The 72,089-nt window shown below is 42.9% G+C and overlaps 2 long non-coding RNA genes and 3 other non-coding genes across 5 annotated transcripts; 3 read left to right on the plus strand and 2 right to left on the minus strand.

Moving 5' to 3' along the window:
• The first annotated feature begins 7,721 nt into the window (after positions 1 to 7,721).
• trnap-agg (transfer RNA proline (anticodon AGG)) lies at positions 7,722 to 7,793 on the plus strand. The gene has a single exon. It is a non-coding gene; the product is annotated as a tRNA-Pro (tRNA).
• Positions 7,794 to 11,288: 3,495 nt separating this feature from the next.
• LOC114430261 (uncharacterized) lies at positions 11,289 to 31,882 on the minus strand. The gene is made up of 4 exons (XR_003669971.1): positions 31,635 to 31,882; positions 18,747 to 18,750; positions 17,953 to 17,961; positions 11,289 to 11,301 (listed from the first exon to the last, which is right to left on the minus strand). It is a non-coding gene; the product is annotated as an uncharacterized LOC114430261 (long non-coding RNA).
• Positions 14,123 to 14,618, plus strand: LOC114430262 (uncharacterized). Its single transcript, XR_003669972.1, has 3 exons — positions 14,123 to 14,195; positions 14,267 to 14,390; positions 14,494 to 14,618. It is a non-coding gene; the product is annotated as an uncharacterized LOC114430262 (long non-coding RNA).
• On the minus strand, positions 21,193 to 21,264 carry trnah-aug (transfer RNA histidin (anticodon AUG)). Its single transcript has one exon. It is a non-coding gene; the product is annotated as a tRNA-His (tRNA).
• A 39,126-nt stretch (positions 31,883 to 71,008) lies between the features above and the next one.
• trnag-gcc (transfer RNA glycine (anticodon GCC)) lies at positions 71,009 to 71,079 on the plus strand. Its single transcript has one exon. It is a non-coding gene; the product is annotated as a tRNA-Gly (tRNA).
• The last annotated feature ends 1,010 nt before the right edge of the window (positions 71,080 to 72,089 follow it).

The following is a 72,089-nucleotide window of genomic DNA, read 5'->3' on the forward strand; positions in this document are numbered from 1 at the left end:
ACCCTGGAGGGTCATCAGATCTGGGTCCACGCCCTGACCCAGAAGGACTCTCAGCCCCAGCGACTGGTCCAGTCACTGGGGAACCCCCAACTCTGGCTTCCAGCCCTGATCCTGAGGGGCCCCCAGCCTTTGGTTCCTGTCGGGACCCTGGAGGGTCTTCTGCTTCGTCCTCGGCCCTGGCTTCCTGTCTGGACCCTGGAGGGTCTTCTGCTTCGTCTTCGGCTCTGGCTTCCTGTCTGGACCCTGGAGGGTCTTCTGCTTCGTCTTCGGCTCTGGCTTCCTGTCTGGACCCTGGAGGGTCTTCTGCTTCGTCTTCGGCGCTGGTGTTCCGCCCGGACCCTGGAGGGTCCTCAGCCATGTCCATGCTGGGCTTCCGCCCGGACCCTGGAAGGTCCTCAGCCATGTCCATGCTGGGCTTCCGCCCGGGCCCCGGTGGGCTCTCACCCCTGTCCATGCTGGGCTTCCGCCCGGGCCCCGGTGGGCTCTCACCCCTGTCCATGCTGGGCTTTCGCCCGGACCCTGGAGGGTCCCTGTCCCCTCTATTTCTGACTCTGCCCCCCAAGCACCCCAGACTTTGTTTTATGGGACCTCTGTCTCTGTTGCCCCTGTTGGCCCATGGCCGGGGCCTTCTTGAACTCGTTGTCTTCCCTCGTCCCTTTGTATATAGTCTGTGTCTTCCCCTTTGTCCTTGTCAGTTTGTCTCGTCATCACTCAAGGGGCTTGTGTTTAGGTCTTGTCTCCATTTTTGCCATGCCATGCTACGCTACGCCACGTGATCCAGGTTTTGTCTTGTTTTTGATCCTGTTCTCCTAGTAAGTGTTTTGTTCTCACCTCACCCAGTTTTGCCACTACGAGTGTGATTTTTAGTTTTGTATTGTTTTGCCCTCCTGGCCTTTAAATAAAGACTCTTGGACTTTACACCGCTCTGCTCTCTGCAACTGTGTCCTCCCACACCACAAACCCTGACAGGTACATCCTTGGGCATCCATCTTGGCTGCAAATTATAGTCCAGTCCTGTCCATCTGACATTGCATGTATCTCTCGCAGGTGCCAAATCACTTTCTTTATTTCTGTAGATACTGCTTTTCTGCACTTTGGACAGATGTACAGTGTGTGAAGCTTAGAAATAAGTTCCAGTACCTTGGCACTCCTGTTAGTTGAGATGGTCACTTTGTAGATGAATTCAAAGAAGGTGAATACCGAGCTGGGCTGTGGTGGATAGGACAAATTACAAACCCAGTAGAGCTTGAACAGTTTGTCCACTGCGCATGTCAGGCCATCATCAAGAGGGAGGTCACGCCGTCATTCCTTCCAACAATGATGTATTGTCTTGTTGCACTTTTCAGACTGCCAATACAGATCAGCTGTGGTTGCGTCCTTACATCTGACTCGGTATTGCTGCAGAGGGATGCAATGCTTGTTCCACTCTTGGAGAAGAAGAAGAAAGAAAATCATTTTAGAAGTTCAAAAATCACCATCTACAAAAAGGTTGTTTATGTATCATATTAGATAACAGATAAAACATATGCAAGCATGTGGGATTATAATCCTGCCATAATCTGAACCTGGAAAAAAAAGGTTTTGAAACCTTGAAATGCAATGTTTGAAAATTGAAAGCCTAAATTTTTTTTGCACGACTGAAAAAAAAAAAAAAAAAGTTTTGAAACCTTGAATAATTTTTTGAAAGGTTGAAAAAAAGTTTTGAATCTCTGCAAACATAATTTTGTATTTGAATTTTTATTTTTCATAAGTGCAACATGCTGAGTTTCATCATCACATCTGCAGATTCGAACCTCTCGTTGCACCCTTCCTGTTTTTCGAATATACATTTTCAGAGGTTCAAATTTGGCATTGTTCTCCCACCACATTTAGTTTGCAAAAAAGTTTTGAAACCTTGCAATATGAGATCTGAAAACTACAGTGCGCATTCTTGCAAAAAAGGTTTGGGCTGGGCTGTGGTGGATAGGACAAAACTGAGTTGAAACTTGAGTTTTGCATGTTTTAAATCTCTGCAAACATCAGTTTGTATGTGGGTTTTGGGTTTAATTTTCAGTTTCAAACCTCTCATTGCGCCCGTGCTGTTTTTCACCCTCACATTTTCAGAGTTTCAGATGTGTCGCTGTTCTCCCTCTCCATTACATGTGCAGTTCAGGTGCTGAATGCTTGAAACTTGAGGGTTGAAAAGGCTTTTTATTTTGAAGTGTGGGCAAATGTAATTTTGCGCTGCTGTTTCAGAGCTAACTTTGCAACACTCGCTTTTGTTGTTGGCAGTTTCGTCCTCACAGTTGCAGCCTTGTGATCACGTGATTTTTGGCAGCGTTCTTATGCTGCTTCGATCTGAAACTCTGAAACCCGTGCTCTGAAAAGTTAGAAAAAAAGCGGCTCCTTGAGGGAGGTTCTGTCGTTCTTCTATCGAAGTACAGTCCAATCACACGTAAGGTGAGGTGGGACTGACAGCGAGCTGCACCAATGACCGACACAAACAGAATGCACGGTGCTGATCTACGTCACCTGCGCCAAGGAGTGTCTGATGGACATAGTGAAGGTGAGGCGGCATCACAGCAGGGCGAGGTTCCAAAGTGCCATGTCTGGCTGTGTCGGCGCTGTGCCGCTCTGTGGTTAGAATAATGTGTGCACAATAAAAGGGAGCTACCTAGGCTAATTATACTTTTGTCTACCGACAGAGTCTACTGAGATGCTGTGTTAAGAGAGGTCCTGCAAGAATCACTCCCCTCCAACTCATCATGCTGGATCTGACTGATAAGTTGTTCCAGATGCTCACCCTCCTCATTTGTAAAGTGTGCAACAGGAAGAAATGTTGCCATGTTTTGCATTTGAGATGCCCCAGATGCATCCATAAAGACCAATAAGGAACCAATATTTTTACCTGCCTGCTTAACTAGTCATTGTTGTGTCCTTGGGCAAGACACTTCACCCGCACTGCCTCCAGTGCACTCACTGGTGTGGCGCACCTTGCTGGTCATTGTATGACACTGCTTTGCATCAGCCTTAAAAACAATTTAAGGCAGTGCATTTTGGCTGGTGATTGAGGGACTCAAACATCGTAAGAAAAGCCCAGGAGAAGAGCCCCTTGAAACATGCAACATTTAGGCAGATGGGTGTTTGGACCCGTCTCTCATGTTCAGGGACGCAGACAAATGCAAGACTTTGCTGAAACCAGCTCAGTCCAAAACAGTGGAAAAAATATTGTTTAACAATAAAAATGTTTGAATTACTATCCAGACATATCCACAAGCTCCTACTGCAATACATACATTCATAGAATCCACTGACCGAAACCAATTAATCAGTCTTAACTAAAATATATGAACATCACACCCCTGGTTACACTCATCATGTAATTAAGACAGTGTGTCCTATTTCACCACTAGAGGTCACTGAAACGAAGCTTTGAATGAATGAACCCATACTCGACACAATTGATGAAGTGGTTCAATACTGCTTCACTGCTTCATTGGGACATCACTAGCATTAAGACTGCAGCATTATGTTGGACCTGTTCCAGAGTGTTAGGTCCCCAGCTCGTCTAGGGGGAAAGTGTTACTCTACTTGTTGAATGACTTTGTTACAATTAACAATGTTTTGACAATAGTTTAAAATAAACAAGCAACAAGAAACAAGAACTAAAAGGGAACAGGAACCCTGCCAACAGTTAATGCTATTCACAATACAAAAACAAAAATCTAGCAAAAGGAGTAACTCAAAAGAACCAGACTAATGACTAGCTGGCCAAACAAAACAATCACAGTTCAGTGTTTTCACAGATGGTAAAGTTAACTCAAAGTCAGTACACTCGTACAGCAAATTCTAAAACAAACTGAAATCACAAGGAAGGTTCAACTACAATGGTTTATCAGGCAAAGCTGGGGGAGGACTGCACACACAACACATGTTACAACTCCACAAGTCTCTCCCGTCTGATTGTAACTGGCACGAAGGATGGTCTTCTGACACCCGGGGCTCCGACACATGCTTGGTAGCTCATGGAGCAATTGTTTCGAACCACTGTGCCCAGGCTTGCTTCGGTCACGTGACCAGTGATGTTTGAGTGCTTCAAACTGTTCTGAATACAGAGTCATTGTTTCACAGGTCCAGTGTATGTTGTGTGATGCACGGCTGACATACAACAACACCTCGTCCATGCTGAGGCATTTAAGGGCCAAGCATGGAAGAGAGCACGATCCGGCTGCAGAGAACAGGCAGCAGCCAGCTATTGCCATTAACCCAGGTAGGCATTACTCTTGGCCTGTAAATGTGTTTTGTATTACAACTTGAGTAATTTGAGATGTGATACATTTCAGTAACATGTGGGACTTTTTTTGTAAATTGAGTTTTCCAGGCAATAGAAAAAGAGATCTTGATGATGCCTTGGTGAACGTCATCATCAAGGACTCTCAGTCGTTCTCTATTGTGGAAGATGTTGGTTTTAAGGAGTTTGTGGCAAAGTTGGACCCCACATACACTTTACCAACACAAAAGGCATTGAAGGACATGGTGGTGGCCAGGTACGAGGAGGAGAGGGGGAAGGCAAAAGTTGAAGTTGTGGAGACTGTGAGCCTCACATCAGACATGTGGCAGTCACATGCCACTCCGTGAACAAAAATGACCAGCTGTCCACTGTTCTCCTGGGGGCAAAGCCATTTCCAAGATCCCACACAGCAGCCCACATTGCTGCTGAAATATCTTCACTGAGTGGGGCCTAGCTAACAAGGTTGGGTGCATTGTCACAGACTCTGCTAGCAGCCAACACACTGAACCTGAGGCACTGCAAACGCATAGCTCACTGCCTGAATCTGGTGGTGAAGAACTCAACTGATGCAACTCCAGGCCTCGATGAAATTAGAGCCACTAGCAGAAAGATTGTGTCTTACTTTCAATCAAGCACAACTGCAAAAGAAAGGCTGAGTCAGATGCAGCTGCAACTGGGCCGAAACATAAAAAAACTTGTCTTGGAAGTGGACACTCGATGGAATAGCACCCTGGACATGCTGTGCCGGCTGCACGAGGAAAGAGATGCAGTGGCAGCAGCTTTGGTGTCACTGCACACAGACCTGACTCCTCTGAGCAACCGGCAATATGAGAGTACAGGAGAATGCATCAAGGTAATACAGAATCACTGATGCTACACTGAATGTTGAGATCAAGTTTGCCACATGGTGTAAGTGCTCCAACAATGTGGATATTCAATTATTCTTCACACAACCTATGTGATTATAATTATTATTTGATATTATCAGTAATTATCCACGTCAAATCGCACAGCAGTGCAACTGAAATGTGATATATTTTTTCCGTGATAGGTCCGTCATAGTTCACACTATGAAACACTTATCATTTATTATCATTAAACATCTAAACAACAATATATTAGTAAAAAACAAATACTGTGCGACACCTCCATACAGTATCGTGTCGAGCCAGAGGGTGTGTCACAACTAAGGCTATACTATACTATATATATATATATATATATAAGTATAAAACAGGTATACTTAAAGACCATGAATGCATCTGTATTAAACATGCTTACATGTGCATTATGTCCCCCCCATTGTTTCTGTCTTCCAGAGGACCTGTCTGAGCTGTGCAGGGCATGTGGGGAGAGCAGTTCTGGAGCTGAAGGTGATGAATGGGTGTTCATCTGCAAGACTGGAAAATGGAGGGACATCCTGGACATCACTGGGTGGACTGTCACATCAGGTCAATCCATTCTGAGGAACATGGTTTAATTCACTTCACATGTGTTTCTGTGGACCCCTGAGGACACTGGGACACCTGAAGGAACTCTACTGATTTCTAATACCCACAGCCAAGACTTCAGTCTATTTATTTGCTGTTGCAGTTTTGCTGAGGCCAATATGATTATCACATCTGTATCTCCTGAAACATTTACAACAAACAAACAGAGTAACTGAACTACAAATTAAAGAAATGAAACAGAAACAAACTGTGAAAACAGAATGAATGAAGACACACAAGAGTAAGACAGGAACAAAGAGGACACACAGAGTGGAACAGACTCAGCAGGTCAGAGGACAAGGAGAGGAACAAAAGCTAAACTAGGAGACAAAGAAGCAAAAGAGACTCATTATTTTCTACTAAAGGAACAAGAAAACACAGCAGGTTTTCTAAAGGAGCAACAACAAGCAGCAGCCCTACTAACAAAAGGACAAATGTCCCTCTACAAATGTCCTTTGTACTTTGTCTCCTGATCAGCAAGTGGAAGCAGGTGAGCTCAGTCAGAGAGGAGGACTGGGAGTGTCTGGAGGAGCACAGGAGAAGAAGCAGCAAGTACCAAGAGCCCTGAGCATAGTGTTCAAGAGTTAACAAGACACAGGTGACAACAATCATGGCGGAGCAGCTGACCAACAAGGAGGGAAACACAAGAGGAAGGAAAGAGTCCTTTCACAATAAAACAGGATATCCAACAAAACAACAAAGTACATGAAGCAGGAAGATGGAGGACTTAAAGGGAAACAAAGCTGACACAGCTGGCATCATGACATTAGTAACAGTTCAAATGCAGTAAACATGCTGCAGACATGTGTTCATATATGAACTCAAACATCAAATGTGCCATCCCATTCACCTGAATGTTACTAAGAAGAGGACTTCCTGCTGCTCCTTAAACATGATGGTCTGCTGTGGGTCATGTCTTTGTTCTGCACATGTACAGCTAACATCTCCAGTGTTACACAAACACATCATGTGCTGCTTGACTTGTTCCATTCATGGTAGGAAAGCATGTGGAAGTCACACATGTCAAATCTGTGCTAGTCTCCCTTCATTCAGCCCATATGAAGACAAAGAGTCTTCAGGTCCAGGAAGTTATAATTAACTATCATTAAATAACAAGAACTTATGATGCAGCCAGCACATTTATACCATGAAGACCCCTTTAAAAATAATAAACCTCAAAAACTGGTGTTTTCATCAAAAAGTGACTGTGGCCCCACAGTGAGTCCAGGGGCTTATTTCTGCCTCAAAAGGACTTGATTTCACTCTGGTCTGTGATATTTAACAGATTATTGTTGAATCCTGGAACACTTCAAACAGACCAGTGCTGTAGGTGGACTGACTTGCAGCCACCCTTTCAAATATCTTAGAAATAAAGGTGAGGTTGGAGATCACAGCAGTTTAATAGCCTGTGGTACTTAACCTGTTGCCAGAGACAGGTTGATCTGGCCACACTTGTGTGAAACCAGCCTGTCCAGTTAGGATCAACACTGATTGTGGATCAGTTTCAGCTGCTGTTGTGCAAATGGAACAGACAACAGGTGGAAATGAGAGGCAGTTATCAAGACAGCCCCTATAAAGGAGAGGTTCTGCTTCTCAGGAGGGTCACACCCTAATACAACTTCCTGTTATGCAACAAACTTTATGATTCAATGTTGAGCTAATGCCACAGCCACAAAAAGACATTTCTCCCAGCTGCTAGACAGCAAGCCTTATCTAGACATGGAGGACAGTCTCCTCATGGAGGACAGTCTCCTCATGGAGGACAGTCTCCTCATGGAGGACAGTCTCCTCATGGAGGACAGTCTCCTCATGGAGGACAGTGATATGCAAAGTGTTCAGTCTTTGTTGACACAGTTAGAAGAAATCTTTGTTCATATCTTTACCAATGTCAAACTAAGAAGAACATGTGCTTTGTGTTGTTCTTCCACCGACTGAAACATGAAAAATAAGAGGTCACACATGGCTCGTTGGTCTAGGGGTATGATTCTCGCTTAGGGTGCGAGAGGTCCCGGGTTCAAATCCCGGACGAGCCCTGATGTTTAACTTTATTCCATTGGAAGCCAACTCCTTGTTGTTGACACTTTTTAGTTCCTCTCTAACTACCACACAGCTTTACAAAAGGTAAAGCTGCTACTGATCCACACAGTGAAGTTACATTGGTTTAAATGAGGCCAATTCATTGTTAATGGGAGCGGCCATCTTAGCTGATGTAATCAGTCAGAGCACCTGTGGAGGTTACCATGGAAACGGCCCCCTCAGCCCCCTCCCTATGGAGGTTCCCAGGTTTGCCTTTTTTCCCTCTTTTGGAAAAAGGAGGGAGATTTACAGAGCGTGACATCATCACACTGCTGAGAGAGAAAAGGGTGTTTAAAGTTTCGACAAAACGTAAACTGCCATAGCTGACCTGTTTATACTTTAAATCATGTCTGTAGGCAGGGGTGTAGCAAGCTTTATAAAAGTGTGGGGGATGAGGGTTCGGTTTTCGTATCTGAGCAAGACTGAAGCTGAACATAACTAAATGTGTTTGACACATATGTTTATGACATACAGACTTTACCAGGACATTCCATGTTCTGCTTGCTATCACTGTCAGTGTGTACAGCTATAGCTTATTGTTTCTGAATCACACTGCATTACCTACAGATATCTGCACCTTCCAATATGCCCGACCCTGATCAACACTGTAAGACATTCATGTCACTCATATTGTTACAGTTCACCCACATTTTTTCAGTACACCCCTGATTCATAAGTTGAATAAATATATTCACTGTATTCAGTTATTCTGAAAAACAGACTTTTTTCTGCATCTTAACACTGCATGGTAAGAACAGCAGTGGTGGTGAGCGCAGCTGGATCACAGGATTGTGAGACTGCTACAAAGATAGCCCACTGGTGCTAGCTAACTGTTAATCCACTGATATTTCACTAACTCAATGTGAGTCAGTGTTCTTCCATTTACTGCCTCACCTTCAGACCTGCTCTTTCCCAGTTAACGTTCTCTACACCAGATCCTCAGCTGTCTCCAGTCCTCCTAGATGTTGGCCTAGTGATTTATGTTTCGATCTTACCCCACTAACTTGCAGGTTCGCAGTGATTGGCTGAAAGGTCTGTCCTCAAGCTAACTTGACCAATGTGTGTTGTCTCCTTTATGTGTGTACAATCAGACAGAGAGAGAGTCTTATCTACCGCTCTGTGGGATCATTCATTCCCTTTCGCAGACGTCATATATCAGCTGTTTAGTTACGTTACCTCTCCAAAGACTGTGGGGGATGAAATGTGATTTTAGAAAAAGTGTGGGTGTTACATCCCCCACATCCCCAACGGCTGAGACGCCCATGTCTGTAGGTGAAAGTGTGGCTGAGTCAGAGTGCCACAAAGAGACCCAGGTTTTGTGATTTTTGCATTTTTTTCTCTCTCTCTCTCCCAGTCACCGTCTATGTCATTCGGCCATGTGTTTTTTGCAAATTATGCGAAAACCGTACGTCGAATTGGAAAAAATAGCACAGGTGTCCCGATATAGCCGGACATCCTGTAAAAGTTTCAGGTCACTCACGTCAAAGCTGTGGGGCTAGTTACGTGCCAAATTGTGTCTGGAAGAAGGAGAACAATAAAGAAGTATGAGCAATAACAATACTGGAACAATGCACTAGAACAGTGCAACAGGGCTCTAGTGCATTGGTCCACTAATGAAAAAGAAACAGCTGAATGACAAGAGCAGTATGAAGTCATGACCTTAAAGAATAGTCTGTGAATACACCATATGAAAGGTCAGAGGCTGGAATAAAACCATAAGACTATAAAAAACACAGACTGTGTGATTTGAATGTGGAAAAGTAGTAGTTTAGTAGTATATAGTTTGTATGCCTCTGTGTGTCAGCCTGTCACCATGGTAACAGCCCTGGCTGCCTAATTAAGCCCTAATTAAGACACCTGTATGACACCTGGCATCAGATCTGATCTGCAGATTTGACAACAATGTATCATCAGCCAAATAATACCGTGTACTGTAACTTTAATTAGGCTAAACTATAGAAACATCAAGTCAGTCTTTACACATGCTGTCCTAACGGACACCATGTTTGCTTCTTCTTTTTATAATCATCAAAGTTGATAACCTGAAGTGTCTTAAACATTTTACAAATACATGCACTAAATTGTGACAATTAAACTAAAGAAATGATGCTGTTATTCTGTATGACCAGCAGGTGGCAGAAGAGACTCAGAAACAAGCAGCCTATAGGCCGACTAGCTTGGCTGCTGACAGTTGGCATGGAAGGAGCCTCTCCATAGGATCCTTTACTTACCTTTGAATCTTGTGCCTGACTTTGTATCAACGTGACATCATTATCTTATTAGTTTGATTGCTGCAAAGCAATACATGGTAACACTGGACTCTTTTTATATCTAATAGTCTGAATTATTGGAGTGAGTGTGTCAGACTATTAATAAATTCACCATCATAATTCCACGATTAATTCCTGGTGGTTATTCTACAACATCCATCCATCATCTGAACCTGCTTCGTCAGGGTCACTGGGGGCTGGAGCCTATCCCTGTATCCATAGGTGAGGGGCGGGGTACACCCTGGACTGGTTAGAAAACAAAGATGTTTAAATACAAACGTAAGTTTGTCCAAATCTGACATAATATGCCTACTGGGTGTATAGTGTATATAGAGCTTATGTATATAATGTACAACATGTATACAACAAATAGAAACAAATACATAAATACAGTCACAAAAATGTCTTTATTTAGTGTGACATATTGCACAAGTCACAGCTCCAAGAGGACAGAGGAAAAACAGCTACACCCAAATTCTCTGTTGCTTTCAGGATCACTCTATAACAGCTTAACAGGACACAGAGAACACCCAGTAAAATCATTGGTACACCTCTCCTGTACTTGGTAGTGACTCTGCAATGCAGGTGCATCCACAGAGCCACCCCACCATAAAGGGCCCTTACCATTCTTGTCATGGTTCATTCTCCCTCTTGCCATGAAGGAAAAACACTAAGCCAGCTGGACAAGTGAAGAACAGCATCTGCCTTCCATAAAAGCTGCACTTAAATATATATTAAGTGAAAAAAGAAACTGAAACGCTGTTGCATTAGTGGCTGTATACTTGCCACAAAGTGCACATTTCCTACATTGACATCATAGTCATGGAATGTGACCTGAATCATTGTACATAGCATAGATGTTTCCTCCACAGGATGACAAAAACACCATGCTGCAATTATAAATATACTGTTTATATAACCCCTCATAATACATTACTATTTATTGTGCTTGACTGCATTTTTGCATCCTGTCTGCCTGTAGAATACTGAATGCTAATCTGTCTGGACTGATGTAAGTGGTGCTCACTTTAAATAGAACAATGTTGCATCTGCAGGTCACTTCTCTTCCCTTCCTCCCTGCTGGTATGCCCAGGCTATTACAAAAACCCCATGTACAACAATGATTATTCAACAAGGATTATTCCTTATCTGTCCTTTAAGGAGTGCAGACATGTTTCTGACTGCTCCCACTCTGCTCTGCTCTCTGCTTGCTCTTCTCCTGTCCTGTGTTTTATGCTATGATATGCTCATAAGCATAGCATAATTGAGCATAGTTTCAATGAGCAGGTTTTCAGAGTTATGATACATGATATGCTCTCTGTATCTTCCCTGTAAGGACCCATACATTATTCTAACAAATGCTGCTGGCCTCAGGCACCTCTGCTTTGTCAAAATACAGTGTTTAACAATTCCAATCCATCTCTCCACGTGGCAGTTTGTGTCTCTGGTTTTGGTTGTGATGATCTGGTCTTTTTGGTCACATACATCCCTTTTCACATGTCTCAACATGAGACCACTCCAAAGGGGAAATATGCCAAGGCAGTTGTCAAAGAGATCATCAAGGACTGCAGGACAGAAGTAGGGAATGTCTTCAGGAAGTGAGGTCTCTGAATCCTCTTCAATTTCTGTCTGTACTTCCTCCAAGATGCTCTTAAACACATGTGTAAAGGGAGATCCTCCAACAATGGTGTTGACATTTCTTCTTTGTTTGTCATCTTCCAGAGCTAGGGGTGTGTCAGCATTTCCTGTTTGTTCCATGTCTGGAATGATTTTGTTTTGTTTGTTTTAATCAAGTCATGCAATGTCTCAAGATGTTTCTGGACACAACTGCTATTGTGTTTGGCTTTTAACACATGGCAGAGAGAACGGAAGATGGTGAGTGCTGCAGCCATTGAAGTACTGTTTTGCAACCTAGCAAATGCAAATGTGGCAAAACTTTTCAAGTTCTTATCTGCAGTTTTTTTCTCCAATTGCCTTACTGACAGCTTTAATCACATGTGCAGAGCATATGCACAAGACTGTGAATGTTTGTATGTCCTTCTCTGTCTTCCATTTAGAACACGTTGCAAAAGCTCTGTCTAAATAGCTGTCACTGCTCTCCCCATTGAATGATAACAGCACACTCTGCAGTAGTGCCCAACTGTTATCTGTTTCAACCTGTTTTACTTTCAGTGTTGTGTATTGTGATACTTTTCTGAGGAACTGCAGTAGCCAGAAAGTAGGATGGAGTGTTCATTGGTCATCATTTCACAGACTGGGAGGGGGGTGCATTTTGACCACAACCTGGAAGGGTTAGGGCATAGTATAGCAGTCGTTTACTTTGATTAGGGACCTTGGATACCACATTCCATGTAGCATCTAGATATACAGCCACATTTTTTCCTGCATGAGGATGCTTACTCCAGTCTCTGTGTACATATGTACTCCAAATGGATCAACCTGGTAATGCTGTATATATCCAGGTACCTTGTGAAACTTAAAATCACATTCCTTCATGAGAGACTGGGTGAGATACATCTCCATTAAAAAAATCCTCATGAAGTCTTTCTCTTTTTCCAGCCTCATAATGTGTTTTTCAAGCACATTTTGTTCAGGCTGTGGGTCATGTTTCCTGTTGATGAAGATTCTCAGTCATCCAGGTCGTCATACATAGAGAAGATTGAAGCAAGGCTTCTGGACTTGTAGAGTTTTCATGAAGACGTTTTGCTGCTCATCCAAACAGCTTCATCAGTTCTAACTGTTGGTGGGAAACATGGTTTATATGTGGTGGAGGACCTCAGTGGGTGGGTCTGGGTAAAACTTTCCATACTTACCTGTGATGTTCTGGCTGCCTGGGCCAGGTGTGTCTAACGACTGTGAGACTGCCAGAGGGGGGCTGGTTGACAGCCCTTTGTTCTTGCTGTGAGTATGTGCAAACTTCCTGGAATGGATGGAATCACTGCATTGTATGTGGTAGAAAGATGATGTCTGAGGCCACCACCTCCGTTTTTCCAGCAGGTCTAAACCATGGTTGGTTGGTTTCCCCACCAAACAGTATAACAGTATTTCTCACTAAATAAACATACAAGTTTATACAGACTTGGACATTGCACCAAAATAAACCCAATAATATTTGCATTCTTTCATCAAACATTACATTTAACACTGAACAAATAATGCAACTCTATCTTATAATCACACATCAACACATCAGGAGACTTATACATTCAATTGGAGCAACGTAAATGTGCTATATACATATACTTGATACAAATTACAGCGGAGCATTTCAGCGCGATAATGCCCGCTATGCACGCAGGAACGTGACGTCATTTCCGCTGAAAGGTCGGGATGCATGCAAACTTCCGGTAACTATTGAATGCGCGCTGGAATGCACACGCTATGCTAGCTTATCTTTTTTCATCACTGCTCGTCAATCTTCGCTGCAAACTTTTGTGTTTTTTTGTTACTATGCGTCTAACTCTAGCCACCTCTACATATAAATATGACATGTAAACGCACAAAATTATGCTTTCAAAAACGTGAGGACAGCAGCTCTAGCCACCACTGTTGTGTGCCTTTCTGCACAGCATCAGCTAGGTGTAATTCGTGCCTGAGTTTCCACACTTTCCCGAAAGATGAAGAGTTACAGAGACGGTGGGTAATTAACATCAGGAGAGACCGTTTCATAGTCACTAGTAGTTCCCGAGTGTGTTCACGACACTTTCTTCCTGGTGATCTGATCGAGTCTCCCACTCCGGCTGGAAGACGACGACTGCGGTCTGGATCCGTGCCTGTACTGTTTCATTGGAATAACTATAATACCCCAACCCCACGACCTGGAGTGTGGCAAAGAACAGAGCGGCCACCTAACATCAACCCTACAGAGACACAGACTGACATCCCCAATGATGATCCTCTTCAACATCCTGATCATGACTACTGCGCCGGTACTGACCCTGCTGCGCTGGATCTCGCCCTCAGCGAAAATGAAGAGCTACGTGAGGAAATATCAAGGCTCCGAAAGCAAATGGAGGACATAACCATCAGCAGCAAGTTCTGTTTAGAGCGGTTTTCTTCCTCAGATGAGGACATACGATTCTTTACCAGGTAAATAACTGTCTGTGTTTACGTAATAAGTATTTGAATGAATGCATTACTATAACTGTTATGTACCACAGATTTGCAAGTCACGCCCACCTCATGGCTTTTTGGAAGCAAATAGAGCCTGCCACCAACAAGATTGTACGGGTTACAAGAGCAAGGGGTGTAACAAAGACTGATCAGGTCTCTCACACTGCTACGGTAAATGTTTTTTGCCTTTACAAGGCATGTTATATCGTTAAGTTATGCAAATCGCTTTTATTTCTTACAGTAGGGTAGTAATAAGATCAATCTTTTTTTTCAGCTTCTTCAACCAATTGAAGAGTTCATCCTGTTCATGAACTACCTGTCACTGGGGCTGATGCAAAAGGATTTGGCCCACAGATTCAGAATACATCAGTCAACTGTAAGCCGCATTATTAACACCTGTATGATGTTCTGGGGGCTGTGGGTATTTGGCTAGATGAGGACACTGTGAAAACCTACCTGCCAGATGTGTTTCAGGACTATGCTGACACTCAAATAATTTTAGATTGCACTGAACTGAGATGCCAAACTCCAAATTCCCTTCTCCTCCAGAGCGAGGTATTTTCTACTTATAAATCACACTGCACATTCAAAGGGTTGATCGGGATGGCCCCTCACGGTGCAGTGACATTTGTCTCTTCTCTTTATGAAGGTGCCATAAGTGATAAAGAGCTCTTAAAGCAGTCTGGCATTGTGGCCCTTCTTAACCCATCTATGGCCATAATGGTGGACAAGGGTTTCCTTGTCAAAGACTGTGTTCCCTGCAAAGTCCACATACCCACGTTTCTGTCACAGAGAGCTCAACTGTCTAGGTCAGAGATCAGAAAGACACAATCCATTGCAAGACTGAGAGTCCATGTTGAGCGTGTGATTCGCAGGATCAAAGAACACAAAATATTCAGCACAGTGATACCCCTTGCACTTACAGGTAGCATTAACCAACTTTTTACTGTTGCCTGTCTTTTGGTGAACTATCAAAATGGTCCCTTGGTGAAAGCCTGGGCAAGAAATGGCTAATGTAAACATTAAAAAGAAACATGTATATGTAACATATGTATGTAATGATTTTTTTTACTTTCATTTGCAAAAAATACAATGAATACAAATGAATACAATGTACAATAACAATACAATTAACGGAATAAATGACTATATTTTAAAATGCTTGATTTCATGTTTTTATTGTTGTGTTGAATTCACTTATGCATGGAGAGGTATTTGGGCATGTAAGTGTTAAAGAAAAATAAGTCACACTTATCTTTCACCTCTTTCAACACAGCACTATCTCTGTATATGCGCTGCACAAAGATGTCATCATGGGCACAGATAACAAAATCACACCATTCCATACCGGTAATCAATAACTGCCCTTGGACCTGCCAATAATAGCCATGGTTCTTCTTCAATTTGTGTGTGCCATGGTCAACTCTGAGATACTTGCAGTCTATGTAACTTTGTGCATTTGGGCATTTAATTTCAACAAGCCCAAATGATGGACGCTCAAGTGGGTCATACACAAGCCCATCAGGGGATGCACCCAGCCAAGGTGCATCTGGATTAATCACTAGTCCACACTTGGTGAAGTTTACATTTTTCAGAGTTGCATAGTCCTTTATGGCCCCCATTTCCATTTCCAGACCCCTTTTCATGTGTGCCGTTTGTCGTGTCCCTCGAATTATCCTTTCTGCCAGGCTGTCTGCAGTCCTTGGACATCTAACATGGCTCACCTCTCTGAAATGTGAGGCAGTCACTCTTTCTCTCCTAAGTGAATGCCACTCAGGTGTCATGCTTTGGCATCTCGTTGCCTCCTCAATGAGGTGTGACTGTGACAAGGTCACAGACAATGTGCTAAGGTATAGCTGTTCTTGGTGTGTTGGAACAAATGAACATTCAGTTGGGTGTAGATGGTAACCTTGAAGCGGGACACTCGGGAATGGGGGTGCATCTTCATGTATGATAACACTGTCAGATGGAGGTGGTGGCTGTTGATAGGACAGTACACTGCCAGCTTGTACCTTCCCAAAGATGGAGTCCACAAGTGGCTTGTCAGCTGAGATGTTCATTTGGCAGATTAGTGGAAGAGATTCTGCCTTCATTCCAGCATAGGCAGGTCCAGGGTTGAGGGTAGAGGGAACTGGGAGCTCACCGCTGTAGGCCTTGTAAAGTGCAGATCTGAAATAACAGGTAGTCAACATTATTTGTCCACACTGTCATCTATTAACGAGCACAACTGGTATACATATGTATGTGCTTATGTGTGTACACAGAGGCAAAATTTAACACATTTAACAGCAACAGCAAAAAGGAATAACATTATCAATCAACAATCAATAGCAAACACACTGTTAAATTAAATTTGCATCTACATACCTAACTCCACTGGCTGAAGTAGCACCTGGTTTGGGCTTTATAACAACCATGGCATCCACAGGTCCTGGTTTCACCCCCTGTTTATTGAAACAGTGGTAGGAAAGTGACTGGTAAGTGTGACACAAGCATTAGATAATTAAATGATACAAACCATTGTTATGCCACTTCTGTTCCGTCTCTGTGCATGAAAGGACTGGAGGGACAACAGACATGCCACATTCAGAATAGTGAGCTGTCTGGAAAAGCAATGCAACCAAGTGGTTGCAGATCCCACAACCCGCTACACAAGTGCAGTAGCTGGAAATCAGCACAACTGGCTGTGAATCACGTAATGTCATCTGAAACGCACAGAGGCAAAAATAAAATGTTAAAAACGAAATCAGTATATAACCGCAATAGGAGCAAAACCTCTCCTGTCAGGTTGTTAGTGGTGTAAGCCACTCATATCCTGTCACATGTAACATTAGTGCTGTTCTGCATCACCCGCCTACTGGCATACTTGGCTATACTGTCTCATTCTTGTGCAGTATTGTACATGAACTAAGTAATGCAATAGTTCAACACTTACATGCCCAAATACCTCTCCATGCATAAGAACTTACACTCTGCCGACTCGGCCATGTTCCTGGCACGTCTGCACAGTCAGACCGGAAATACCGTTGCAACAGGAAACAGGAAGTTGGTCTGCAGTAGACAACTGAGAAGTGACAATGACAATGCCAAAGGTTCCACTTACCATTATAACACTTAATTCACTCATATTCACACAGGCATACCTTACAGGCATACCAACCATGCCGTGATTGGTCAGAATTGACTAGCTTCCGGCGCGGCCTCGGCAAAAGAAGACAGCTGAGGAAAAGAAGATACAAGCCGTATCTTCCTTCTATCGTCATGGGTAATGTTAGATCACTGGGTAATAAGATGGAAGAGTTAACATCTCTCACAAAGAGCGAGTGTGTGTTTCGTGAGGCGTCTGTAATGTGCTTTACAGAGACGTGGCTGCACGCAAACATACCGGACTCTACCGTGAGTTTAGCCGGCTTTCAGTTGGTACGGGCAGACAGGAACTGCACCGAGAGCGGCAGGAAGAAAGGAGGGGGACTTGCGCTCTACGTGAACAACCGGTGGTGCAGCCCTGGACACGTTACGGTAAAGGAGCGTGTGCAGCCCGGACATTGAACTGCTAGTGGTAAGTCTACGTCCGTATTATTTGCCCAGAGAGTTCTCTCACGCCATTGTACTCGCTGTTTACATTGCTCCCTCGGCTGAGGCGTCGCGGGCTACTGACGTCATCAGCTCTGTGACCGCGAGGCTTCAGACCCAGCACCCTAATGCCTTCATAGCGATTTCTGGCGATTTTAACCATCTTAATCTGAAATCAACTCTGCCCACTTTCAAGCAGTTTGTGGACTGTAAAACAAGAGAAAATAAAACTCTAGATTTACTGTATGCTAATGTTAAAGGGGCATACAGCTCCATAGCTCTCCCTCCCTTGGGCAGATCAGACCATAGCCTAGTCCACCTCAAACCCCAGTATATACCAGCAGTACAGCGGCAGCCGGTGACCACCAAAACTGTACAGAGGTGGACACCGGAAGCCCTGGAGACCCTGCAGGGATGTTTTGAGGTGACTGACTGGGATGTGTTCTGTGACACCCACGGTGAGGATGTAGACACACTCACAGACTGTATCACAGAATATGTTAATTTTTGTACAGATTCTCTAATCCCCACCAGGTCAATACGCTGCTTTCCAAACAATAAACCATGGGTGACAAAGGACATCAAGGCATCACTCAACAGAAAGAAGACAGCCTTCTTGAGTGGAGACAGAGAGGAGATGAGGAGGGCCCAGGCAGAGGTGAAGGAGAAGATTGGAGAGGGCAAGGAGAGCTACAGGAGGAAGCTGGAGAGCCAATTTGCCCGGAACAACTTGAGGGAGGTATGGAGTGGCATGCGAACCATCACCGGCCACAATAGGACCAGCTGATGGATGGAGATCTGCAGGAGGCCAACCAGCTGAACCTGTTTTTCAACAGGTTTGATAGTCCACTCCCTGACCACCCTCCCCCTCCCCCTCCCTGTGATGCACCATTAACACCTGTCTATAACAACAATGTACCTCCTCCTCCTCCCCCTCCCCCTAACCATACTAACCAGTCTCACCTCCCCGTCAATAACATCACCCTGCCCCCCTTACCCCACCTTCCATTAACAACCCCCCAGCCTCCCGGCCCCCCTCCCCCATCAGATCTCTCTCTCTGCTCTTCTGTGTCCACAGTTACCATCACCACAGAGGATGTGAGGAGGGAGTTCAGTCGCCTACGACCGGGAAAAGCTGCAGGACCGGATGGACTCAGCCCCAGAGTACTCAGGGACTGCGCCACACAGCTGTGTGGGGTCTTCCAGCACATCTTCTCCCTGAGTCTGAGTCTGATGACTGTCCCTGCCCTGTGGAAGACAACATGTTCCTGTGCCCAAGACCAAACACCCAAGCACACACAGCGACTACAGACCAGTTGCTCTGACTTCACATGTGATGAAGTCTCTGGAGAGGCTGGTCCTGAAACACCTGCGTGCTGTTGTGGAGCCATCGCTGGACCCCCTGCAGTTTGCTTACCAGCCCCGTATTGGAGGACGCCATCATCTACCTGCTGCACAGAGCACACACCTACTTGGAGGAGGCAGGTAACACTGTTAGAATCATGTTCTTTGATTTTTCCAGTGCGTTTAACACCGTGCAGCCTGCCCTTTTGAATAGAAAGCGCAGAGGTCAGGAGGCGGAGTATATGAGTGTGGTGGACAGCTTTGTGGAGTGGTGCGGACAGAACCACCTGCAGCTGAATGTCACAAAGACAAGAGAGCTGGTGGTGGACTTCAGGAAGCACCAGACACTCCCAAACCCGGTCAGCATCAAGGGTACCAACGTGACAACATGACATTGTGGACAGCTACAAATACCTGGGTGTCCACATTGACCACAAACTGGAAGCGCAAGAGCCTCTCCAGGTATATAGGTAGGTGTATAAACAGCACTTATTCAACAGATTTAATTAATTCAACAATGGATGTTTTTGAGGAGCAGCTTGCTGAGGCAGTGAGGAGATACGAGCATCTCCACAATACATCGCTGAGGACCTACAAAGACACGCTGATGGCCAACAACTCCTGGAAGGAGATACTTTGCACAGAAGAGAGTGTGTGTCACAAAAAGTGGCGTTACCTGCGCGACAGATTTGCAAAGGCAAAACACCGTGTGCATATTCGTCTCCTCGTCCATCTCCTTTAACAAAGCTGCAAAGTCCATAATGTCAGCTGCTGTACCTTCCTCTGTTAGCAAACACTGGAGGTGGGCTGTGTGTGATGCTGTTCCTGTTTGGTGTCTGACGTGCGCTGCAGTGGGGGGCCGTATTAGGAGTCTCGCGGAGTATGGTACCTCCGTGCGGAAAAGACCTTTTTTTTTATCTCTTACCACCCGTGGAGCGCGTTCTCCGCTCTTTGTCTCATGGAGTATGGATCCAGCTTAACAGCATAGTCATGTAGCATTGTTAAAGTGTAGACAGCATGACTGTGTCTCTCCAAAGAGTAGATGGGATGACTGCAAGTGTTATGGCGTTCATGTTCTTTAAATTTTGCCATTAAAACAGGGCTCCGCTTGCTTGACTCACACACGTTCCAAAAATGACAAACTGAAGCTCGGCTCAATCCATTGTTTTATTTGGCTTCAATTTGATTCCACAAAATTAAAATAAAGTTTACGTGAGGTCAAAAACCGTGTCGATGCCCCATCCTCCACAATGTCTTTCCCCGAGCAAACAAAACATCTGTTCCACCCCCTCACCTGGTGATAAAACAGCTGATCCTAATTTGACGTCACTTTGCCAATTACTAGACTTCATTCTATCAATATAGAAAACGTAAATAAATGGCTCTAACAGCAAGGATGGTTGGGAAGATGTTGTCGTAATGTGATGAGCCACTCTGCAGAACTGAGGATGCCACTCGGGGGAGTGGCCAAACGTCTCAATGTATTAAAGTAAAATATGACATGGTCCCAAGTATTCAGAGCCTTTGCTGTGACACTCATATTGTTGTAGCCATTTTTTGATTAATTTGGCACTGTACAATATTGTTTTTGGTTATTTAGTATATATAAGTTGTGCCATTATTATTATTTTGCAACCCGTAGCAAGTCTACATTTATGTTTAGTTAGGGTTTTTACGGGAAGAGGAGGTGTCGTCATATGGCTGCGCCTTTGGAGTAGCGTGGAGGGTGGCAAACAGTTTCTTGACCACCTTTGGCCAAGCGTTAATAATTTTGAGTGATTTTCATTTGAGTTAAATTATTTTGTATTTTTTTTAAGACCTTTTGTTCAGCTTTGGAAATAAACACCAAATGGAATGTAAAAGATGTGTTGGAGGTGTGTATAAGACGGCCACCCATTCACCCAGCCCGAACAAGTGTGTGTAACAAGTGCTCTGGATTGGGATGAGTCTGAATAGAACTTTGTTAGCTTTGTAAAGCTGTGTGGTAGTTAGAGAGGAACTGAAAAGAGTTAAACAAAAAGGAGTTGGCCTTCCAATGGAATAAAGTTAAACATCAGGGCTTGTCTAGGATTTGAACCAGGGACCTCTCGCACCATAAGCGAGAATCATACCCCTAGACCAACGAGCCATGTATGACACTTTCAGTTGGTGGAAGAACAACACAAAGCACATGTTCTTCGTAGTTTGACATTGGTAAAGATATGAACAAAGATTTCTTCTAATTGTGTCAATAAAGACTGAACACTTTGCATATCACTGTCCTCCACGAGGAGACTGTCCTCCACGAGGAGACTGTCCTCCACGAGGAGACTGTCCTCCACGAGGAGACTGTCCTCCATGTCTAAATAAGGCTTGCTGTCTAGCAGCTGGGAGAAATGTCTTTTTGTGGCTGTGGCATTAGGTCAACATTGAATCATTAAGTGTATTTGTTGCATAACAGGAAGTGGTCTTGTATTAGGGTGTGACCCTCCTGAGAAGCAGAACCTCTCCTTTATAGGGGCTGTCTTGATAACTGCCTCTCATTTCCACCTGTTGTCTGTTCCATTTGCACAACAGCAGCTGAAACTGATCCACAATCAGTGTTGATCCTAACTGGACAGGCTGGTTTCACACAAGTGTGGCCAGATCAACCTGTCTCTGGCAACAGGTTAAGTACCACAGGCTTCTGAACTGCTGTGATCTCCAACCTCACCTTTATTTCTAAGATATTTCAAAGGGTGGCTGCAAGTCAGTCCACCTACAGCACCGGTCTGTTTGAAGTGTTCCTGGATTCGACAATAATCTGTTAAATATCACAGACCGCACTTGAGTGAAATCAAGTCCTTTTAAGGCAGAAATAAGCCCCTGGACTCACTGTGGGGCCACAGTCACTTTTTGGCAGATAAAAACACCAGTTTTTGAGGTTTATTATTTTAAAGGGGTCTTCATGGTATAAATGTGCTGGCTGCATCATAAGTTCTTGTTATTTAATGATAGTTAATTATAACTTCCTGGACCTGCAGACTCTTTGTCTTCATATGGGCTGAATGAAGGGAGACTAGCACAGATTTGACATGTGTGACTTCCACATGCTTTCCTACCATGAATGGAACAAGTCAAGCAGCACATGATGTGTTTGTGTAACCCTGGAGATGTTAGCTGTACACGTGCAGAACAAAGACATGACCCACAGCAGACCATCATGTTTAAGGAGCAGCAGGAAGTCCTCTTCTTAGTAACATTTAGGTGAATGGGACGGCACATTTGATGTTTGACTTCATCTATGAACACATGTCTGCAGCATGTTTACTGCATTTGAACTGTTACTAATGTCATGATGCCAGCTGTGTCAGCTTTGTCTCCCTTTAAGTCCTCCATCTTCCTGCTTCATGTACTCTTTGTTGGATATCCTGTTTTATTGTGAAAGGACTCTTTCCTTCCTCTTGTGTTTCCCTCCTTGTTGGTCAGCTGCTCCACCATGATTGTTGTCACCTGTGTCTTGTTAACTCTTGTGTGTCCAAGTCTTGTGCTGCCCTTTGTCTCTGTCACTTTCAGAGTGACAGAGACAACACCTGTTGTTTCCTGCTCCTTCAGTGTCTTCAGTATGCAGTCTGTCCAGGTTTGGGTCCCTTGACCTTTTCTTTAATACTTTGGTAGTTTATAATTTCACCTGCTGTTTCTGTCACTTCTTTCATTATGAGTTAAGACTCCAATAAGTTCCATTAAACTCACAGTGATGTATGCAGACTTCATAGTAAAGCCTTTCTTCTTCATGCCTCCTCCCACCTTACCCATTAGGCACATGTGTTTGTTACCAGCAGCAACATGATTGTAGTAAAAAGCTCATTGAACACTATGCTATCCTGTTTTATTGTGAAAGGACTCTTTCCTTCCTCTTGTGTTTCCCTCCTTGTTGGTCAGCTGCTCCGCCATGATTGTTGTCACCTATGTCTTGTTAACTCTTGAACACTATGCTCAGGGCTCTTGGTAGTTGCTGCTTCTTCTCCTGTGCTCCTGCAGACACTCCCAGTCCTCCTCTCTGACTGAGCTCACCTGCTTCCACTTGCTGATCAGGAGACAAAGAACAAAGGAGGGAAGATGAGACACAGAGGGACATTTGTCCTTTTGTTAGCAGGGCTGCTGCTTGTTGTTGCTCCTTTAGAAAACCTGATGTTTTCTTGTTCGTTTAGTAGAAAATAATGAGTCTCTTTTGCTTTGTTGTCTCCTAGTTCAGCTTTTGTTCCTCTCCTTGTCCTCTGACCTGCTGAGGGATGTCAAATGGACTTTTAGCTGCACATGCTGGAAGATCATATGAAGATGTTCATGTATTGAAAGTTCCATGTAAGGAAAGCTTTAGCTCCTCTTCTTCCTCTTTGATTCTTGGATTCATTTGTCTTTGAAAATGACTCTGTCTTCTTCCTGCTTTTGCTTTTATCATGCATTGATTCATTTCCTCTCTGTCTCTGGCTTCCTGTTGTGTTGAAAGATCTAGTTTCCTTGTGTGTCTCTAGCTGTGTTCCAATTCAGGGTCTGCGTCACAACGCTGCATGAAGGCTGTCCCAATTCGCCAAATTGGTGGTCTGGGTGAAACTCACCAAGCAATAGCTCTAAGTGTCTTACCTGCGTTGGTCTGCCTGGTCTGTCTAACAAAACTAAATCAAACATTTTAAACCTTGAGTCTGAAGGTGTTCACATAAGTTCAACAGCCTGTAGTTCACCAGCTGCTTCATGTTTCTAACAGTTTTTCCCCACTTGGCAACACACTCCCTGATGCTTTGTCCTGGTCATCTGCTATCATGTTTATGGTGATTCTAGGGAGAGTTTCTGGCAGTATCTGTTCTGTGGTTACCGTTTGAAGAGTATTTATATTTCCCGCTGCCTGATCTGCAGCCTCATTTCCTTAGCCCTAAGTGTTGGGTGTTGTCAGTACTATTAGCGGCTGTCCCGTCCTAATGAAGAGCTGTTTTCTGCACCATTTTAGGCACTCCTGCTGCATGTCTGGTACACTATGGTTGTCTTTTATCCATCGCATCAAAATGAAAACTCGGATACATTAACACCTCCCCCTTTTTTCAGAAAACAGAGGTTTTGTGAACCATTCACAACTCCCTCTGTTTCAGAAACATCAAGGTGGAACGGAACTGAGCAGTCAGGAAGAGCCAACTCAACTGCTCTTGCCAAAGTTGCTTTAAGATCAATAAATGACTGTTCAGAAGTCACTATCCACTCAAGAGTAGCAGATGGGTTTCTCATGCCTTTGACATTAACCATCCTTCGAAGGGACACGGTCAGAGTTACGTAGTTGGGAATGTAATGTCTACTGTAACCAGTCAATCCTAAAAAAGACAACATTTCCTTGACAGTGCGTGGGCGTGAATGGTGTAGAATGTTTTCTTTGTGTGATGGAGAGACGCCTGATCCTTTCCCTGACAGAGTACGGCCTAGGAATGACATGTCTTTCTTAGCCAATCTAGTCAGTATAGAATGAGTAGCAGCTAGACGTTTTCTGTAGAAGTTGATGCAAAGAATATCTTCTACATACTGTACTACAGTGGTATCAGGAGGGAGAAAGCACCCAGTCAACATGTCTTTAAGCACATGGTTAAACATACCAGGAGACAGGCTGAAACCTTGTGGAAGCCTTGTGTCTCTATCTCATGCAGCTCACTGCGTGACATCATCCTGGAGACAACAGCCCTGAAATCTCCCATCAGTGATATTTATTATAGGGTACATCCCAGGAGGTGGGGTCTGAGATAAGGCAGCGGCTACTGTGGAGGCAGGCGAATAAGGAGGTGGTATCTCCGCCTCCTCAGTTCCCTCGCTCTCCACTTCCTGTTCATTGTCAGTTCTACTCTCGGACTACCTGGAGTCCTCATCAAGACAGTAGTGTTGGGAGGTTCGACTCTTTTTACTGACTCAAATCAGTTACTCTCGAACCCTCACTTGAACGAATCTTATTGTGAGTCATTTCGTTCATTTTTACAGCCGGTGGCGCCGTGTCCCTCTGTAGTATAGTGCCGCGCATTGATATGGCACAAAGTATAATAAGTATAACTACCACAAGCAATTCAAAGCATGTGAAAACATAAGAGGGCAAATACACACCACGGTACAGTGACTTCTGTCCTGCATCCTCCCTGCCAGTGTTGTTTAACAGTGCCACAGTGACTAGGTAGCTGTCACGTGACAAATGAACGAGAGTGTACTGCTTCACACACACGAGCTGTGAACGAGAACGAATCTGTGCAGCCTGTGGAGCTTGTCACGTGACAAATGAACGATGAGCGAGAACGAGGAGGAGAACTGCTTTTTACACAGCCTGGACTGCCTGTCACGTGACAGCTGGTAGCGGAAAAGTGGATGCAAAACTCATTTTGATGATTAGTGAGACAATTAAACAACAAGTAACAATGAATAAGTTCTTTAAAATGTTTACATGAAGCATATACTGTGTCCAAAACGTTATATTATGTTGTCCTTATTACTTGTTGTTGTATTTTATTAGTAGTAGTAGTATAATAAGAGTATAACACAAAATCAACATGTTGATATAACATGTTATAACACTATAACACACTTTATACTATATACACAACACTATACACATCTAAGGGACATAAATACAGTTAAATACCAAAAGTTAAATAAGAATAAAATTAAATAAAACCAAACCAACAAAAACAATATTGCACAATTAAAAGTAAATAGGACCTGCTCTAAGGCAAGTTGGCATTCAGAAAAACAAGCTCGCGGACCTTGGAGGGGCTGAGCCTGTTCCTTCTGTCTGTAATGATCTGCCCAGTCTTTGAGAAAATTCTCTCAGATGGCACAGATGTGGCCACAACGCACAGTCTCGTCTTCATTACCTCACACAGAGATTTAAAGACAGGTGAGCACATCCTCCACCATGCCAGAGGATCTGATGTGCGGGATAGGAGTGGCTCTGCCAGGTAGGCCCGCATCTCCATCATGGCAGCAGTTGAGGTGCTCGATGTGGCAGATTCTGATGAGGTGGAAGCCCTGGTGGTTGCTACCCTCTCATCAAAGTCTTCCCAAAACATGGCCCCTCCACTGGTAACCGCAGCTGGAACTTCACCCTCCTCCTCACTGTGACTGGGGTGAATGTGTGCTGCAGCAGCTGTGACCCTCTTTACAGCATCATCTGCTGCCTTATTGTTCACAAATGCTTGCTTTTTGAACCTTGGATCCAAACAAGTAGCATCAGCAAGCTTCTCAATATGCTCCACCTTGCTGAACCTCTTCTGCATCTCGGCCATTAGGCTGTCCACCAGTTTTATAACAGGTTCATGGATGGATGGGTTTCTTTGATGGCGGGCAACAATTCTCTGAAGACCCCTTGCCATCAGGATCACTTTGGAGGCAGTCACAAACCTACAGACAGAGTTTGATTATTCAAATGTTGTTCTCAAATGGAGTTATAACAGTGTACTATTACAAATCAATGTTATGCTGTCATGAGTAAAAAATACAGTTATTATTCCATCACTAACTAGAATTTTTGTTTAAAATATGAAGTTTGTGCTTAATATGTATATTATGTACATTTAGAGCCAAGTTATAGGAGTCAAAATTATTTCATGTGTACACTGCTTTGTCCGTTGGAAGTGATTATAATTTAATATAACATTAATCATACCTCTCAGCGCTCACTTCAACGGTGACCTCCTCAAAAGGTTTGATAATGTCCACTGTTTCTTGAACAATTCCCCATTCGTCTGTGGACAGTGTTGATAGAGGTGCATTGATAAGTGCCAGGGTGGGGATGACTGGATCCTTGGCTTCAATGAACCTTTTTAACATGTAGTATGTTGAATTCCACCTGGTAGCCACATCCTGCTTCAAACGCAGCTGCTCCTGGCCCATCTGTTGCTGTGTGGCCTTCAGCTTGTCTGAAGCAACTGTGCTTCTGTGGAAATATTCCACCACAGCTTTTATTTTTTGAATTGTGCCCTGGACCTCCCTAAGTGCAGCTCTAACAATGAGGTTTAAAACATGGGCAAAGCATGGTATGTGGTCCCAGTGCAGATGGTCTCTCAGGGCTGCCACAATGTTGCTGGCATTGTCTGTGACACAAGCTACAACTTTGTCACTGACACCCCATTCATTTGCAACTCTCTTCAGCTCACTTGCCAGGTGAGCAGAAGTGTGTCTGTCTGTCAAGACAAAACAGTCTAGGAGATGGGAGGTCATTGCAAAATCCTGTACATAGTGACAGGTCACAGACATGTAGCTTGTGGTCGTCACAGAAGTCCAGCAGTCAGTTGTGAAGCATACAGCAGGAGCACTTCTGATTTTTTCTAATAGTTCAGCTCTTAGCTTACCATACATCTTAGGCAGTAGAGCTTGAGATAATGTTTTCCTGCTAGGCAAAGTGTATGAAGGGTCCAGGGTCTTTGAAAATTCTTTGAAGCCTTTATCTTCAACAATTGAGAATGGCTGATAATCAGTTGCTATCATTTTAACCAGTGCTTCATCCAGTTTGCTCTGCCTGAGTGGATCAATTGGCCTTGTAACATAAGTTCCCATAAGTGTTTGTTGTGGCCTCCGTGGCCTAACTGCTGCTTGGGTGGTGCTGGTGGTGGTGGTGGGTGCTGCTGGTGTACTAGATGTTGCAGCAGCAGCGATTGGAGGTCCAGATGAAGTGCTGCTGGAGGAGATATTTGCAGCTGCTGCTGTGGCCCCATCGTCACTCTCCACTCTCACTTGTGCTAACTGCACAGTTGGATGTCCTGCTTTAAGGTGTCTTCTTAAATTTGATGTGCTTCCTCCTTGGGTGGATAAAACTCTTTTGCAAATATTGCATTTTGCTCTAGTGGATGAAACTTCACTAAAGTGGCTCCAAATGTCGCTCCTTTTCCTTCCACTCATTTTCCTGACCTGCTCAGACCTTCGTTGTTTGTGTTCTGATTTAACCCTGACAGTGTCAGGCTGACACCTAATGTAAATGTTGGGGGATGGGTGGCGGTTGGGTCACAGCCCCCTATGGATGACAGTAGCGCTCAATTTGTGGCACAGGATCACGTCACTCCTAATAGCCCACTCTTAATCGACATTAAAATGTAACAAGGTGAAAAGCGTTCTCATGAGAGTCAAACAATTGCAACTTTTCACACCCTTTCATGCCAGACATCAACAATTAACTCAGGCAGTGGAAAACAATGTATCAATAACAACGGCAACTCGCGACGTTAATCAGATTCGCACTGCTGATGCAACACCGGCATGTGCCGTGACAGAACTCCAGTGAACTCCGTGTTGCGCTGTCAAAGTGTAAACGCTGACAGACAGAGTGACAAAGTGGTCTTTAAACGAAGATGCACACTTCCACCTCTTTTTCTCATTCAATGCTAAACAGTTATGTGTCTGTCAAACAGACTGAAGGGGATACCGCATCAGCAGAGCAGGGTTATGCACAGATTAGTTTAGGACAGGTAAACGTATTATAATAATAATATTTCTCATTAAATGAACACAGATATGTGCAGCAGAGTGGATGAAGTACATGAACTATTAAAGTTTAACATGATTAAATTAATATGATTCAATTTAATAAAATGGTTACATATGATTTCATGACTGGATAATGTACTATTATATTTATTATTTAATGGCAGAGTATAACACAAAACATGATGTCATTTTAGAAAGCATTTATTTACAAACACACTTTACATTATATACACAATAACACTACACATCAACAACAAGCAAAGACCATTAATTATAATTTCATGAATACATAGCGTTTGCCTGGTGTCACGTGACAAATTGAGGAGCGTCAGATATCAGACATTCATTTCCTTGTTTGTTTCTGAGTCCACAGCCCCGCAGCTGAGCTTCAGCTCTCGCGTGACAAATGAGCAATCCGGAACGATTCGTATGAACGATTCGTATGAACGATCTGTGAACGAGTCGCAAGTTCCTTTGCTGATCATTTGCTGCTGGCCAATTGGCACACAGCCTGAGTGGCTTGGCCGTCACGTGACAACAGAACGAAGATCCGGGGGCTACCGCGACTCAGGAACGAATCATATCTGTTTCCTGTCCTGCCAACTGAGCTTTATGCGGCTGCCTGCCATGTAGCGAAAGAACGAATCACTCACTGAGGGGACTCGTTACCCCGATTCATATAAAAGATTCTTTCATATCGAACGAATCGTTCACGAGCAACACATCACTACAAGACAGCAAAAATATGCCTGATACAAAGCTTGCCTCTTTTCTTCTGCTGCTTGCCCTGCTTTATTGAATTTATTTCTCCTCTCGTTCCATCTTATATTTGCTCTCCGCTAGTACAATTACACTCTTCAACGGCTTCCTATCATGTCCCTTAACTTCCTGTTCAGTCACCGCTTCACAAACCACTGCTTCCATTTCAGCAGCTGCCTTCTGCTTGTTGTCCGGACCTGCCTGTCCGTGACAACGTCTTAACATCTTACACATCTGATCATCAATTGTCTTCCATTTAGACATGATTACCACTTACAAATTCCTTCTATACGTTAAAATTTAACTTCCTATGTACCTTCTTCTGTAGAAATGAAAGGATTTTGTAGCTTGCCTAAATTTTTTTTTGTAGAAAAAAGGCTGCTTGACAACTGGAGCATGGAGATGTTGATTAAATGACAATATAGTGACACAGGCTGAAGTCTTAGAAATTCCCAGTTAAACGTACATAGTAATTGGACAAGAAATGACCATTTTGAACAGGTTTTTCTGTAGGTATTCCCAGGCGCTCTCCAAAAAGTGCTCCAAATGGACACTTTGGCACCAAAGTGCATAACTCTGGAATGCTTCAACATACAGACATCAATGAGAGCTCTAATGAAAGGTGCCACTTAGGAACCTCATTCCATATTTAGATTTGCTATTAGCATTATTGAAATAATGTTAGTGATGCAAAAACACATTGAATGCCCATTATTCTACTGAAACTGAAATTGTGCATCAAAAGAAAACTCAGAACAAGAGATATGGTCAAAAACAACACCTTTATCTAAACAAACTACTTACAGCAAACTCTTTACTTGTTTATAATTCCACATTTCACAGTCACGTGTTGTTCTCAGTATGCCACTGATTGTAACAGTCACGGGCTGCTACAAAGCACAGTGCAACATCACAGCTAGAACACTTGATGCCTTGCATGCACCCTTGCCCAGTAATCTTGTGTTCATCAGACTCATGACGGAGTCAGAGCTCAGCCCCTTGCCACTGGCTGCCTCACTCTATCCTTCATACACAAAGAAGTGTGTGTATCCATTTTTTGAGTCAGCCAGGACAAAAAGCTTGAACCCCCAGTGCACAGGCTTGTTCTTGTATTGTTTGAATACAGTGCAGGCTTTTGATGCAACCATCCTCTCATCAATAGAAATCTCCTATCTTGGGTGGAAGTTCAGACGACAGGCTTCTCTAATTTGAGAGTACAGTGGCTGTACCTTGCCCATGCGGTTGAAGTCTGCTGTGCCATGTTTTGCCTCGTTTGCTGCATCATCTGCAGCACTGCTCAGGTGAAGAGCCTGGGAGATGGCGAAAAACCTTTTCCTAGACAGGACAGTCTTGGGAAACTGCACGGAATACAGCTTGCCTCTCCGCCAGTAATCTGTCAGTACTGAACATTTCACAAACTCCATGTAGATTACAATGGCCAAATACAAACACATCTCCTGCACTGTGATGTCCTTCCAGGGTGTTGAAGACGTGCTGTGGGTGGCTCTGCCATGCTCATTGCTGTTTTGTACAATGGTTTGAAGAATGGTCTTAGTAAAAAAAAAAAGCTGGAAGAGCTCCAAAGCAATGTATTTAGCTGCCACTAACAGCTGTAACCCTGGCTGACGTGCAGGGCGGAAGCTAGGCTGGGGTGGTGTTATGTCACAGACGTCAACACCAAACCACCTTTCCTCAGATGGTTCTCCTTGTCTGCCGCTGCTGCTTCTGCTGCTGGCTCTTCCTTTTCCTCTTCCCCTCCCCCTCGCTCTTGTTTTTCTGGGGGGGGGGGGGGGGGGGTATCCTCAGATGAGGAGCTACTTGGAGGATCCAGTTGATCAGTTGTCCATGACCTCCTGGCAGGGGCAAAAGAAAAGGTTCTCATTCACAGAAAAACTGTATCTGTATTCATTGCTCACCTCACAAATCAATAGTAAAAGTGCACACCTCCCCCAAGCAGGTAAACAAAACAGAACAAAGGACCCACACAGGTAAATGAAATAGAACACAGTGTTTGCCTAAAAATGCAGTAAATATATATAAAACAAAATAACTATAGATGTATGTATGTCTGTATGTATATATCAGATATTCATTCACAGAACAACTGTAGCTGTATTCGTTGTTCGCTTCACAAATCAGTCCTCCACAACTACTTTTGGAGGAATAGTAAAAGCGCACACCTCCCCCATACAGGTAAACAAAACAAAGGACACAAGACTGTATTCACTAATTCTTCGAAACGTCTACATTCTGTTTATAAAACTGCAACATGTATAAACCTTACACTTACCTGTCATGGATGATATCTTCTCCTTCAATGAACATGTCTTCCTCCACCGAGTCAACAGACGACACATAACTTTGTGCATCCGACACATCCTCATCAGAAAAGTTGCTTTCCCGTCTCTTACACTCTTCAATGGTGTATTTCTTCTTTTCCACACGTTTTGCCATCTCTCTAGTCGCTGGAAATACCACTGGAATGGAGATATACGCTCACTCTCACTGTTACGCATGTACGCACGGACAGCCGGCATCCACTGTTTATGTTTACGCTTAGGCCTGTAGCCCACCCCCCTTCATGTGGGACATCCCCGTGACGGAAATTTTATTGGCTATACGTCCATTGCATCAGATTCAGCTTCGAATATAATGGGCTGAAAATACAAGCGTATGAGTAGGGAGGTGCTTCGCTCGATATAGTCACTCATTGGATACTTTTGGCTCAGGACAGGCCCTCGATCCTTTTGTATGGTCAAACGAGCTGTCAATCAATAGCTTAGGGAAGTGGCTTTCCAACGAGGTATAGGTTGTCAACAAAGAGCACAGAATGGCTGCGGCTGAACTGAGATATTGCAGTGAAACATGAACCATCCCGTATTTTGCTATCCTCGCCTAATTTGCATACCCAAAAGAAAAAGCTTATAACAGAAGAACTGTAAGGCCAATCTGCCTGTGAGAGACATCTTTTAAAAGATAATTCACTCTAGTTTCTATATATATCTATATATATATAAAAGTGTGGGTAGAGCACATCTTAAACTGCATCTGTTCAAATATTGATCTTTTTTCTTTTTTTGGTGCTCAAAAATAATGTAATATATTTGAAAACCCTGACAAAGAGATGCTTGACAGTTGTCAGTTGAAATATACACAGGTCTTCTACATCTTGTCAACCACACCTGTACAAAATTTCACACCTCTAAACCAAACTGTATGGAAGCTGTGGACTGTTTTGTCTGTGGTGTCACTTGCATCTCCAAACCTCTCCAAAATGTGTCCAAATGGCCAAATTGTGCCAAATGCAGTTTCACACTTCTTTGACCCTGAAACTCACAATGAAGCATTTTGATTACAAAAAACTTTTTTGGTCAATTTTTTCTCACATGTCTATGTCAAGCTTGACCGCTGTGGTCACCATACATTTACTGGGTGGTCATTTTAGGCACATATAACGTATAATATTTGAAAGAACATGAAAAACAGTTTTGTATATGTAAACATGTATGCAAACATACAAATGTAGCAACAACAACAAAAGTGGAATACGTAAAAACTGTTTTTTTGCATGAAATGTACAATAAAATAACAACTATAACTTTACTGCCTGAGATTGTGTGATGAATCCAGGAGGCGCTCAGAGTAGATCTGCTACATCTAAGAGGGGAGATCTTACATCTTAGACATCCGATAGAGATGAGCCTGGCTCATATTTAGAAATTTGGTCCGTGACATCACGGATGAGGGAAAGGAGAGCTTAGACCCTCTCCAGTAATCAGATAGCTGGGACAACTTCACTAAGCCCATGTAAATGACTAGTGCTAGATAAGATAGCATGTCCTGAAGAGTAAAATCATTCCATTTCCCCTTTTTCCCTGCTGGAGACTCGCTCCATATTTATTGCTGTTATCCAGCAAAGTGCTAATTACAATGTCTGTAAAAAACAGCTTCAAAAAAGTGTAGTGGAGTGACAGCATGTCTGCTTCTCTGCTGTGGTCCAGGCTGTCTCACAGGCAGGAAAAGCAGTGATGGAGGCTGCACATCTGCAACATCTGCTGTATGCCACTGGTGTGTGAATGTGTCAGAGTGTGAACTGGCAGGAGAAGATCTGCCTCTCCCACCTCTCTTCCCCATCCTCCCTCTGTGAGCACCTCTGGCTTGCAGTTTCAGAAGCCACACCTCTTTGAGTCAGGGTCATGCTGGAGCCCGCGGAGCCGGGAGTAAGGAGGCCTTCTGCGACGCTTGGGCCTTTTTGCTTCTGGCTCCCAATCAGACCCACTCTCCTCCTCCAACTCAGATGGTCTACAAAGCACAAGATAATATAATAAAAAAATATATAAATAATATTGCTGTTGGCAAAATATAGACTTAACATCGTTGACATTTCTTCTCTGCCCAGTCATATTCGGGGGTGCGTCTTCTCTTTACGCATTGTCATGTGCTGCCACTGCTACAACCAAACCATGTGCCAGAATGTGGCTGTGACCTTCAAGCAGAGTTGCTCAGCTTCTGTGTCTGTCAGTCTGTCAGGTTGTTGTTCTTGATGGCTGACTCTGTGGCTGTGATGAGGTCCACCACTGGGATCTGCTCTGGAGAGATGGCAAAGTTGAGTCCTTTGGCCAATACTTCTTTTTCCGGCTGGCTCAGTTGTCTGTCTGAAAGGTTCTTTACCCATTTGTCCTGGGTGTCCTGCTGTGGCGGTGAGTGGTCTTCCCTCCTCCATGTGTGAAGGTTAGCTGCATTGTTAACAGAGAAAACAGTTTTCAATTTATGGAATTTGCGTTTTTGTCGTTTGTAGATTAACACAACATGTGCTTACACCAGAATCAGTCCTGTCAGGTGATATGAACAGGACTTCCTCCTCCTCCTCCTCAGGTTCAGACAATATGTAGAAGTCCTCTATAAAAACACATACATTCATTAAGTATGTGTTCTTTATGTGTATAGAACCACTGTCCTCTGTGGACTAGAAGATACTGATAGAGACTGATACCATCAAGGCCACAGCAACAGTAATTCTGTTTCTTCAGTTAACCTGTCTGCACAGAATTAGTCTCTGAAACAACATGTAGAGGATCAGACTTTTAAGCTGAGGGTGCAGGGTTAAAGCCCCTGTTCAGGCAGAACTCCTGCCACACTGCTTTCAGATGGTAACCACCACAGATCTGTCAGCCTCATATCATCTTTGCTTATGTAAGTTTTAATTTCTGTCCAATGAGAGACAATTATCAAGACAGCCCCTATAAAGGAGAGGTTCTGCTTCTCAGGAGGGTCACACCCTGTAATACATTCGTTACAAGCCTTCTTCTATGAATCAACAGCAATTGTAAACAGTCTTCCATTAACTTTTGGAAGAGACCAAAGGGAAAGGGGATCATCAGCAATGTGTTGAATTTGTGGATCGGTGACAACCTTCAAACTTCTGAATGAGATAGGACTGTATTTAAGACTGGAAGGAAATTAGGCACAATTTTAAAAATTCCCTAGGGAATCGAACCCAGGCCATGGCAGTGAAAGTGCCGAATCCTGACCACTAGACCACCAGGGACACTGGGCAGGTTTCATTTGAGCAGGTTTCACTTGAGCAGTTGTTCCACAGACTTCTGATGATGTGATATATGACCTACTTTTGGTATGTCAGGACACATCACGGAGAGGAACTGGAGGATCCGAGGGGCCTTTGTGCCTCATGATCTAAAAACAGTTCTGAGAGGCAAGTCCGGGTCAAACAGGTTAATACAGGTTACAAGTGAACATGACAGGAATTGGAATGCTGGCGTTCTAGTCTGCTGCAAGTCCATGTAGAGCTTTAAAAAGAATAACAGTCATTATTGTGGAACAGAATTCAGCTCCCCCTGAATGGAAGGCAACATGAAAATCAGCATAACAGAATGAAACGCAGGTTTTCAGAATGAAAGCCAGCGTTGTTGTTGTGCCACTTCTACTTTACATTGATACGAATGGCCAGAAAACTATGGAGCCAAATCGGGGTCATAAGTTTTGTTAACCTGAAAAAATAAAATTCATTCAAACACTAAAATTTGAAACTGAAAATGTATGTTTTGATGTTGATTTTTTTCAGTTCAAAATTTTTTTGGAATCAACTTTGAAATTCTGAGGCAGAGCGTGCTCTGGGCTGAGGCCTTAGCTCGGCCATGGTGCCTTCAGGGAACATCGGACGTGTGCTCAGTTAAACTCAACATGCGCGATCTATCGTATTGACGTGACTGGCTGCAAAACACTGACACCAGGCAAAGTTGTAGACAGTGTTGCATCAAAAGGGAGAATATTAATAATTTGTGGAAGCGATAAGACGCTAAACACATCATGCAGGCCTCCTGGCGGACCCTGTAAGGAATCGGCTGGCTGTCACTCTGTTCCTGGGAAGATGACATGAAGAAACTTTGACATGACAGATATAAAATAATGCCTGAGCCTCCCAACTTGTAAAATAACTTGTTTTGTGCATGTTTACATGAAATATTTGCATCATGCAATCTAACTGGCATTTAAAGCGTTAAACTCCTCCAATGATTTCATGTTTGGTAGTTCTGAGCAGTCCTGAAGTTGTTCCACATATTGATGCAGAAAAATATGAATCTGTTCAGTTTTTAGAGCAGTTTTTAGAAGCGGACATTTTTGTCCCTGATGACACAAAGGGTAGTAAATGTGTTTCCCAGTGTTCTGGTGATGGATCAGAAACATTTACATTTGAATTCTAAAATTTGTGTTGAACTGCCCGATTGCCCTTTTTCTCCTCAACCTGTGACGTCGGCGGAACTGCGATCACTCACCTGCTCCTGCCCGGGACGTTAAAAAGAAGCAAGACACAGAGAAAGACTCAGAGAGACACTGCAGCGCTACCACGCAGCTGTGGACCTTTCTGAACCAACCCTGAAGCACAGCCGGTCAGAGCGCGCTACGATCGCTGCGTTTAACTGCGCTAAATCTTTATGGCGCTGTCGCGGTGCGTTCAATGACGCTCCGTAAATGTGCGCTTTTACACGTTTATTTTGTGTTTAGTTATTTTGATAAGATTGATTTTAAACATGTGGTAAAAGCATAAATTATTAGTAAAACACTGCTTCAAACTAAAGCTGTGGAATCCAAACATGTTCAGGGACATTAGTGGCAGATGTAGCCAGGTATAAAAAGACCATAAGACCATAAGTGTTATTGAAACACTGCTCACATGAACAGTAGTGAATGTTTGAGCACTTTAATGCCAAGTTCTCAGAAATGATATACTTAGATGTACTGAATGTTGTACAACTGAAAGTTAGATTAGAGATTTGAATAGAGATTAAGATTAATGTCAGAGTTACATGGAAAGACTTATGTTTCTGACATTTGATGTCCTGAATGATGCATCTGAGAATTAATGGTGTTGAATGTCATTTTCTGACCTGGTCTGTAGGTCAGGGTTTTTTTTGAGGACGGATGTTGTCCAGGACCAACATCTGTGCTGAAACCGATGGCGAGCCAAGTCCCCTGAAGAGATTCCAGCACCGAGTAGATATCCACGTATACACACCCATTCACACTTACATCACAGAACAAGCATCCTTGGAACAAGGTGAACTGCCGTAACTCTACAACCCATATACCTGAGACCATTAAGGGCCCCAACGGGAAATCTGTCATTTTTATAGTGTGCACACTATTTCTTTTTCTTTTCCTAACTCTTTGAGTTTATTTTATATTTTTGTACAAACCAGACAAATGATCTTGTCATTTGTAATAATATAAGAGTGGCTACTCAACTGTTCCTCTTGTGTCTGCCTCATTATTGCTGCTCAGCACACTGGCTCCTGTCCAATTTGGTTTCTTCTGATTCTGGTCAACCTGATCTGATCTGATCTGAACCTGATTCTGACACTACAAGATTCAATAAAGCAAAGCAGAAATAAAGCGATGACTGAGTGGAGTCCAGCTGACCTTCAGTCACAAAGAGTCATCCTTTCAAGTGGAAACACTGCAAAACCATATAACACTGGACAATGTGTCTAGAGAGAGTCTCTGTTACACAAACTGTGCCATATGCACCAACACAGATACAATGGTGCCGGGTAAAGAGGCAAAAATACCCACTGGACAAAGAAGTCCACAGTGACCTGAGGGTTAAGTGCATCCAAAACCTGCCCACACTGCAAGATCTGTGTTCAGCTGTGTACAGTGAGTTGCTGTTAAACTCTTCTTAAGGTGACAGCTGCATTTGCAGACTGAGTAAAAGCACATTCAGGGATTTTTCTACAAAATATTTGATGTGTACAAATGATTATTTTCTACCTACATTTCTCACTGTTAATGTCATTTTAAAACATGTTCTGGTCATCTGGAGTATTGTTGCTTCCACCAACACTAAACACATTTATTGTAAATATGTAGCTCATAATAGGACCAACAAGGCAAAGTTTAAATGTTGCTGTGTTAGACATTTACAATAAGTTTAAATACATACATGACTTTAACAGCTTGCAGCTTGCAGTTTGGTACTAAGTGCATATGTGGCTAGGATTAGTGTGAAGTACATGTATTGCATTAAGGATGCTGCTGGAGTGCAGTAGCATTGACTTAAACCCAGTCTGCACTCTCATGTATCTGCTCATCAGCCTTGTCATTTGGCTTCAGACAGTCCATGATGCACTGGGGCAGGAACATACTGAGACTGAAAAGTAAACAAACAAAGGTTTCTGGTCATTTTAAATGCTGCTGTGTGTGCTCTGTGTTCCAGAGAACTGCCACAGGAAAGGGTTGAAAGGTTTGCAATAATGCACTGCAAGCCTTAGTGTGGCCATGACCCAGCAACAAAAAGATAGAATAGAATACGACTGCACTGAGAACTGCACAACATTTGAGACTATGTGCACACGAAAAGGCATGATCTACAACTCTCAGTTCACAACCCAAGGCCAGATCAGACCTGTGTTTTAGGAGGTTGCATTAGTCTTATCAGTAATAGGTATGTAGCAAAAAGGAAAAATATGTATTGCGGCTTTTGACGGTTCTTTTAGGTTGGTGCCGTGTAGTTTGGTTATTTCACCACTAGGGGGCAGATCAATTGTATCACAAAAATGCACTTGACGGAGAAGAAGGAGTTTTTTTTGGTGGTGCAAGTGATGTTGGTGCGGTCTTGTGGTGCAGTACCGGTAGTTATATTTTTGTATAGTCAGTGACTTTGTTAATCTCTCCTGCGTTCTCCTGAGCGGGGCAAATAAAGTTTTTTTGTTCTATTACACCCGTTGTGGAGTGAGTGGTGTAACAATTTGGAGGTCCCACCGAGATTATCTGCCCTGCTACTGGTACGAGAGAGTTTTTTTGTAGGGAGCAGGCTAGCTAACGAAAAGCGGGTGAAACGCTGTCCTGCTTGGTTGTTTTGTATCTGGACTGCATTTACATTTGTTTTGTTTTGGAGCAAGATGTCGGAGCACCGAGAAGATTTCCTGCTAGAAATAGAAAAAAAATTACTAGAACTGAACGCCAGAGAACTGCAGCAAGTGTGTGAGTACTGCAATATTGCTGGAAAAGAGCAAGAGGACATTGCAAACAAGACTCGTCGGGCGCTTGTTAAGCACATTATAAAGTTTTGTGAATGTGGTGAGCTGCTGAAGAGGGAAGATGAAGGCATGTCTGTGCTGTTAGAATTGGATGACACAATCCAAGCTCTGCGTGAGGACCGGCTGGAGACCGACGCGGGAGCAGCAGCACCACTCTCCCCTTCACCTGTCGACAACGTGACGGAGGAGGAAGAGGTAGCGATCCAGGTTGAGTCAGCAGGAGGATGACGGGGAGACCGCTCATCGCTTCTCACGTCTCAGCGTCCGGTTCGGGAGGCAGCACGGGACTACAGGACGCAGTGCAAAGAGAGGGATTCCATTAGCAACAGTTGCTGTGCTTCTGCTTCCAGTGGATTTAGAAAGGACTTCCGAATAAATGGGCATGTGGGTGAGTCAACTTCCAAAGACACTTTGAGCTTTAGCAGCCTAGAGCACCAGATTGAAAGTGGGCTAAGGAAAGGCTACCCGGATATGGAAATTGTGGAGGCAGTAATTCGTGCTGTGAGTCCTGGACTGAAGCTTAGAAGCTACTTGGAGGGGAAAACTAATCTTACCCTCATCACTCTCAGGCAAATATTAGGAGCCCATTATGCAGAAAAAGATGCAACTGTGTTATATCAACAACTGACAAAAGCTGTGCAGGGGCAGAATGAGACATCCTTAGACTTTCTCATCAGGGTACTCGATCTACGCCAGAAGGTCTTGTTTGCATCTGAACGTGCCCAGTCTAGTCTGAAATATAACAGGGAACTTGTCCAGAGCCAGTGCTTTCAGTCCATTATGACAGGCTTGTCAAATGACAACATTAGAGCAGAGATGAGGCTCTATCTGCAAGATGAGGATAGTAGTGATGAGCTATTGTTACAGAAAATGCAGAGTGCACAGTACAATGTACTGTAAGTACTAATATCCAGCAACTTCGCACAGCCATTGAAGAGGAGTGGACCAACATTCCACAGGCCACAATAGACAATCTGATAAACTCTATGCGAAGAAGATGTGTTGCACTGCATGAGGCAAATGGTGGTCACACCAGATACTGACTGGTTCTGAGTCCCCAGACCGCCAATAAAGCAGAAACAAAATGCACATTTCAGGGTGGCCTTTTATTGTGGGCAGTTTGAGGTACACCTGTGCACTAATCATGATGTCAGATCAGCATCTTGATGTGGCACACCTGTGAGGTGGGATGGATTATCTCAGCAAAGCAGAAGTGCTCACTATCACACATTTAGACAGATTTGTGAACAATGTTTGAGAGGAATGGTAATATTGTGTATCTGGAATGAAGTTTAGATCTTCAAGTCCATCTCATGAAACATGGGAGCAAAAACAAAAGTGTTGCGTTTATTTTTTTGTTGAGTGTATATTGTCGGGGTGAAAATCCCCTTGTTTCCTTCTGATCACCCCCTGAATTAGTTTGTAAGGAAGGAGCGGATAAATTCTGGTCTCAAAATTATAATTTATTAAACAATGAGGCAAATTCTGAGTCGCAGAGCTCTGGGTTGTTGCACACAAAGAACCAAACAAGAACAACACAAGAACAGGACAACCAACAAGAACAAACAACCACACAGCAACAACGAACAATGCAACAACAACTGGACATGGAATTCACACATTGATATACCCCATGGGCGTTCCTGCCTGCCGGCCCACAGGGGCATCTACCGCCCCCCTGCAGACCCTGGTTCATACAGCAACTAGACCATTAGTGTTTACTGCCAAATAAGGTAAAACTTCAATTCCTCAAATCTCATAGGTTGTGAGTCCAATCTGGGGGTGACCATAAAACTGGGTACTCAGGAGAAAAACACATTCCTTTAGAATCTGGCTTTTATCAGGTCAAAGGTGCTGCTGTCCTTAGTCTAAATTTATGACCATCTCGTACCAACCGGAGCTCCAGAGAACAGAAAAACAACTGATCTCATCTGCCACAGCCTGAACTGCAGAAAACAACGTTATATGACATACTATGAAATTACTTATTAATACATTCAGTATCCGCAAATTACTTTGATTTTCTATAAAACTTCCTAACACATAAACACTTGAAAATCACATTATTAAGCGATAAACACATATAAACATGAATACTTATATATCTGAACACACTGCATGTTAACACCATGCAGAATAAATTCTTTCACCCAACAATTCCCTCTTTTGAGCTCTTATAAGAGCTCACAACAAATCTTCCTCGTCGTCGTCGTTACCTGGCTTGGGCACCTCTGCTGCCAGCAGAGGCATCTGATATGAAGGAGAATGAAAACCTGAATCCTGCTTTTCAATTGCTGACACAATTAACCTGTAACCTAAACAGTGCACACAGGGAATACAACAACAACCACATGTAGTCAAAATGCCCAAGAATGCTGCAAAAGTGCATTAGTGACATACCATACTACCGCCTTCCAGGGTCCCATCACCCTAATCAGCCAGTTGTCCAGTGGTTATCTATCCCTGAGTGCTCATGTAACGTACTGGAAAGAGTTCTCAAACCTTCTAAAGCTTTAGTGACCTTACCGTCGGAAACCAGATCCCCATGCATCGTCTGGATATAATGGGGCAGGTTCAGTGCACAGGTGGGGCCTCGCTGATGCACAGGCAACACAACCTGACATATTTTGCTCCCTCACCTGTTTTACCATCCATCTGAACCAAATATTATCATCCTCATAACCAGTAGATAACGCTAATACATCGAACGGGGTGAGCTTATGGACTACAATGTCGGGTTAGGAGTCCCAACATTGGCCAGGCACTCCGGAAGATTTAACATAAGGGTTGTGGTCCAGGCCAGTAATTGATAACATAATGGGATTCTGCGTGCAGCTCCAATCTCTTTGTATATGGAAATACCCACTGAACAAGATCCGCCCGCCTGAGGTGGTTTTAGCTTTTTTAGGTGCCCAATTTGTGTGCTGCCACCCCAATCCACAAACATAGACGCCATACTGTCTCCACGACACATTATGTCCCCCGCAGTTGATTACTGCGCACAAATCAAAGATAAAAGAGAACTCTGAACCCTTATAGTAGTCTAACTCTATACCTCCCCCGTTTCTCACACATGCATCTCCTCCTGTCCCTGGTGCTCTCCTCACCCTGCGTGTGCTGGGCCCTGGATTTGACTTACCATTGGATCCTGGAAAACTGACAAAATAATTATGTACACACAAAAATAAAGTCAAAGATACACTAACTACAGACATGAAAACACAAGCTCCCAACACCCTCCAGTTACCCCACAGTCCCATCTTGTCAGCTGGAGTCTTCTTGGTAACAGGACCTCGAACCTCTGCTCCTGAAACTTTAGACCTTCCTTTCGACAGCTGACCTTACTGATGACTGTGGTTCGTCTCCTGGTGGGGTGATGCGCTTAACTTCGCCTATCACCCTTAGTTGGAGTGATGCGCTTAACTTCGCCTATCACTCTTAGTCCCACGCTGATCCTGATGATTGCTCATGTATGTGTATTCACCGTCTCATCCTCTTCAACCAAGTAGGGTAGACTACCTACTGGTCACACTCCTGGTTTCAGGGGATTATTCTGCCCCTTTTATTTTATCCTCCTCCTGCTCCTTCTAATGTCGCTCAGCGTTCTCCCTGGTTCTGTAGCTGGGGTGCACTGGCTCCAGTGATACCAGGTGTCTCCTTTGCCTTTCAGCCGCACCGCGTGGGAGGTGCGCTCCACCACCTGGTAAGGACCTGTCCACCTTGGCTCCGACCACTTTCTCTTTATCACCTTCAGGAGGACCCACTCGGCTGTGTGTGGCTCCTTCTGGACTCTCCATCTCTCCTTTCTCCTTTAATACAAATACTAACACCAAAGCTTTAAATTCATTATATTATGGTTTATATTAATACCATACTGCATACTTCTTCAGTCTCAGCCGGCCAGCTGGTCCAGGAAACTGTCGACCTGTAAGAAGCTCATAGGGTGTACATTATATGGCGTGATTAACAGAACATCAATACAATAGACAATACTTGAACCCATATAAATTTGGTCTGTGCACAGATTTTAGCCAATTTTTGTTTTAGGTTGTAGTTTCATCCTTTCCACTTTTCCCTGTGACTGTGGGTGATACACTGCACCATACCTATGTTTTAGGCCTAAAGTCTGCTCCACCTTTTCCAGGTCTACTCTTAAAATGAGATCCATTCTGGGAATCCATGCTGTGGAATGTAATAGTTAATCAAACAGTTTATTGTCCGGTTTAAAACTCAAATACATTAATACTTGTCTCACCCTCTTTTTTCTGAAACAGAACACCATTCACAACTCCACCTGTTTCAGAAACATCAAGATATAAAGGAACTAAGTGATCTAGGAGAACCAGATCATTATGGAAGTTGAGACAATGAAAGAGACAAGAGTACAGGAGGCACAAAACCTACATCAGTAAATGATGAAGACCAGATGTTATGTGGTAGTGTGGCTAACATCTCCTGAGCCTTATTATGCCTCTACTGTATGAATGGCAACCTAATAAGCTTTAAAGGATGAAGAATTCTAAACACCTATCCTCTGTGCCTATTTATTAGAAATAGCTTTACATTTCCTAACCATGGAGCTTAATTCTTTAATATTATGTGTGGTACAATGACTAAGCAAACAAGTGGCACACTATCATCTGCCATTTTGAGCCATTTAAAACTGTTCTGGTGTTAACTATACGTCAGCAGCTACTCCCTCCTGAGTCACAAACAATTTATCTGCTGTGATGGACCAATGTAGTCCCTCTCATTAGGAGGTAGAACCTCTCCTGATAGAAGAGATCCTCACACCTGTCATAGAAGAGAATAACCTACAGGGATCAGTGGACAGCCTATAGGGTCAGAAAGACATTATCCAGGGTTTCCACAGCTGGAATAGACTGAGGAGACCGCCCCCTTAAGGAGACTCAGGTAAAAACGAGTCCAGCAGATATCTTCACAAGACATCTGTATCATAGTGGTTCTCATCAGCCACTGTCCAGCTACTCCAACACTCTGGAAGCATAAAAAGTCTGTCCAGTAAGAAAAGTCACTATTAATCCATCTGGGGAGCACATAATGGAGGTTCCAGTCTCTGGGCATCAGATTCACTGGTGATGAGCTGGAGCGAATGAAACAATGTCTGTGGTGCTGCTAACACAGTTTCACAAGTTCTGTGAATGGCAAAGGTTTCCCAAAAGAAGCCAACCGACGAAATGATTTGAGATGCCGGTGTGATCTTTGACAGCCATTTCCCTGGGGAGGATACCAGGGAGCCCCTTGAGGTCACTGACGGGGCTGCTTGTAGTGACAGTCTCTTTCCCAGTGGCCAGGTTTTCCACAATAGAAGCAGTCACCTCCACTCAAACCGCTGTATCCACCCTTTCCATGCCCCCCTCCCCTACGGCCACCCTCTTTTCCCCTCCAGTTACCTCCTCTATGATATTGACCCCACCCACCTTGATAGTGGGGGCGGGTGACCCAAGATGGGGTTAAATACATATCAAGATTTCCCACAACTGGGGACTGTGGCTGAGGTGGGGGAGCAGGCTGAGGCTGAACCACCCTCTGTGATGCAGGGGTGTATTTCTTCATTTTCCTCTGATATGCTGCTTTCTTTCTAGCTTGACCTAACTGCAGCTTTAATAATTGTGTCTGCAGCCCTTTCATCTCCATGGTCTCTGTGTCTGTGTGTAAATTCATATGGTGTACAACATGTCTCTCCCAAGCAACAGAATCACTTCCTGGTAAATCAGGGTCATTTTTCAGGGCCTGCTGAAGCAACAGGGGAAGCCCCTCCTCTGTTGCCTGTCTGTACCAGTGCTGCTGGGCACCAGGTTGACTAGAGTTCACTCCTGTCTGTCTGTCTGTTACTCGCCCCCTCCCATCAGGGACAGTCATGATGGGGTACATCCCAGGAAGTGGGGTCTGAGGCGAAGCAGAAGCTACAGCAGAGGCTGGTGAATAGGGAGGCGGTATCTCCGCCCCCTGAGTTCCCTCGCTCTCTACTTCCTGTTTAATGTCAGTGGTACTACCAGACTCCTTACAATCATCATCTATGCAGCACAGATATGCCTGATATAGAATCTTACGTCTCTCATCAGCCTGCACTGCCTCCTTCAACTCAACTGTCTCTAACACTAATAATCTAATAATCTCCTCCTCTCTCTCTCTCTCTCTAGTTTAACTCTATTCTCCACTGTTGCAATCACACTTTTTAGTGGCTTTTTATCATCTCCTTTCACTCCCTGTCCTGTCATTGCTGTACACACTGCTGCTTCCATCTTAGCTGCAGCCTTCTGTTGTCCCTCTGGTCCTGCCTGTCCGCAGCAATGGCTCAACATCTTACTCATCTGTTCATCAATTGTCTTCCACGTAGACATGATTACCACTCACCAAATCCTTCTTGCGTACCTGCTGTATGTTAAAAATGTACCTTCTATATGTGCCTTCTCCTATCCCTCACTGTGACTCTGGCAACAGAGTCACACACCTTCACTTAAACACACTTTCACACACACAGACACTCATTCAACCTACAAACACACACACATAGGCCTACACACACACACTCACTTCTCCGACGGCACGGAGTAAACACCTTTCCTCGACGGCGCGAGGTCAAAACAATTAAACACAATTTTCAATACATAAAACACAACTTAAACCATAGGCTGTATATTTTCTTCTCTTTTCTCTTTTCTCGTGATCCTTTTTTTGTCTTTATTATTTTGTGATCACTGTGACACTTTTCCTCTGTGTGACCCTTTTTTTTTATTTTTTAAGCTTTAGGCGGTCATCACTGTCGTTTCAGGGGTCATCAAATCCCACGGGCTTTCAACCGAGCTTTATCTATATTTGCGTCCAAATATAGCGGGGGATGCCACTCCCAATGACATAACGCTCATTCACGTTATTGTATTAACCCTTTTTTTATTCTTTTTATTTTTAATTGGTTAATATCTCTCTCAGTGTCACTTTTCCTTTTTCTCTTTTACTTCATCTCATTTTCTCTTTTACTTCATCTCATTTTCTTTTACTTCATCTTATTTTACTTCACTTATTAAGACTTACAATCTGCCTCTTACAATTTGAACTCTAAAACACCGTACCCATCCCAGTGACTACTTAATTTAGATTGTCCAATGTGCAGAATTTTGATTAAACAGGTATCTGCTTACCTTGTTATTATTGGCCAGCCAGTAGTCACTCCGTCAGGCAAGATGTCATTTGACCCACACTCCTTTCGTGCCCCACGTTGGGCGCCAAATTGTCGGGGTGAAAATCCCCTTGTTTCCTTCTGATCACCCCCTGAATTAGTTTGTAAGGAAGGAGCGGATAAATTCTGGTCTCAAAATTATAATTTATTAAACAATGAGGCAAATTCTGAGTCGCAGAGCTCTGGGTTGTTGCACACAAAGAACCAAACAAGAACAACACAAGAACAGGACAACCAACAAGAACAAACAACCACACAGCAACAACGAACAATGCAACAACAACTGGACATGGAATTCACACATTGATATACCCCATGGGCGTTCCTGCCTGCCGGCCCACAGGGGCATCTACCGCCCCCCTGCAGACCCTGGTTCATACAGCAACTAGACCATTAGTGTTTACTGCCAAATAAGGTAAAACTTCAATTCCTCAAATCTCATAGGTTGTGAGTCCAATCTGGGGGTGACCATAAAACTGGGTACTCAGGAGAAAAACACATTCCTTTAGAATCTGGCTTTTATCAGGTCAAAGGTGCTGCTGTCCTTAGTCTAAATTTATGACCATCTCGTACCAACCGGAGCTCCAGAGAACAGAAAAACAACTGATCTCATCTGCCACAGCCTGAACTGCAGAAAACAACGTTATATGACATACTATGAAATTACTTATTAATACATTCAGTATCCGCAAATTACTTTGATTTTCTATAAAACTTCCTAACACATAAACACTTGAAAATCACATTATTAAGCGATAAACACATATAAACATGAATACTTATATATCTGAACACACTGCATGTTAACACCATGCAGAATAAATTCTTTCACCCAACAATTTGCAGAGAGTTTTAAGGCCACGTACGTCACAACGCTGCGCAAAGGCTGTCCCTATTTGCCAAAATTCGAAGGGTCCTTCAAATGCGTCCTCCTTTTGCCTGAATTTGGAGGATCTACTTTTTGTCCAATAGTACAATGACGGACCAAGCGAGCGGCAGCGGCACCGGCACCGGCAGGAGTGCCGAATTCACATTTAAATGTAAGTAAAGGGCAGTAATTGGAGGGATTTTTAAAATGCTAGTAGTGACAGCGGCAATAAAAAAATGAGTTTTATATTTACAAACATGACGTCCTGTTGACACGAGGCGCTGTAGTATAGTATAAAGTATAGTTCACGTGAGGAGCAATATTATTGTTATTATATCAAACGGTCATTCTGCCTGTTGTCATTTTGTTGTAGGAGGAGCAGAGAGAAACAGAAGAAACCTGACAATTGATAACGGAGGAGATGAGACTGGAGAGGGAGGGAGAGGAGAGAGGGAGTAACTTTAACAGAGCGGCTTCCAAACAGCTTAAAATATGAAAAGCTATAAAATATGTATGTAATAGGTCAACACACACTGCTCACTTATAACAGGGATAATAAGTAAAGTTCTTTACAATAAATTCACATTCACATGTTATTATCACTTCACACATGGCACAGTATATATGGCAGAGAGTTAAAGGTGGAATATGTAGTCAGAGTTAATACCAAATATTGACACTAGGTGGCAGCACTTCAGCCTCCATCCACTGCTGCACTACCAGCACCACTCTCAGTGCTTTTTGTTTCCATTGACTGTACAACATGATTCAATCCATGTTATTTATATGACAAACTATGTGTAGTGTTTCTATGTGTGTAGCTGACATGTTGCTCAGCTTCCATTGGACACATATACTAGATGGAAGCTGCAGCAGGATTGGCTGATGACTGATCACAGGTGTGAACAATCAGCCGGTGACGAGTGGAGCAGGAGCAGCTGCCCATGCTGCAGAGACACAAACAGCAGCAGCTCTCTGTGACCCATGTCCACTCTGTGTGTCCTCCAGACAGTCTTAAGATTAAGATTAAGAAACCTTTATTAGTCCCACAATGGGGAAATTGCATTTTTGCAACAGCAGGTACAGACAGCAAAGGATAAGTTAAGAAAAGATATATATGATAAAATAAACTACCAATAAAATATAGAATAGAATCATCAACAGTTTACATATGAACAGTTATTGCACAGGTGAGTGGAGGGAGAAGTGGTCTGTAAGAAAACTGTACATAGTGCATCAGAAACTAAATAAATAATGTGTTGTACACTGTGGTGTGTGAATATTGCTCCTATCAGAAGTGGTTATTATACAGTCTGACAGCAGCAGAGGTTGTGTGTAATGACGCGGCTCACCAGCAGAGGGCGAGTGACAGAGCAACAAGCAGAAACTACAGAGGAGAAGAGACACAACAAAGATCAGAACAGACACACTCAGCTCTTCTCTCTGAGACCATGATGATACCGTCACATATCATCACTGCACATGTTTTTGGCTGCACGTCTGGAAATGAGAGGAGACAGAACATTATCATACATGTTGCATAAGTAAAGTCACATGACATGCACAACTGTAAATAAAGGAAATCACATATTTTTAAGACTCTTAGAGCACAGAGCCCAAGAAATAATATAATCTAAAGCTCACAAGACACAAGACGAACAGAACAGAAGAGAACAAATACTATATTTATCCCAAACTGGGAAATGTTTTCTATTGCAGCAGCAATGTACAGGGTCAGTATCATCCTATCTGGTGGTAAAAGTCTTTCTCCCTGTCGGGGAATCGAACCCCGGTCTTTCGCGTGACAGGCGGAGATACTATCCACTATACTAACGAGGAACGCTGACAGCCACCATCTGTCATAGCAGCAGCCACCTGGTGCGGCCATGTGTCAGCTGGGGTGTGACGGAGTGGCTACGTCAGTAACTGTGGGCAGACTGCAGGTGTGTGTGCACCCAGACACACACAGGTCCCAGCTGAGAGCAGCCGGACCTTCCTGTCCTCCTGTCCATCGCTGTCCAAGGTGAACCGACACCACCAGACCACAGGGCCATTATTTATTTAGCAGGAAAGAAGAAGATGCTCTGCAGCATTCAGGTGTGTTAACACAGTGCAGAGAGAGGAAGACATGAACAATGGTGTCAGAGCAGCAGCTGTTGCTGCATCAACCTGGAAATAAAACTGTTTATATATATGCACAAACTGTATGTTCATAAGTCACATGACATGCACACTGTAAATAAAAAGGAAACCACATATTTTTAAGACTCTTAGAACACAGACAGAAGTATGAATTATATATGGTTACAATCAAAAATAATTGAATGCAAATAAATGATTTTGTGGAATTTAAATTAAAACCTAAAAACACCAGAATCAGCAAATCACATGTTTGCATTACAGTGGTCCCTCCTATAACCAGTTCACCTCTCACCTTGTTTTTCTCTTACAGCTCATTGAGTTCTGGTCCGGATAGTCCGTAGACCAGTGTCAGTCCATCTCCAGAATGCAGAATGCTGCTGAAAACAGGTTTGATCTTTGGTTTCATTCTGTAATACTGGACTTATTTCCTACGAAGGTTTGAACTCTGACAGTGTTTAAACAGAGAGAACGGAGTTTAAAGTGTGCAGTGAGGGGTTCACAGCCTTAAAGCATCTAGAATAATCAAACATGGAGCTGACTACTTCCAGAGCTCCGCTGTCATGGCTCTGCAGGAGGCCAGCACCTGGTCGGCCTGTTCGAGGACACCAACCTGTGCGCCATCCACGCCAAGAGGCTCACCATCACGCCCAAAGACATCCAGCTGGCCCACTGCATCCACGGAGAGAGAGCTTGAAGTGTCCGCGGCTCCTCAAACCACAGCGGCTCTTTAAGAGCCACCTCAGTGTCCTCTAAAGAGCGGCTCCTCATCCTCTGCCTCTGCTGCTCATCACTCTGTCTGATGCACAGAATAATCAGTCTCTTCTGAAATAAATATCATCTTTTATCTTTTGTAAGATGCAGTGTAATAATACACATGTTGAACTCTTCAAGATGAATAATGGTCCGTCTCAGGGACATTTATTTATTGGTTGGTTCAAGGATGTAATATCAAACTGACACCGAGGAATATTTAACAGGAAACTATAATAAATGTTTTACAATAAATACATAATATCATTTATAAATAGCTTTAATAAGTATAGGTTTATTATGTGTAAAAGCATGATGACCTATGGAATGATAACACTAAAAAACTCTGCTGCTCTCCTGCAGTCCGCCATCAGACTCATCTCCACTCTGATCTGCTCCTAGGTGTGTGTGCAGAAGAAGAAGGTCTCCAAGCCGAACAAGTCCGGCCCCAGCGTCAGCGAGCTCATCGTGAAAGCTGTGGACAAGAAGTATTATGGCCCTGGATGTGCTGCTTCAACAGGTGGATGAAGGACCAGCAGTGGGTATCAACGCCTTTGTGCACCAGATGAGACTGAATGGACCATGTATGGTGCAGACAGAGGTCAAACTTTTTCATAAATACTGCAAATAAAGCGTGGACTTCAGAAATCCAGTGTTACGGCTTTAACATGCTGTACCTATTACTGATAAGACTAATACAACCTCCTAAAACACAGGTCTGCTTTGGCCTTGGGTTGTGAACTGAGAATTGTAGATCATGCCTTTTCGTGTGCACATAGTCTCAAATGTTGTGCAGTTCTCAGTGCAGTCGTATTCTATTCTATCTTTTTGTTGCTGGGTCATGGCCACACTAAGGCTTGCAGTGCATTATTGCAAACCTTTCAACCCTTTCCTGTGGCAGTTCTCTGGAACACAGAGCACACACAGCAGCATTTCAAATGACCAGAAACCTTTGTTTGTTTGCTTTTCAGTCTCAGTGTGTTCCTGCCCCAGTGCATCATGGACTGTCTGAAGCCAAATGACAAGGCTGATGAGCACATACATGAGAGTGCAGACTGGGTTTAAGTCAATGCTACTGCACTCCAGCAGCATCCTTAATGCAATACATGTACGTCAAACTAATCCTAGCCACATATGCACTTAGTACCAAACTGCACGCTGCAAGCTGTTAAAGTCATGTATGTATTTAAACTTATTGTAAATGTCTAACACAGCAACATTTAAACTTTGCCTTGTTGGTCCTATCATGAGCTACATATTTACAATAAATGTGTTTAGTGTTGGTGGAAGCAACAATACTCCAGATGACCACAACATGTTTTAAAATGACATTAACAGTGAGAAATGTAGGTAGAAAATAATCATTTGTACACATCAAATATTTTGTAGAAAAATCCCTGAATGTGCTTTTACTCAGTCTGCAAATGCAGCTGTCACCTTAAGAAGAGTTTAACAGCAACTCACTGTACACACCTGAACACAGATCTTGCAGTGTGAGCAGGTTTTGGATGCACTTAACCCTCAGGTCACTGTGGACTTCTTTGTCCAGTGGGTATTTTTGCCTCTTTACCCGGCACCATTGTATCTGTGTTGGTGCATATGGCACAGTTTGTGTAACAGAGACTCTCTCTAGACACATTGTCCAGTGTTATATGGTTTTGCAGTGTTTCCACTTGAAAGGATGACTCTTTGTGACTGAAGGTCAGCTGGACTCCACTCAGTCATCGCTTTATTTCTGCTTTGCTTTATTGAATCTTGTAGTGTCAGAATCAGGTTCAGATCAGATCAGATCAGGTGAAAAACCTCAAAAAAACATACGAACAAATGTTCAGAATTGAAAGATGAAAGTGACAGTGCATATTTTAGCAGCTAGCTTAGCACACTATGCAGGTAAGTGCACTTTAAATGAAGGACTGTATTTGAACAGACAGTTTGTGTAACCAGTTCTAACAGTATAAAAGTGAATTACAGTATAATAATGATGAAATCTGGACCAGAACCAGAAGAAACCAAATTGGACAGGAGCCACTGTGCTGAGCAGCAATAATGAGGCAGACACAAGAGGAACAGTTGAGTAGCCACTCTTATATTATTACAAATGACAAGATCATTTGTCTGGTTTGTACAAAAATATAAAATAACTCAAAGAGTTAGGAAAAGAAAAAGAAATAGTGTGCACACTATAAAAATGACAGATTTCCTGTTGGGGCCCTTAAACCAAAATCAAAATGGTCTCAGGTATATGGGTTGTAGAGTTACGGCAGTTCACCTTGTTCCAAGGATGCTTGTTCTGTGATGTAAGTGTGAATGGGTGTGTATACGTGGATATCTACTCGGTGCTGGAATCTCTTCAGGGGACTTGGCTCGCCATCGGTTTCAGCACAGATGTTGGTCCTGGACAACATCCGTCCTCAAAAACAACCCTGACCTACAGACCAGGTCAGAAAATGACATTCAACACCATTAATTCTCAGATGCATCATTCAGGACATCAAATGTCAGAAACATAAGTCTTTCCATGTAACTCTGACATTAATCTTAATCTCTATTCAAATCTCAAATCTAACTTTCAGTTGTACAACATTCAGTACATCTAAGTATATCATTTCTGAGAACTTGGCATTAAAGTGCTCAAACATTCACTACTGTTCATGTGAGCAGTGTTTCAATAACACTTATGGTCTTATGGTCTTTTTATACCTGGCTACATCTGCCACTAATGTCCCTGAACATGTTTGGATTCCACAGCTTTAGTTTGAAGCAGTGTTTTACTAATAATTTATGCTTTTACCACATGTTTAAAATCAATCATATCAAAATAACTAAATAAACGTGTAAAAGCGCACATTTACGGAGCGTCATTGAACGCACCGCGACAGCGCCACAAAGATTTAGCGCAGTTAAACGCAGCGATCGTAGCGCGCTCTGACCGGCTGTGCTTCAGGGTTGGTTCAGAAAGGTCCACAGCTGCGTGGTAGCGCTGCAGTGTCTCTCTGAGTCTTTCTCTGTGTCTTTGCTTCTTTTTAACGTCCCGGGCAGGAGCAGGTGAGTGATCGCAGTTCCGCCGACGTCACAGGTTGAGGAGAAAAAGGGCAATCGGGCAGTTCAACACAAATTTTAGAATTCAAATGTAAATGTTTTTGATCCATCACCAGAACACTGGGAAACACATTTACTACCCTTTGTGTCATCAGGGACAAAAATGTCCGCTTCTAAAAACGGCTCTAAAAACTGAACAGATTCATATTTTTCTGCATCAATATGTGGAACAACTTCAGGACTGCTCAGAACTACCAAACATGAAATCATTGGAGGAGTTTAACGCTTTAAATGCCAGGTAGATTGCATGATGCAAATATTTCATGTAAACATGCACAAAACAAGTTATTTTACAAGTTGGGAGGCTCAGGCATTATTTTATATCTGTCATGTCAAAGTTTAGCCAAAATATTGAGTTGGAGTTATTAGTGTTTGTATTGCAGCAGTTTTAAATGGTGTTTTCCACTTAGGTCCATTAACTCCTATTATAATACTACATTTTAATATCAGAGCCATAACAACATGGAATCATGCATTTCTTAATGTAAGGGTTTCATTTGTGAGGACATGTCAAAGTTCATGATCATAAATTCAGCTTCACATTCTTCATTTCACTGCTTCTAAGACAAAAACATGTTCTGACCTGAAATCACAGTCAGTGATTCAAATGAAAGTGAAACATCATCAACATTTAAAGCACAAAGTTGAAGCTGCTGTCACTTCCACACACTCTGCTTCTACACACAGCACAGACTCACTGAGGAACCAGAACCCAACCAGAACCCAGCATGTAGAGGCTGAGTGAATGTGGTGCTGAAGGTGTGGAGGTGGATCAGTGTGTCAGAGGAGACTCTGTAGAAGGACAGAGTGCCAGCAGGACAGTCCACATACACTGCTGCTCTGTCAGAGACAGAGGAGGAGGAGATGGATGTTTCTCTGTTATTGTGACGGACAGAGTAACGACGATCAGAGCAGATCAGACTCCAGGACTGATTGTTTCCTCCAAACCTGCAGTCAGCACTGTCTCCTTTCCTTCTGATTCTTCTGTAACTCACTGATATATTAACCCCTCCTCTCCACTCGACCTCCCAGTAACAGCGACCAGTCAGAACATTTCTACACAGCAGCTGAGGCCTACAGTCAAATCTGTCTGGATGATCAGGATATGGCTCCTCCTCCCACACATGTGTCACCTTCCTGTTGTTGTCAGACAGTTTGAGCTTTGTGTTCACTGAGTTTGTGTCGACTTCAAGTTGACAGAAATCTGATGGAGAGAAAAAGACACAGCTGCAGTTTATCATCTGACACATCTGATGGCTTCATTCTGTCTTTACTGACTGATGTGTTGTTCATTCATACAAAGTTTATCATCAGACTTTTTGTCACTAATGTTTGAATGAACAAACACACAACTATCAGCTTTGTGTTCAAACACAAACTGGATATTTGCAGCAATGTGAGTAAAGACAGACGACACATTTAGAACATGAGAAGAACAGCAGCATCAACTGTATCATTGGATAAAGCGCATCATCCAAAAGCTCCTTCATCAGAGTCTGGAGGAGGATCTGGACTGAAAGACCAGACTCAGACCTCCTGATCTATCCTGATATTGTTCCACTGTTACTATTGTAAATGCTTATTCCGCTTCTGTATTATTCTCCTTCTTCTGGACACATTTTCAGCAGAACTAGTCCCACAGCTTTAATGTGAGCGACCTGAAACTTTTACAGGACGTCCGGCTGTACCGGGACACCTGTGCTATGACTTTACTTTCCGTTCCGACGTGCGGTTTTCACGTAAATCGCAAAAAACCAGTGGGCGAACGACATAGGCGGTGAATGGGGAGAGAGAGAGAAAAAGGCAAAAGTCACAAAACCAGGAAGCCGAAAACTGAGGGAGCCGTTTCCATGGTAACCTCCACAGGTGCTCTGACTGACTTCTCTGATGACATCAGCAAAGATGGCCGCCCCCATTAACAATGCATTGGGTTCATTCAAACCAATGTAACTTCACTGTATTGATCCATACAGAGGCAGACACACACACACACACACACACACACACACACACACTGATTTTCAAAATAAAAGCCTCCAAATCATTACAGACCTTAGGCCTGGTAAACTACACACAAGCCACCCAGAAATATGCAGACACACACTATACACACCTGCCAACACACAGACACACAAACATGGATTTTCAAAATAAAAGACCCTGCACAATAACAGGATATGGCTGACGTGTAGATTTTCAAAATAAAACACTTAAACATGTTTTAACATGCATTAGGGAGTGTCCCCAACCCCACCCCCCCCCCCCCCCCCACACACACACACTTACACAGACACACACTGATTTTCAAAATAAAAGCCTCTAATTCATTACACAGCTAACTAGCGCTAGCCTGGGCATGCTTTCACACAGAACCTTCATTCAAAATGTAAAATGTAGATTAACATTAGACCTCTGACATATTGAGTCCCCATGTCTGTGCCACTTTTTGTTTTGACAGGCAAGCCACTTAAGCTGACCTAACCCCCCTCATAGGAAATAATGGGAAACTGGTGAGATCCCTGACAAAACCCAGCTAACTTTGGAAGCCTATCAGTCTGGCATGCCTCTACACAGAATATTCATTTCAACTGCAAACTGCTCATAAGGAGGACTTTATCATACTGAGTCCTCATGTTCATGTCTTTTACCAAACTTCATAAAATAGCAGCCAAAGTCACATCCACATCTTTAGGATTCCTCCATTCAGAATGAATGGAGAAGCTTGGGGCCTATTAAACCTTATATAAAACCAATCAGAAACACTGTAAAAATCATGAAATGTCATCAGTGGCATCTTTCACATATGCCGGTGATCAGGAATGAGGTTTGGTGGTATATAATGGGGCGGACCGGCAGCAGATTGTGGGTGAGCGCGCATTGGCCCACTCAAAATTTCTTGTGAAATTTTCTAGGTTATATATACAATAGTTATTTCTATTTTCTTTCCTGTTTGGTTCTTCCGTCCTTATGTTCCTTTCTTTGGTTGGGATTGTTGGTGCATCATTGAGGGTTTTTCCTGTAGAACAGACCAAAAGTCCAGTTCATATGTTCACTGGGCCGAAGCCTCTGTCATAAAATCAATAATGTCATAATATGCCACCAGTACTGTTGTCCACAGGATGAAATCACACGTTTAAAAATGATTATTATTTATATATATTTAACATTTCACCACAAGATGGCAGCAAACATGGTCAAACTCTCACCACCCTGTTTTGCCAGTGATCTGTTTTTTTTTTATTGCCCATTTCTAAAATGGCAAGTGTGAGTAAGAAAAGGAAGGTTGACAGCGAAGGCCGAAGTTTCAGGACAAGTGGAAATGGAAGAAGAATGTGAGGGCAAGACATCTTGCACATTGAAACCTGTGTTGGAGCCAGACCTGCCCCTTTACTGCAGCTGAGAGCCCAGTCTCTTCCTTCTCATCAGAGGTCCCTCGTTAATCGCTGGGTTACGTTCCAAAATAACCCGCAAAAGGTGAAATCCGTGAAGTGATGGGCTTTATTTTTTACAGTTATTCTAGAAGCTTTAAGGCTGTGAACCCCTCACTACACACTTTATACTCCTTTCTCTCCTGTTCAAACACTGTCAGAGTTCAAACCTTCATAAAAATAAGTCCAGTGTTACAGAATGAAACCAAAGCACAAAGCAAAATAAAAGGAAATATAATAACTGAAGATTAAAAAATGGTTTGTGAAATGGAAGTTGTGGCGGCTGCACTAAAATGAATGATAAGTTAATGTGGTCTGTTCAGAGCTGTCAGTAAAAGCTTGTTTAACTGGTTTCGGCTGTCCCGCCTAACAAATGAAGAGATTGCTTCCAAAATGCTATAAATACAGAAAAAAAGTGTTTTCTTTCCCAAAAAGGGTTTATATGAAACTTCTAGTTTTCATATAAACCCTCCGCCATGACAGTTGGAAAGCTGCCCTGTGATTGGTTGAATGGAAATGCTGCATTGTGCTGAAAATCAGGGCGTTTGTAGCAGATTGGGAAAAAAGGGAAGAAGCGGTGCAGGGAAACATGGCGGATAACGTGTTTTGTTACTAATTGATTACAAACTTTAAACAGAGACCCCGTGTGAAACTTATTTTGGTGGTAACTCGTTTTCTTAAACAGTGGCGTTTCTCGCCCTAACCCTAACCCTAATAATGCTGCTCACAGCTCAGTGTCTCAGTGTCTTCACTCTTCAGTCCATCAGTCCAGTCTGACCCTTTGGATGAGATTCTTTGTGTCTGAGTCCTGCCTGCTTTTGGACTGTGGAGCTGTTTATTCCTGTGTTTGGACCTTTTCAACCCTTTGTGGTCTCTTATTGGATTTTGTCTTTTGTCTGCTTTGGTTGTCTCTGTTATGTCCCAGGCTGAGGGGAAACCCACACACAGCATGTCTGCACCTCCCCACTCGTCCCCACTCTCAGATCGGCAGCTACACAGGCTGGTTTCAGTGTTAGGCTGCAGTTCATGAACTCAGAGCTGAGCAGTGCCCAAACAAACACAGAGACACTACAACACACTAAAGCTCCCTAACAAGAGAAAAAAGGAAAACCAATGACAAAGCTGGAACCTAAAACTCCTGCTGGGGAGTAATAAACTCCAGTAAACACCAAAGAAATCCAACCGCCGAGGCTGCGCTACAACAGCTCTGATGGACTGATAGAACACTGACTCATGCACAATAACATGAGGAAAGACTGAGTCAAACTTACACCTCCTTGGAACAGGTTTTAACCTCTGCTCTCCACCATGCTCCACCCTGCAGGAAGAAACACAGTCAGAATGATTTTCTAACCAACATGAGTCCAAACTGCTGATCAACATGAAGCAGAGTTCCTCAGTTTGTCAGAGACACACAAACAGACTGAAACTCATCTGTGTCGACTCCAGAAGAGTCTCTCCTGATCTGCTCTGTGTTTATTCATGTCCTCCATTCTGTGAAATATTGCTCTCACACTGTCCACACTGTCTCTGACTGTTTGTTCCTTTCACTCTATATGCAAACACAAGCCTGGTTCACATGTGTCATGGATGGAAGAGTTTCTGACACACTTCAAATAAATACATTCACTCATGTCTGTGTGTAGTTTTTACAGTGATAATATTGTAGTGTCTCCCTGCTCTCTGTCTCTGACTGAAGGAACTCCTCCTTCTACCATTGTGTTGTTGTCTCCTCTGAAGCTTCACATATGGATTGTTTCAGGAACATTTGTTTGTGGAAATAATTCAGTGGGTCTTACAGCTGAGGACATTAATAAGTAGGGCATCATTTTGTATTTGATCTGCACTAAGTGTGACTGAAAATCAGTCTGTATGTATTTTGACATGAAGAACGTGTATAAAGAAAAGTGAAGTTAACATGATGGACACTTAATGATGGAGGAAGATGAACATCAGGGATCAGTGATTATTTCTTCTCTGCAGTTTCAGTCCATCCATCAACAGCTGTGGATATATGAGCTAATTAATAATAATAATAATTAATTAATAATTGAAACCTTTATTAGTCCCACAATGGGGAAATTGGAACAACAACAGTCCAGTGAAAGGCCCAGGAGGAAGCGGAGGAACAAGTCCAGGTGTCCATTTGGACTCTGTAAGGACTTGTCCACAGCACTCTGGTGGAGGTGTTTTAGTTCAGGTTTGTGTCTAAAGCCTTCAGACTCCACAGATGTTGTTTGTTGTTGTTCCAGGTCGGTGAACCCTCTGACCTCTGTCACCACGTCCACACAGTCAGGAGGGATCTGATTGGCTGCTGCAGGTCGTGTGGTTATCCAAAGGCGAGCAGAGGGAAGCAGCTTCCCCCTGATGAGGTTTGTCAGCAGCACATCCACTGAGGTGGACTTTGTGACATCAGTCAGGATCTCATTGTTGTGGAAGTCCAGAGGAAGTCGACACTCATCCAGACCATCAAAGATGAAGACCACCTGGAGGCGCTGAAAGCTGCAGATTCCTGCTTCTTTGGTTTCAGTGAAGAAGTGATGAACAAGTTCCACCAAGCTGAACTTTCTCTCTCTCAGCACATTCAGCTCTCTGAAAGTCAATGGAAATGTGAACTGGATGTCCTGGTTGGCTTTGTCTTCAGCCCAGTCCAGAGTGAACTTCTGTGTTAGGACTGTTTTCACGATGCCAGCCACTCCCTTTGTCATCACTGTTCTGATTGGTTCCTGTCTTCCAGGTGAGCCTTTAAAGATGCCTTCTGGTCTGATGCTTGTTTCTGGTCTGTGTGCTTTCCTGGATGCTGCTTCAATCTGTCTGACCTCATGTTCCTCATTGACCTCTGCAGTCCCTCCCTCTGTGATGTAGAGCTCTGTGTAGATCTGGTTCAGAAGGGTCGGCTCTCCTGCTTTAGCGATCCCCTCAAACACACACTGGAACTTCTTCCTCAGGTTAGACTTGAGTTTACGTCCACACTCTGCAGCAGGAGTTCCTGAACAAACAATAAATGTCATTAATAAGTGAACGCTACAATAAATGTGTCAAATAAATATGTTCTGTCTCCATGAAATCTGTTCATCAGTTGTAGACAAACAGTTTGTGTTTTCAGTCAGAAGAATTCACAGATGTCGGCATCATATTAACAGCAGAGTGTGTAAATGTAAACTTCATTTCCTCTTTCCATCATGTTAAAGCTCTTCAAATCCTCTTACTGCTCTGCAGACGCTCAGCCAGCTCCTCCTGCTTCATCCTCCTCAGGAAGTGCACTGTGATCTGCACTAATGACTCTCTGCTGCTCCTCTGCTCTTCATCCTCCTCATCCTCCCTCTGACTCTCTGAGCATTCTGGGTAATCTGGACTCAGGAGCTTCTGGATCTTCTTCAGCTCGTCCTTCACAAACCTGACAATGTTCTCCTCCAGCAGCTGGAACAGAACAACAGAGTATAAACTCTCAGACTTTTAGGAGCAGAATAACAGTTTAGTGTTTCATGATATTACAGCTTATGTTCATACATGTATTACTTGAATCTACAACATTAGATATGAAGTGTTGTGTATGCACAGCTGCTGTAGTTATAAGTATTACTACCACAGTTCTGTCTCTGTGAATGCTTGCTCAGGGGTCAGGCTCTGGGTCTCTGTAAAGCACCAGGACTGTTGTGTTGTAGTTAGAAGCTGTTTGTACTCACCATAAATATGGCGTCCTGAGCAGGAGTCTGAACACTGGGTTGCTGCAGTCTGTGACAGAAACATCAGCATTTAACAACACAATCACTTCACACTTGTTGCATTAAAACATGAAAACTATCCCAACTCCACACATCCAGCTCATGTTGAACCTGTTGTTGCTGCTTTAATGACTGAAGCACAGCTTTAAGAGTTCCATTCCACTTCCACTGTCATCATATGTTCACATTGATTTAGACCAGGGGGGTTCAATTAAAGTCACTGAGGTCCAGTTGTTCACATTTCCTCCAAGTCAAAGGTCTGAACTGATGTCTAGCTTGTGTCTTATCAGCTTCCCCTATGTCCACATGTTCATGGGTCATTGACAAATCAAGCTTTTTTGAGTCCAGAATAATGTGTTTAAACAAATCTCATTTATGAAATAACATTTGTAACTGTTTTAACTCATATTTTAACAGTTTTTTTCAAGCAAGAAATGTCAGGTGGCGCAACCAAATATTTATAAATATATATATATATATATATTCCTAATATTTATTTCAAGATAAATCTTTGGCAAGTATCCATTAGGGTGTGTACACTTGGTAACACATTATTATTTGGTAGTTTTGTTTTGTTTATACAATAATTTAAGATTTTTCCCTTTTGTAGGTCAGGTTTTAACTATCGTTAGCATCCAATTTTGTATTTAAAGACAGAAGAAATATTTAAAAAAATACACAAATTCATATATTCAGTAAAATAAGTACACAGATTACATTTAGAAACCATTTGGCCACTTTAAGCTATTATTTATTAGTTTAAATTGGTTGCACCACCTGACGGTTATTAGTTGTACCACCTGACAACATTAGTAATGACATGAAATATTCTCAAAAAATGCATTTCATTTCAAATATTTACATGTGTTTTAGTAAATAGTCTCTATTTACATTTTTTTAAGTAAAATAAATCTTTTTTTTCAAGAATGTGAGTAGTAAACATCTCATCAAAACCACTTAATACAACATTACATTTGATACAACCCTATACTAAATGATAATTTAAAAAAGGGCATTTCCTGAAGAAAATGCAAATTTGATTGCTGCAGCTGAAGCATTGCTTTGAAGGCTGATGTGAAGGATTGCTCTGAATTGCTGGAGATTCAGAGAAATTCAGAGATTTGTATGCCTCTGTGTGTCAGCCTGTCACCATGGTAACAGCAGAGCACTCCAACTTTGAGAGCCTGGTGTGCAGAAACAATTCAGAATTAGAAAATGCTGAATACAAGTTTGATAGAGCAGCATCTAATGAGCGTTTTAAGACTAAAATGGAGTCTGTAGCTTGAAATTTGTAGGAGGAGATACATTTGGCAGATGACCCTCGTTGAAGGGCTCTCTCATAGACTCCCATGTTAAAAATGACATCGAAATTGCTTAATATTTAAAAAATTTTCATTTTTTTTAGAACGACTTAAAGTTGACCCGGAATGTCCTCTGTGAGATGAACATTTTGATAGTTGAATGGCTGAAATCGGTTAATGTGTGCTGAAGATACGCTGCACCAAATAACGTACGGAAGAATAAGAAAGAAAGAAAGAAAGAGGGTGAAGAACACGAGTTTGATTGCCTAGCAGCAATCAAACTAACACTAAAGGGAAGTTTTAACAAAATTAAACCATTTTCAAATATGGAGTAATATTTGTACAGACCTACGGAGCCCCACTGATGACATGGTAAAAAATAAATAATTTGTGGCCACGAAATATGTATAATGTGCGCACGAAATACTAATTCATGGCCACTTAGTATTTCGTAGGAACTAATTAGTATTTCGTGGGAACTAATTAGTATTTCGTGCGCGCATTATACATATTTCGTGGCCTACAAATTATTTTTTTTTTTTACCATGTCATCAGAGGGGCTCCGTACAGACCTTCTCAGGTCTGTGTAATAAAGAATTCCCAGTGTGAATGCATTAGCCATGTGTGCCATGAATTGAGAGGCTCTGGTTCTGATATCACTTTGAGAACTTCAGCTGAGTAGAAAATAATGACGTCAGCGTGGTGGGGCCAAGTGAAAGCATTTTTTCCTCCCAGTTACTTTATGCAGCTCACCTGAATCTCTTCACCAACTACTTGAAGAACTTGCCCTACAAAGCGGCATCTAAAATGTACATATTATTATGTAAAAATGTGTAATATCTTTGACTTAAAACTAGTAAACATTTTAAACATGTCACAGATATATTTAGAGCTTTTAATAACATTATATAGTGACATTCCTTGCAGTTGTGCCACCTGACTAACTGGTTGCACCACCGGACTTTTTCAACTTATCTTAAAATAAATAGGCTTATGTTTGGGTGCTAGTATTAGCGTCTACCCATGTCATCATATTCATATAGATCAATTTTTATAAATAAAGTGTTTTATGATAAAATTTATTTTTTCTAGTTTTCCATTGGTTGTACCACCTGACATAGAAAGTGTACCAGTCTGTATATGAATTGAAAGTAGTTATTTTTATCAATATTTAAGAGAGAGCTACAAATCTTTTAGCTTAATCCCAAGGGTCCCTTGGGGTCCTCTGGCTGATACAACATCCTGTTTATGGCTATTGTCTCTTCACTTTAAAATAAAAGCCCATTGTTTATGGTTGCACCACCCTGACATTAAGTAAATGTAAATTGCGGGACAAACGTTATCTCAACAGCTTTCAAACTGTTGATATGAGAAAAAAATAGATTATACAAAAGACTATAAACATAAAAGTATGCCAGAGCATTTAATTTTGAATGTATTGTTATTAAAAGAGCATTTTTAATAGGTTTTTTCGTCTGACCATTTGCTCGGACAGGTGCTCCACCTGACATTTTAGGGGTTTGAGAAGCCAAAACAGAAAAGAATATAATTATTTGAATGTACTGAAAGATTTATCAAAATAAATAGGTTTTATAGATAAAACTGACCAAAGTTATGAAAAAATTACATTATTTTGAAAGAAAATAGTGGACTCGGACTCAAAAATATGCATGTCATGTCATTGACCCTCATATGTTTCAGTAATATCTATTGTCAGTTTTCAATGCAGGAAATGTTTACCTGGGGCACAGCTAGCTCTGTTACCATGAATAAAAGTAGTCCCAGGCAAATACATTGAAGGCCTTTATTTCAGATTAAAGAAAACTGAAACCTCAGACTGAAATAAATAAAAAGTGCAACAGTCAATAGACTGGTGAAGAAAATTAATTAATACACAAAATGTGTGTATTAAAAATGAAAACTATCCTGACTCCACACTGTTCAGCTGCATCCAGCAGGTTTGTAATTTGTTCTTCTTCACATATTCTGCTTTAATGGCTGCCAGCACAGCTGTAAGAGTTCAGTTAAATCTTCCACTCATCATGTTTCTCTTTCTTTAACATTAAACGATGTGCAGCAGGATGGGTTTGTAATGAATCGCAGTCAGACAATGTTGCAGTGTGATGATATACAGTAGAGTCTATATCCTCACACTGCAGACCTTTGTTATTTCCTTTACTTAAAGCCTTCAGAAACCACCATGAGATGATAACATGACAACATAAATACATACTGATACTTTCTATTATACAACTACAAACACAGACCTGCTTATGGGTCTTTTACAGAGCCAAGCAGACCCACATGATCATTGAAGAACTCTGCTAAGTTACAGAAACAGGACTTAAAGTGGTATCAACATTTGTGAAATGTTCACTTTTCATGGACACAGAGCTGGATCAGTGTCCATGATGGCCACTACAAGAGACTGAAAAACTGTTATCACACAATTTATTTGATCACAATTTGACCAAATTCAACCAAAAATCCCGAAGAACAGAAGCCACCTTAAAGTTCTGCACAGGCTGTGTTCAAGTCAGAATAATCAGCAGTGTGAGGTACGTGCAAAAATCCAAACCAGGACCCTGGGAATCTGAGGAGGAGGAGACTAGCTCCTAGCTACATATAGGCTGACAGCTACAGTCGTTTTGGGTAGGGGTGGGCGATACTGAAGATTTCAGTATCGATCCGATACCAAGTAAATACAGGGCCAGTATCGCCGATACCAATACCGATACCGATACTTTTACTTTGAAATTTCATGATCATAAATAATTATTTTTTTGCCTTATTTTTTGCCTTTAAATAGATTATCGTGATTAGCAAAATAATAATACACAAGAAACATTTGTTAAGTAAATCAAGCTGCATACAAAAGTGCAGAACTGTTTGAAATTTTAACTTCACAATCATGTCAGCAATGCTCCTTGTGACAGCCATGGCTCTTTGTGAATCATGTAGGTGAAACAGCATGACTAAGATACTTTTATAAAAGTTTAACGCCTCTGCATGGAGCCTAAATATGAAGAATAAAGATCCTTCAACAGTTATCACCAAAGCATAATTATATTAATCATACTGAAACACATATCATTATATAAACTTAAATAATTACATTATTAGATATAGTTTGGAATTTGAGAAAAACGAGATTTATTTCAGCTGGTGATATGATGACTGTTCAGTCATTCTGCTAAAATTGCATGTCTTATCACAGCACTCAGACAGACACCTTTAATTCATTCTGCAGATTACTCAATCTAAACCTTCACTTTTTTAAATCATCTCCTATTAAATATATATATATATATATATATATATATATATATATATATATATATATATATATATATATATATATATATATATATTTCATGAGTGTTTGTCTAGTAAAGCCTCTGTCAGTGACCTCTGTCTCTGGTTCATGTTTAGGGATCTGCCTCTTCCTCCTCCCTCTGTTTACTCTGCAGCTTGAGGTCTTTGGGCTCTGCTGCTTTATGTTTGTGTAAATTAGTTGTGTTTCCACAGTGGCAGGTCGCTTTCCTGCACACCTCACAAGTAGCAGTTTCTCGTCTGTCGCTGTGAAATAACTCCAAACAGCGCTCCTCTTCCTCTCTGCCATCTCCATGACGCTAGCTGCTCTTTACAGCCAATCAGGAGCTCCGTCTGCTCCGGCAGAGCAGAGAAGGGGGGGCGGAGTGTGCCTGCGCACTGAGCAGAGTGAGAGAGCAGCGCTGTCTGCACCGCGAGTAAATACGAGTAAAGTTGCTGAAGGTATAGAAGAGAAACTTCCACAGAAATATCGATCTCATCACTCAGTCATACTGATCCTAACTTTGGTATCGATACTATCGATATTTAGATCGTTTCGCCCACCCCTAGTTTTGGGAAGTTGGTCAAACTTTCTATATTTCTGCATAAATATGACCCGAAACACGATCAATGCTGAATTCTGCAGGTCGACAAAACATAGCTGAGCTAGACAACAGAAAAATGCATAAACCGCTAGCGATTAGCACAATGCTAATTTGCATTGAAAAACCCATAAGGTCGCTAGCGCTATTAGCGTCACACTTTTAACCCGTTTTCTTAAACTTAAATAACTTAAAGTGCCTCCTATGAGCGCATGACGTAAGGTAAGGGCTTATGAAACATAATACTTACAGACAGATATTCTCAGACGACTAAAAAACATGTAGCAGGATGAAAAAACACAGCAGAAACTTTCCACTTGGCTCTGGAACCCATTATGCTACTACGGAAGCCTCGTAGGACAATCTCAACTCAAACATAGAATTTTGGCTGACTATAGGGGGCAGCACAATAATATTTACATACAGTGTATGAATCTATCATTTATTTAAATGTTTTATTACTGAAATGTCTTTCCATACTTTGTTTCAGTGGGCTGCCTTTCTAGTACAGTGAGGCAGATGTTTAAGTCATGTTTATGCGGACATATAGAAGATTTTAAATGATTCATACACTTTGAAGCAGCACTGTAAATATGCATTACTCTGTGCTACAGATGCTCCAAACCATCAACCACCTGCAGAGCAAACAGACACATACAACCCCAAGAGTCCAGCAGAGCTCATCACAGCATGGAGACACTTCCAGAGTGATTCTTACCTTTGATCATCAGATGGCTGATCAGCTTTGAAACTTTGAAGCTTTGATCCTACCCATCGACCAATCACTTTTCATGGACACACAGCTGGGTCCAGGTCCAGCAGAGTCTGCTCTCACATCCTGGATCCTGATAGAATCACAAACACTGACTCTGAGCTTCTTCTGGAAAAATGATGCTGAACATCATGTTACACTTTAAATGTTTAATAATGATGGAAACAAACTGCAGCTGTGACATTAACTCTGACCTTTGACCCTCAGATGGATCAACATCTTTGAAATAAATGGGCCGATCCTTTGACCAATCACTCTTCATGGACACACAGCTGGCAGGTCCAGGTCCAGGTCCAGGCCCAGGTCCAGGCCCAGGCCCAGGTCCAGGTCCAGCAGAGTGTGCAGTGTGCTGCTGCTTTGTTCTTGAACACACACAGATGTGTGAATAATGTGAGTGTGAGCTCTGACATGGAGAAGAGTCATGGACAGTCAGAGACGGTCCTCTTACCTCTGAGCTTTGGTCCGGCTCTCATGGTCCCCACACAGAGGGCTTTTAGAGGGAGGGACTCCCTCCTCTCTGTCCTCACACTGACTCATAGCAGAGCTCACACCTTCACACAAACACAGCAACATGACACAGAAACACACAGTCAGCATGTTGTTATTGATCCTTCATGTAGATGCTAACAGGCTAATCATGCTGTTAGCTTAGTATCAGAGCCTCAGACCAGGTTTGGTTCTCAGGCTTTTATTTTGGTGAGTCTGTAAACACACCAACATCTCTGATGCTGTTATTATTGATGTCACATGCTGTAAGTGGAACAGTGCACACACACATTCAGTGTTTGCTTCAGAATTCTGTCACTTCTCTCCATGTGTGAACATGTGAATAAATGAACATGTGTTCATGTGTGTTTCTGTCACAGTGTGAACAGACTGAGTGAAGCACTGAGACCTTCCTCTGTAACAGTCTGTGGACTGTTTTCTATAGAAAGGACAAACACATGAGCAGCTACTGTCTGAGCTCTGAGGACTGACACACTTCTCCTCATGGCAAATATTAGATTCACATATTTATGAACCCTTGAAGAGAAAATGTTTCTTCTGATGAGTTTCAATCATCGATATGAATTCATGAAAAATAAAATGCAGCACAGGCGTGTTAAACCGGAAACAGACTGATCTGATAAAGTCAGAATAAAGCGACCTTTTCTCCGCTTGAAGCTTTGAACGAGTCGATCTGAGTTTCAGAGCAAATGAAGCTGCTGAACTTTACAGAGAGAACGATCAACAGAGACGCTTGTTGTTTGTCTGTCTGACATGAATTGAATTACAGTAACTCCACACAGCTCAGTGAACACAAAAACTCAGAAAGCTGTCAGACCGGTTCTGACACTCCCTGCATTTCTCACTGATCATGTGACCTGAGAGCTGTGTTCTACAGTCTGCTGTGACATGAACAGAAAAACACTACAAGTAACAACTTGTTCTGAAACAGCTGTTCATCTGCTGTAAAAGTCATCAAAGAGCAAAGAGAAAGCAGCCAATCAGCAGCAGAAACATCTGTACTGTACCATCAGTCAGTGATGCAGCACAGTGTGATCAGACATGGAGAGATTTCTCTGGAAGGACTCTCACCTGCTGGATCAGTTCAGATGGACTTACAGACACTTTCCAGCTTCCTGTGTGGAGAAGAAGCTGCTCCTGGTCCTCCTCAGTCCTGCTGTCTGACACAATCTGATCTGAGGACGCCGTCACTTCCTCACAGCCTCACAGTCTGAACACGTCAGTGACTGTGAAACCGGTCCAACAAGTGTCTGAAAGACATTTCCTGATTCACTTCTACTGTCTGTCCACTAGATGGAGCTCAGCAATCAATGAATTGCAGATCAGCACAGGATGGAGCAGAGCAGAAGCAGCATGGATCACACACCTTACAGTCAGTAAGCCTCAGCACCATGGAACTCTCAGCTCAAGGCAAGACACAAAGACAACTGGTAAAGACTGGACTTTGTAAATAGACAAATGTACTACTTGTGTTCATGAACAATTTAAGTTGAAGTTGAAATGAAAGCTGTTTAGTTAGCAAAAATAGCTACAATGTTGTGCTTTAGTTAAGTTTATTGTGTTATCTTGAAAAGTGTTTAACACCAGGTTTAATTTGTCTTTAAGGTTATCAACCTAGGCGATTCTAGGCGGTTAAGTGATTCTAATCAAACCAAACCAAGCAATCACCATTGCCACTGCAACTTAATGTCATCATACCAACTTGCAATAAAAGGAAAAGAAGAGCTTTGAGTTGTCAGTTGAAAAGTGCCTTCACCAAACAAGCAAACTACCTGAGCTGGGCTGCTGGGAACATGACAAAGACTGAGCTACAAGAGGAGTTCAAAACACTTACCCTTCATGCCAGGAAAGTCAGGGAGTAATGATGACTACTGGACCGGACTGTTGGCGGACATCACAGAGGCTGAAGGGGTGGATAAAGAAGCTAAGCTGAGCGTGCAGTTGCAGGCAGACCTGGGAAAGACAATGAAAGATTGTGAAACCAGACTGGAGGAAGTCAAAAGGACAGTCCAGCACAATCTCTGGTCCAAGTATGGAGAGGATGAGATTGAGTCTGCTCTCTCTAACTAGGGATGTGCGATTTGACAATAAATGATCGTGAAGGATTTGAATGTGTCAACGATCTGCCACAACAGAAACATGAATCTGATTGGAGCGGACAGTTTGTTTGATCTGTACCTATTCATGATCAATGTTTATAGATCAGAACAATTTAAGTGTGATGTAACTGTTTTGTACACTTGTTTCATTTATTGTGTTCATCACGTGTAAAGAACTGTGACATAAAAACAGCTTTTATGTCACTAACTGTGTCCCTGCTGTGACGGCGCTCTGCCAGCAGGTGGCGCTGCAGTGCAGCCTCAGATGGCTCAGTCTTCTGTATTTCACTATATATATTACTTCTATATTGTGGATTTATGGTCTGTATTCTCCAATATTCTTTGCATGTTATTCTTAAGATAACACACATCTGTTCAGGAGGACTGTGGAGTTCATGGAGTTTATTCATGTCTGTGTGAGCTCATAAAATATAAGAAATAAAATAAACTGTATTTATATACCCTGAATCTCACTGCCTGCATTCCATCAATAAAATGTAATTAAAAACTGCTGGAGATGGTTGAAATGTTTGAGTTGATCAGAACATGTGACTCATACAACATGTGCGCACAGCTCTCTGTCACTGTGCAGACTTTGTTGAGTCCCCCGTTGTGTGACGCTGCAGGAAGGAACAACGATCACATGACGTCAGAAAGCGGCCGCAGGTTATCATGACTGTAAACAGTCACATGATGAAACAACAGAGTGCTGAGGCTGCAGCTCTGAAGTGTGAAGCTGAACTGGAGCTTCTGTTATTCAGCAGTGATCTGCTCATTGTAGATCTTGTAGATCTGCTCATCTGCTCCATGTACAGCAGCTGTTTAGCCGCCGGACTCTGGGACAAAGTGACGTCAGCAGGTGCCGCTTTGTCCTCTGAGTCTCTGAAGCAACATGCGGCTCAGCTGGAAAACAGCTTCTGATGGAGCTCTGATAGTCTGACTTCATCTCTGAGAGGAAGAAGAGGGAGAAGCCGCTGCGCAGCGCGCGGACTCTCTCCAGCAGCAAAGTGCAGAGATCATCAGAGCTCCACATGAGCTGAACATGAAGAGACACAGTCCGCTAGCAGCTCCTTCACTGTCGGCCTGCAGCGCTGCTCCCACACTCATCTGGACTCTTTCATCCACACACAGAAAACACGAGCGGAACATTCAGCCTGCAGAGGAGCTGCCTTGGATTGAGTCTCTGCGGTTCTCATGGTGTGTTCAAGGACCGCCTCCCGCTCTCAGCTGATCATAACTACACTCTGACTGTGCTTGTGTTGCAGCTACGAACTGAACATGGCAGAAGAAGCTCCAGCTCCAGCCGCCGCTCCGGCCGAAGCGCAGAAGAAGAAGGTCTCCAAGCCGAACAAGTCCGGCCCCAGCGTCAGCGAGCTCATCGTGAAAGCTGTGGCCGCTTCCAAGGAGCGGAGCGGCGTGTCTGCAGCCGCCCTCCAGAAGGCTCTGGCTGCCGGAGGATACGATGTGGAGAAGAACCCGCGTCAAGAGCCCAGAGCCCCCACTCAGAGAGCTCATCCTCACTGCCCGTTCAAACAGGACCTCTGTGATCATGCTGCTGCACACTGCACAGCTCCACCTGGTTCACTGGGGTTTGTTTTGTTAGTGTTAGTTCATGTGTTTACTTATATACTAAAGCAGTGATAAACCTATATTTACTAAACATATAAAACTATAGAAACAATACATTCATATATTCAAAGAATTACTTAAGAAGAATTACTAATCCCTGTGGTTAAATTATTTATTTATTGTAAAAAAAAAAGGGTTTTCATAGTTTCCTTTTAGGGTTTCCTCGGTGTCAGTTTGATATTACATCCTTGAACCAACCAAGATATTATATTATGATAAAAAAAGATTTTGTGCAGTTTTTGTAACAGTATCAATTAGTCCATCTGCTGCTTAAATAAAATAATGTGTCATGTGACTTTACTTATGCAACATGTATGATAATGTTCTGTCTCCTCTCATTTCCAGACGTGCAGCCAAAAACATGTGCAGTGATGATATGTGACGGTATCATCATGGTGTCAGAGAGAAGAGCTGAGTGTGTCTGTTCTGATCTGTGGATGCTTGTGTCTCTTCTCCCCTGTAGTTTCCTGCTTGTTGCTCTGTCACACGCCCTCTGCTGGTGAGCCGCGTCATTACACACGCCCTCTGCTGGTGAGCCGCGTCATTACACACAACCGCTCATGTAATGAGGCGAATTTATAACTTTTGACTTTATGTGGAGGAGGGATTGATTTTAGAATGAGGAGGCTGCAACCTGCGATGGCACCACTAGATGTCAGCTTTGCACAGCATTGGTGGTTCAGTGGTAGAATTCTCGCCTGCCACGCGGGAGGCCCGGGTTCGATTCCCGGCCAATGCAATGACCCTTTTAACTGAGGAACATGTGAGGGGACATATATTCACCTTCACATCTATGCTGTTGTTCAGCATGTTGTTTTTATATGTGTTAACAGACCTATCTGACTTCTGTTAACATCACTGTGACATACACACAGAGGCACTACACTTCACAGACGAGCTTCAGTGGTACAGTGCACATCACATTTGAAACAAGAGCACTTACCATCACTGGTAGTGAAGGTGTCACAGGAAGAATTACTGTGATGTTTTACCTTTAGAGCCTTTTTATAGAACACATTCATTTGATTTAAATTAAGAATGTTTGTTGGTGCAGTAGCCAGCATGAGCACTGTAGATGTCTTTATTTAAAAAAGAAAAAGAAAAAAGACCATGTTTCACCTCTTTCTGAGCCTTGTTAGTGCAGTAGGCAGCGAGTCAGTCTCATAATCTGAAGATTGTGACTTCAACCCTCACAAGGGGCACTTGTTTTAGAGCCAGAATACAGATTACAAAGAGCACACTGTATGTTTACATGTCATCCAGGTCATGTTCATAGAGACCACTGAAGCAAGACGTCTGGACTTGTAGAGTTTTCTTGAAGACGTTTCTCTGCTCCTCCAAGCAGCTTCATCAGTTCTACCTGTTGGTGGGAAACATGGTTTATATGTGGTGGAGGACCTCAGTGGGTGGGTCTGGGTCAAACTCACAAACAATAGCACTAAATGTTTCCATAGTTACCTGTGTTGGTCTGGCTGACTGAGTCTGCTGTTTCTAATGATTGGCTAATGACTACAAAGATGATGTCTGAGGCCACCTCCTCTGTTAAGGACAGAGGTTTGCACGTACTCACAGCAAGAACACAGGGCTGTCAACCAGTCCCCTCCAGCAGTCTCGTAGTCGTTAGCCAGTCGTTATCTGTTAGCTTTGCATTGTTGAGGACAAGACGGCTAGTGACTGAAGATGTGCATCCATATTAATGGAGGTCCACATGTCTGAAGTCAGACTCCCTCCCTCCACCCTCTGCAGTTG

This window comes from Parambassis ranga, unplaced genomic scaffold (assembly GCF_900634625.1).
Source record: "Parambassis ranga unplaced genomic scaffold, fParRan2.1 scaffold_22_arrow_ctg1, whole genome shotgun sequence".
NCBI classification, from domain to species: Eukaryota; Metazoa; Chordata; class Actinopteri; family Ambassidae; genus Parambassis; species Parambassis ranga.